General features: G+C 38.6%; 2 protein-coding genes across 3 annotated transcripts; both read right to left on the bottom strand.

The window, feature by feature from the left end:
* Window positions 1-12,167: 12,167 nt before the first annotated feature.
* Window positions 12,168-29,702, bottom strand: LOC133635557 (nucleoporin NUP42-like). The gene is made up of 7 exons (XM_062028764.1): window positions 29,464-29,702; window positions 26,738-26,954; window positions 18,994-19,082; window positions 17,261-17,337; window positions 17,097-17,183; window positions 16,928-17,027; window positions 12,168-13,289 (listed from the first exon to the last, which is right to left on the bottom strand). The coding sequence occupies exons 1-7, from the start codon at window positions 29,615-29,617 to the stop codon at window positions 12,805-12,807; spliced, it is 1,209 nt and encodes a 402-aa protein (XP_061884748.1). The 5' UTR covers window positions 29,618-29,702; the 3' UTR covers window positions 12,168-12,804.
* Window positions 29,703-41,701: 11,999 nt separating this feature from the next.
* LOC133635556 (gasdermin-E-like) lies at window positions 41,702-63,574 on the bottom strand. Of its 2 annotated transcripts, none has more exons than XM_062028763.1 (10): window positions 63,411-63,574; window positions 55,780-55,992; window positions 54,230-54,422; window positions 53,950-54,127; window positions 50,986-51,106; window positions 50,768-50,902; window positions 48,480-48,601; window positions 48,256-48,409; window positions 48,115-48,185; window positions 41,702-42,558 (listed from the first exon to the last, which is right to left on the bottom strand). In XM_062028763.1, exons 2-10 carry the CDS (start codon window positions 55,988-55,990, stop codon window positions 42,325-42,327), a joined length of 1,419 nt encoding a protein of 472 aa, XP_061884747.1. In that variant the 5' UTR covers window positions 55,991-55,992; window positions 63,411-63,574; the 3' UTR covers window positions 41,702-42,324. The 2 variants fall into 2 exon arrangements, with proteins under 2 accessions (XP_061884747.1, XP_061884746.1); XM_062028762.1 differs by having other exon boundaries at window positions 63,419-63,574.
* Window positions 63,575-69,806: the final 6,232 nt, after the last annotated feature.

Here is a 69,806-nt window from a genome sequence, read left to right as displayed (position 1 = left end):
GAACAACTATTAGTGCCGAAAAGTTACGTCACCCGGGTGTTGTACCTCGCTCACTCCCACCAATTAGGGGCTCATCTGGGAGCCCAGAAGACTTACGACCGAGTGGTCGCACGTTTTTATTGGCCTGGGGTGAAACGAGCCGTCGAGGACTTTTGTCGCACATGTCCGGAATGTCAAAAAGCGGCACCGCGGCCCTTTCTCCGGAATCCCCTCATACCCCTTCCTATTATTGAGACGCCATTTTCACGGATAGCTATGGACATTGTGGGGCCGTTGCCAAAATCGTCTCGTGGACACCGCTATATACTGGTCATTGTCGATTATGCAACCCGATACCCCGAGGCCATTCCCTTGCGTGTTGCTACCGCCAAGAATGTTGCCCATGAACTACTCATGCTTTTTAGCCGGGTTGGAATAGCAGACGAGGTTTTGACAGACCAGGGTACCTGTTTTATGGCCCGTGTAATGACCGCGTTGTATAAATGGCTTAAGATAAAACAGATCAGAACCTCCGTCTATCACCCACAAACTAACGGACTAGTGGAACGCTTTAATTCAACCTTGAAGACAATGTTAAGGAAACTGGTTGAAGTTGACGGGAAAGACTGGGACCAATTAATTCCTTATGTACTGTTTGCTATTCGTGAAGTGCCACAAGCCTCTACAGGTTTTTCCCCTTTTGAGCTGCTCTACGGGCGGAATCCACGGGGTCTGCTGGACCTCGCCAAGCAAGCCTGGGAAAGTCAGCCCTCCCCCCACCGGAACGTTATAGACCACGTGGAACACCTACAGGAGAGAGCCAGAAGGGTATGGCCACTGGTCCGGAACCATATGGAGAAGGCTCAAGCTGCCCAGGCACGAACATACAACAAGGGCGCTCATCTCCGTGAGTTTAAGGTGGGTGACCTTGTCTTAGTATTGGTCCCGACGGCAGAGTGCAAATTCTTGGCTAAATGGCACGGCCCGTACGAGATCGCTGAGCGAGTGGGGGCCGTCAACTACCGTGTGCAGCAACCCGGCCGGAGGAAAGGTTTGCAGCTGTACCATGTAAATGTATTGAAAAGATGGCACACTGCTGCACCTTTGCCTAGCCCTGCCTTTCTAACGGACCTCTCTTCCCAGAAACCCGCCATCAATGTAGGCGTAGACCTTGGCCCCACACAAGTCCAAGATGTCCAAGAGCTATTGGGCCGCTACCGGGACATTTTTGCAGAGATGCCCGGGCGCACCCATGTCATAGAACATGACATAGGGACCCCGCCTGGGAAGGTGGTCAGGCAACGACCATACAGGGTCCCAGAAGCGCGGAGGGAAGCGATAAAAGAAGAGGTAAAAAAGATGCTTGACCAAGGCGTCATTGAAGAGTCCTACAGCCCTTGGTCCAGTCCAATTGTCATCGTCCCTAAACCAGATGGCTCCTTGAGGTTTTGCAACGACTTCCGAAAACTAAACGAAATATCCATCTTCGATGCATATCCCATGCCTAGAGCCGATGAGCTGATTGACCGCCTTGGACCTGCCCGCTTTGTCAGCACCATGGACTTGACCCAAGGTTATTGGCAGGTACCCCTGACCCAGAGAGCCAAACCCAAGACGGCATTCTCAACTCCAGATGGCTTGTTCCAGTACACTGTCCTCCCCTTCGGCATCCACGGGGCCCCTGCGACCTTCCAGCGCATGATGGACCGAATCCTCCGTCCTCACCAAGCCTATGCCGCCGCCTACCTTGATGACATCGTGGTCCACAGCGCCACCTGGGCCCACCATCTGGAACACCTGGAGGCTGTCCTCAGGGCCCTTCGTCAGGCTGGTCTAACAGCGAACGCCAAGAAGTAGGATGGACCGAAACTGACTACCTCGGGTATACGATAGGCCGTGGGTGTGTGCGACCCCAAGCCCAGAAGGTGGAGAAGATACGGAATTGGCCCCGCCCCATCACTAAAAGACAGGTGCAGTCCTTCTTAGGTCTGATCGGCTACTACCAGAAGTTTATCAAAGACTTTGCCACAATAGCGGCCCCCCTCAACGACCTCACTCGCCAACGGTCAACCCACCGAGTATCTTGGACCACCGAAACGGAAGGGGCCTTCGAGAAGTTAAAGCAAGCTCTGTGTGAGGAACCCATCCTTGTTGCACCTGACTTCACGAAGCCATTCGTCCTCCACACAGATGCCTCTGGCACTGGGATCGGGGCAGTCCTAGCCCAATTGGTTGGCGCCGATGAACACCCCGTAACCTTCGTTAGCCGAAAACTGCTAAAGCACGAGAAAAATTACTCTACCGTGGAGAAGGAGTGTCTTGCTGTGAAGTGGGCCATCCACCATCTCAGGTATTACCTATGGGGAAGACGCTTCACTCTGGTGACCGACCACGCCCCCCTCAAATGGATGGCCACCAATAAGGACAGCAACGCTCGGGTGACACGCTGGTTCCTGGAACTGCAAAATTATAAATTCACTGTCGAGCACCGCCCTGGAAAGGATATCCGCCACGCCGACGCGATGTCCCGCCGCTACGAAGATGAGGAACAGGAAGCTCCTCGTACCAACAAGGAGCTTAGGGGGGGGATATGTGGAGCATCACAATACCCCCGAACAGGTGAGACTGGGCAGAGGGCCAGCCATCACAGTGAAAGCATGCACCAGGAGGTCAAACTACGCCACTCTTTAGGTGTGGTCATTGAAGGCAAGTACATCCCTAATTGTATCCTCAATCAGGCTGAGGTGTGGCCACCTGCCCCAAGGCAGCTGTGGCAGGTTGGCAATCACTGTGTTGGAGTTAAATAGCACCTCGGTGTTTGACTCATTGTGTGGCTGGCTCCCTGCTGGGAAAGGTCTGCTTCCATCGGGCGGTAAGTGTGTTGCTCCACTGAAATATAGTTTGTAAATTAGTCTGCTAAATGTGTAAGATGTTTGATTCATTGAATGCTGGGATTTATTTAACTTTGCACTGATCAGTTTATTTGCTATATGTTCCAGGCAATTTAGGAGACATGATCCAGACTTGGAAAAAGTGACAATTTGTTTGTTTCAAGGGAAGCCCCAATCGGGAAGAACTTTAAGTTATCCTTTATTCAGAAAAACTGACTGAATAAAACAACGCTGCGGCGTTTGAACTTTAAACAGAACTGTCTCTGGGAGGTTGGTTTGTGACCGCAAATCACAATATATACATATATATATACATATATACATATATATATACATATATATATACATATATATATACATATATACATATATATATACATATATACATATATATATACATATATATATATACATACATATATACATATATACATATACATATATACATATATACATATATACATATACATATATACATATATATATATACATATATACATACATATATATACATATATACATATATATACATATATATATTCATACATATATACACATATATATTCATACATATATACATATACACATATATATATTCATACATATATATATATATATATATATATATATATATATATATATATATACATATACACATATATATATTCATACATATATATATATATATATATATATATATATATATATATATATAAAATACTTGACTTTCAGTGAATTCTAGCTATATTTATATATATATTTATTTATTTATTTTATTATACATATAAATAAAATAAATACTTGAATTTCAGTGTTCCGGAGGCTATCCAGTAGATGGCAGTATTGTCCTGTTTAATAGTGTCACAACATAGCTGTTTACGGCAGTTTAACTGCTTTACGGTAGACGAAAACGTGACTGCTGTTGTTGTGTGTTGTTACCGCGCTGGGAGGACGTTAATGAAACTGCCTAACAATAAACCCACATAAGAAACCAAGAACTCGCCCTCGATCATTCTACAGTTATAACGTGATTGGGCAGGCACGCTGTTTATATCGTGGGAAAGCGGACGTGGAAACAGACTGTCGCCGCTGTCCCCACTCAGGTCCGCATGGAGCTGGAGGGGGCGTGGCCTACAGCTACGGCTAAATTCCCGGAGAAAATTTCTTGCGGGAGGTTTTCGGGAGAGGCGCTGATTTCCGGGAGTCTCCCGGAAAATCCGGGAGGGTTGGCAAATATGTTATATAGCCCTAAATCCTAATAAATTGATTACAGTCATTTGTTGTCAACTTTGATGACATAATGTCACTGTGGGGAACCAAAGTGTCCAATGGGTGGAATCCTGCTGACGGCAAGTGTGGGAGAAGGTTCTGAAGTATGAAGTAAAGAGCGGACGTGACGACAGGCTGTCCTCACTCAGGTCCGCACGGACCTGGAGAGGGCGTGCCTTAAGTCCGGCTGGAAATCGGGAGAAATTGGGGAGACTGGTTGTCCCGGGAGATATTCGGGAGAGGCACTGAAATTTGGGAGTCTCCTGGAAAATTCGGGAGGGTTGGCAAGTATGTGCACGAGCCACAACGACATCCTCGGTTCAGAGCCCACATAAAGGCAGGGAAAAACTCACAACCCAGTGGGACGTCCATGTGAATGACTATGAGAAACCTTGGAGAGGACCGCAGATGTGGGTGACCCCCCCCCCCATCCCTCCGGATGCAATGGACGTCGAGTGGGTCTGACATAATATTGTGAAAGTCCAGTCCATAGTGGATCTGGCAAAATAGTGAGAGTCCAGTCCATAGTGGATCTAGCATAATAGTGAGAGTCCAGTCCATAGTGGATCTAACATAATAGTGTGAGAGTCCAGTCCATAGTGGATCTAGCATAATAGTGAGAGTCCAGTCCATAGTGGATCTAACATAATAGTGAGAGTCCAGTCCATAGTGGATCTAGCATAATAGTGTGAGAGTCCAGTCCATAGTGGATCTAACATAATAGTGTGAGAGTCCAGTCCATAGTGGATCTAACATAATAGTGAGAGTCCAGTCCATAGTGGATCTAACATAATAGTGTGAGAGTCCAGTCCATAGTGGATCTAACATAATAGTGTGAGAGTCCAGTCCATAGTGGATCTAACATAATAGTGTGAGAGTCCAGTCCATAGTGGATCTAACATAATAGTGAGAGTCCAGTCCATAGTGGATCTAACATAATAGTTAGAGTCCAGTCCATAGTGGATCTAACATAATAGTGAGAGTCCAGTCCATAGTGGATCTAACATAATAGTGAGAGTCCAGTCCATAGTGGATCTAACATAATAGTTAGAGTCCAGTCCATAGTGGATCTAACATAATAGTGAGAGTCCAGTCCATAGTGGATCTAACATAATAGTGAGAGAGTCCAGTCCATAGTGGATCTAACATAATAGTGAGAGTCCAGTCCATAGTCGATCTAACATAATAGTGAGAGTCCAGTCCATAGTAGATCTAACATAATAGTGAGAGTCCAGTCCATAGTGGATCTAACGTAATAGTGAGAGTCCAGTCCATAGTGGATCTAATGTCATATTGTAAGAGTCTAGTCCATAGTGGATCTAGCATAATAGTGAGAGTCCAGTCCATAGTGGATCTAACATAATAGTGAGAGTCCAGTCCATAGTGGATCTAATGTCATATTGTAAGAGTCTAGTCCATAGTGGATCTAGCATAATAGTGAGAGTCCAGTCCATAGTGGATCTAGCATAATATTGTGAGAGTCCAGTCCATAGTGGATCTAACATAATAGTGAGAGTCCAGTCCATTGTGGATCTAACATCATACTGTAAGAGTCTAGTCCATAGTGGATCTAACATAATAGTGAGAGTCCGGTCCATAGTGGATCTAACATAATAGTGAGAGTCCAGTCCATAGTGGATCTAACATCATACTGTAAGAGTCTAGTCCATAGTGGATCTAACATAATAGTGAGAGTCCGGTCCATAGTGGATCTAACGTAATAGTGAGAGTCCAGTCCATAGTGGATCTAACATAATAGTGTGAGAGTCCAGTCCATAGTGGATCTAACATAATAGTGAGAGTCCAGTCCATAGTGGATCTAACATAATAGTGAGAGTCCAGTCCATAATAGTGTGAGAGTCCAGTCCATAGTGGATCTAACATCATATTGTAAGAGTCTAGTCCATAGTGGATCTAACATAATAGTAAGAGTCCAGTCCATAGTGGATCTAACGTAATAGTGAGAGTCCAGTCCATAGTGGATCTAACATAATAGTGAGAGTCCAGTCCATTGTGGATCTAACATAATAGTGAGAGTCCAGTCCATAGTGGATCTAACATAATAGTGAGAGTCCAGTCCATAGTGGATCTAATATCATATTGTAAGAGTCTAGTCCATAGTGGATCTAACATAATAGTGAGAGTCCGGTCCATAGTGGATCTAACATAATAGTGAGAGTCCAGTCCATAGTGGATCTAACATAATAGTGAGAGTCCAGTCCATAGTGGATCTAACATAATAGTGAGAGTCCAGTCCATAGTGGATCTAACGTAATAGTGAGAGTCCAGTCCATAGTGGATCTAACATAATAGTGAGAGTCCGGTCCATAGTGGATCTAACATAATAGTGAGAGTCCGGTCCATAGTGGATCTAACATAATAGTGAGAGTCCAGTCCATAGTGGATCTAACATAATAGTGAGAGTCCAGTCCATAGTGGATCTAACATAATATTGTGAGAGTCCAGTCCATAGTGGATCTAACATAATAGTGAGAGTCCAGTCCATAGTGGATCTAACATAATAGTGTGAGAGTCCAGTCCATAGTGGATCCAACATAATAGTGAGAGTCCAGTCCATAATAGTGTGAGAGTCCAGTCCATAGTGGATTTAACATCATATTGTAAGAGTCTAGTCCATAGTGGATCTAACATAATAGTGAGAGTCCAGTCCATAGTGGATCTAACGTAATAGTGAGAGTCCAGTCCATAGTGGATCTAACATAATAGTGAGAGTCCAGTCCATAGTGGATCTAACATAATAGTGAGAGTCCAGTCAATAGTGGATCCAACATAATAGTGAGAGTCCAGTCCATTGTGGATATAACATAATAGTGAGAGTCCAGTCCATAGTGGATCTAACATAATAGTGAGAGTCCAGTCCATAGTGGATCTAACGTAATAGTGAGAGTCCAGTCCATAGTGGATCTAATATCATATTGTAAGAGTCTAGTCCATAGTGGATCTAACATAATAGTGAGAATCCAATCCATAGGGGATCTAACATAATAGTGTGAGAGTCCAGTCCATAGTGGATCTAACATAATAGTGAGAGTCCAGTCCATAGTGGATCTAATATCATATTGTAAGAGTCTAGTCCATAGTGGATCTAACATAATAATGAGAATCCAATCCATAGTGGATCTAACATAATAGTGTGAGAGTCCAGTCCATAGTGGATCCAACATAATAGTGAGAGTCCAGTCCATAGTGGATCTAACATAATAGTGAGAGTCCAGTCCATAGTGGATCTAACATAATATTGAGAGTCCAGTCCATAGTGGATCTAACGTAATAGTGTGAGTCCAGTCCATAGTGGATCTAACATAATAGTGAGAGTCCAGTCCATAGTGGATCTAACATAATATTGAGAGTCCAGTCCATAGTGGATCTAACGTAATAGTGTGAGTCCAGTCCATAGTGGATCTAACGTAATAGTGAGAGTCCAGTCCATAGTGGATCTAACATAATAGTGAGAGTCCAGTCCATAGTGGATCTAACATAATAGTGAGAGTCCAGTCCATAGTGGATCTAACATAATATTGAGAGTCCAGTCCATAGTGGATCTAACGTAATAGTGTGAGTCCAGTCCATAGTGGATCTAACGTAATAGTGAGAGTCCAGTCCATAGTGGGGCCAGCAGGACACCATTCCGAGCGGAGACAGGTCCCTGCGATGAGGTGGCGACTTGTCCAGGGTGTACCCCGCCTTCCGCCCGATTGTAGCTGAGATAGGCTCCAGCACCCCCTGCGTCCCCGAAGGGAATAAGCGGTAGAAAAAGGATGGATGGATGGATAATAATAAACAGAAAAAGGGAAGGAATCAAAAAAATATAAATATCCATCCATCCATTTTCTACCGTTTGTCCCTTTTGGAGTCACGGGGGGTGCTGGAGCCTATCTCAGCTGCATTAGGGCGGAAGGCAGGGTACACCCTGGACAAGTCGCCACCTCATCACAGGGCCAACACAGATACAGACAACATTCACACTCAACCCATATAAAATAACAAACGTGCAATAATTCAAAGAAGAATTTGGTGCTTAAATTAACACAAAACTTAGATTAAAATAGGTGTGAATAAATAAATCTGACATATTTCATTACATACATTGTTTTATTATCCAGATGCACTTTTTTCTTTTTTTTACATAGTAGAATCATAACTTAATTATAAAATATTCTAAAATAATTGAACAGATACTACTTTTCAATTTTAACCATTTAGTGTACTTAAATATATGAAATAAAAATAAAACGCAAAAATAATACTAAAATTTTTTTTTTTTTAAAAAGCAAGGAAAGAAAGAAGGAAGGAAGGAAGCAAGAAGGGAAGGCAGGAGGGAAGAAAAATATAAATAAATAAATTTAATAAAACTTAAAATGAAAAATACACATAAAAAAAGGAAGTAAGGAAGGCAGGAAGGAACGGGGAAGAAAAATAAATACATTAAATACGAATTAAATTTTTTTTTAAATTATGAACTTAAAAAAAGGAAGGGAAGGAAGGAGAGAAGAAAATTAATAAAATAAAATAAAAATGGAAAGGAGTTAGTGCGTGTGCCTCACAATACGAAGGTCCTGAGTTCAATCCCGGGCTCGGGATCTTTCTGTGTGGAGTTTGCATGTTCTCCCCGTGACTGCGTGGGTTCCCTCCGGGTACTCCGGCTTCCTCCCACCGCCAAAGACATGCACCTGGGGATAGGTTGATTGGCAACACTAAATTGGCCCTAGTGTGTGAATGTGAGTGGGAATGTTGTCTGTCTATCTGTGTTGGCCCTGTGATGAGGTGGCGACTTGTCCAGGGTGCACCCCGCCTTCCACACGAATGCAGCTGAGATTGAACCAGGAACCCTCAGGTTGCTGGCACGGCCACTACTGCCAACTGCACCACGCCGTCCCCCAAATAATTTTTTTTTAATAATTATAACAAAAAAGGAAGGAAGGAAGCAAGGAAAGGGAGGGGGGTGAATACAATTAAAAATAAATATAAAATGAGAATAATAATAAACACAAAAGGAAGGAACAAATGAAGGAAGGAATGGGGGAAGAAATAAAAAAATACAATAAAACTTTTTTGAAAAATAATAAAAAGTAAATAAGCAAGGAATGAAATACATAAATACATTTTTAAATAAAATAAGTAAATAAGCAAGGAATGAAGGAAGGAAGAAGGGAAGGAAATACATAAAATAATTTTTTAAATAAAACAATAATAATAAACAAGGAATGAAGGCAATATAAAATTAAAAAGGAAAGAAAGGAGGAAGAAAAGTGAATGAATGGTATTCAACTAAAAACAATTAAAAAGGAAGCAAGAAAAACGGGAAGAAAAAAAATAGAAAATGAAATAAATTATAATGAGGAAGGAAGGAAGAAAGGTGGAAATAAAAAACAAGAGTTAAATTCAAATTAAAAAATAAACAAAAAAAGGAAGGAAGGAGAGAGGAAAGAAAAAATTACTGTAAATAAAAATTTAAATAATGAACATAAAAAGGAAGGAAGGTAGGAATGGAGGGAGGAAGGGGGAAAGAAAAAATACAATTTAAATACAATTTTAAAAAAAGAAAAAGGAAAGTAGTAGTGAATGAGGAAAGAAAAAAGAAAAGAAAAAAGAAAACAAGAAAGATGTCACAGTGTGTTAGTGACAAACCCCAAGATGCAGAGAAGGCAGGATTTGTGCGGGAAAACAATTTAATGTCCAAAATAAATGTAAAACACAAACCAGGAACTAGGAATAGCCTAACTGAAAACAGGAACCAGCAAACAGAAAAACTGGAAACAGCTAACGGCTAACAGGATAACACAAAACTAAATAGCATCTGGCTGATTGACACCAGGTGTGGCCAGGTGCCAATCAGCCGCAGCTGAGGGAACACAGCGCTCAGGGAGACAAGCAGGAAACAACCAAAATAAAAGCGCTGACAGGAAATAAAGACAAACAGAGGAAAAACTAAAACATAACCAAACTGTCAGGGACAAGCCTGACAAAAGAAAGAAAACAAGAATGAAAAAAGGAAAAAAAGAAAGAATGAAAGAAAGAAAGAAAGAGGGGATGAAAAAATAAATACATAAATACAATTAAAATTAAAAATATAATCATCAACATAAAAAGGAAGGAAGGAACAAATAAAGGAAGGGAAAAATAAATAAACAAATACAATTTAAATTTAAATTACAAATAATAATAAAAACATAAAAAATGAAGGAAAAGAAAAAAATAAATATCAAACATAACAAGGAAGGAAAGAAGGAAGAAAATAAGGAAAGGGGAAGAAAACAATGAAATAAAAATTTAAAAAATAAACACAAAAAAAGGAAGGAAGGACTGAAGGAGGGGGGAAAATAATACAATTAAAATAATAATAATAAACATAATAAGAATAACAATAATTAATTAATAATACAATTAAAATCAAAAGAAATAAACATAAAAAAGGAAGGAAGGAAAGGGGAGGAAGAAATAAATAAAAATTTAAATATCCATCCATCCATTCATTTACTACCACTTGTTTCTTTCGGGTCGCGGGGGGTGCTGGAGCCTATATCAGCTGCATTTGGGCGGTAGACGGGGTACACCCTGGACAAGTCGCCACCTCATCGCAGATGAGAAAAATAATATTAAACATACAAAAGAAAAGGAAGGAAGAAACATAAATAATTAAATCAATTAATAAAATTAAACCTAAATTTAAAAAAATTATAGTAAACATAAACAAGATGGAAAAAGGAAGGAAGCAGGGAAAAATAAATTAATTGGTTAATAAAATTCTAATTATTTTAAAAAAAATAAAGGAAGGAAGGAAGGAAAGATGGAAGGTAGGAAGAAAGAAAGAAAAGGAAAAATAAAACTACAAATTTAAAATAAAATTGCATCCATCCATCCATTTTCTACCGCTTGTTCCTGAGATAAAATAGCAATAAAAAAAATAAGATAAAAAAGAAAGCAAGTAAGGAAGAAAGGAAGAATAAAAGGGAATTCAAATAAATACAATTAAATTAAATAAAAATAAAGAAATTAATGAAGGAATGAAGAAAAACATTAAATACAAATAAAAATTTAAAAAAAAAAAATTAAAACAGGAAGGAAGGAAGACAATTGAACTATTTCTAAAAATGTTTATAAATTTAAAAACAAAACAATAATAATAAAGAATACAAAAGAGGAAGAAATGAAGAAAAATATTAAATGCAAATAAAACAATAAAAATCTAAGTAAGGAAGGAAAGTAGGAAGAAAAGTTAAATAAATAAAAAATACAATTAAAAAACTATTAAAAGGGAAGGAATGAAGCAATAAAAACAAAAACATTTAAAAATAAAATAAAAAAAGGAAACTTTTTTTTTAAATAATTAAAAATATAATTATAAAAAAAAAAAAACGAAACATTTTTTTTTTTTAAAGGAAGGAAGTAAGCGGTTGGTCTGCAGCCGGGTGGACAGTTTGTGCATGTCCGCTTTGAATGTGCCACAATAAAAGGACACAGCTGCACCGCCTGAATCCACTATAGTTGAAAGGTAAATAATTATGAGTTACCTACTTTTGACCACATGAGGGCAGCAGAGAAGCGCCGTGATACATTGACCGACCTAAACATTAGGTACACATGCACAATCTGACGCTGGGACGAAAAGTGCTCCTTTCTAAAATGCTTTCACAAGGCTGCTTAACTTAATTACATTTGGGGGGTGTTTGTAATTTCCTGTTACGCGGTAGTTACCGTATTCTACCACTAGAGGTCGCCAGAGACCACGTGTAAAGTGCAATCGAAATCAAGTGTTTATTCCCCATTTATTTGTAATGGACTGTCTTAATAGCCCATGTATATTTTTTTAATAACTTAATGTTGAGTATATTATATCTCATACACTACTATACATATGTTGTACTGTATTGCCTATTTTTATTATAATAAAATACACTATCACAAGGCTGGTTGACTTAATTAAATTGGAGGGTAAATGTAAATACTCTACTACTCATGCTGCACAAACAATGATACATTTATAACAAATGACATGAGAATATAAAATAGTGGCACACTGCTTTACTTGAGTTTTCTAAAAAAAAATATATGTACACTGCACAATGTGAGCATATGATCGGTGTTAGCAAAATATACATTACATGTTTCCTTAAAAAAATACAGACAATATAGCAAACAGTGAGCCAAACTTAAAATTATTGTATGACACCTCCTTGTGGTCGTGCTAGGTGTTAAATTGTCACATTTCAACACAGGCCAACTACTGTATCTACTGTTATTATTTTATAGATGTTTAGGTGCAAAACCATCCTAGAAGCTTCCAAAATCTTTTAGAATAGTGCAAAAAAGGCTCAAATGAGGCCTAAACATTCAAGATAGGAATCATTTTTAAATGGGGGGAAAATGTGGCCTATTTTGCAGTAATTAACTTATTTACTATTAAAAGATGTTAACTGCTGAGACTTGAAAAGTTGGGATTTAAAAAAAATACTTTTTCTTCTTGTTTTTGGACGTGAAAGGCTTAAATTTGGACATAATATGAATTATTTTGGGATTTAAAAAGAACACTAAAAAATATGCAAAAAGATGTGCATAAATTTAGAGTCTGTTTGTGTGTCTTGCTATTTTTCATCATTAAAGTGGACTTTTTTTTAAATAGCTGCATGAATAATTCATGATGGCATCAAACCTGAAGCATTGTAGCGGGAGGCGGCTTCAGAGGGACCTGGCCCAGAGTGAACCTCTGAGCCTTGAACTGGCCCAGTTCCTCCTGGGTCAGCTCGCTCTCGGGGGAGAACAGTCCGTCCGAGGCTCCGGCTGCTGCTGGGGCGGCCCGCGTCTGTCCGAACAAGTTTCCCGCGGGCGCGCCGGACCCGAAACCGCCTCCAAACGCCGCCTTGTTGTCAGTGGTGGCGGCGGAGGAGGAGAAGCTGAAACCGCCGGCCGAGGCGAATTCTGAAGACGAAGCTGCGGGTTTGTTGCCGGACGGGCAAGCGAAGGAGAAGGACGACGCCGCCGGGGCAGCAGAAACTGCGGTGAAGGAGGAGCCGAACCCAGAGGGAGGTTGCGTCGGAGCCGGGATGGCAATGCCGAAACCAGGAGAGGGTGCTGCGGCCGTTGGAGATGTGAAACTGAAGGTACTGGCCTGGGCTGCTGGTGCCCCGAACCCTGAAAGAACAGAAATGACACATTTATACATGAAAACTCCTCAATCAGAAAAAACATACAACTTCCATCCAAAAATGTATGCAAGACATTATTAACATTATTCATGATTTTGTGATCTTTTTTCGTGATTGTTGAATTGGCGGCAGCTTTTTCAGAAAGTTAAGATACTTATTTTTTAATAACCACGACTCGTCTGTATTATGTTACTTTTTAATACATCAAAAAAATACACATTTTAGTTAAAAAAAACATGTCAATATTATACGTATAAATACCTAAACAATTGTTTTTTTCCCTGAATGATTTCATTCTACAGCTTTATTTACACAAAATAAAATAATTTCTATTCTCGCGAAATTTAAACTTTTTTTCTTCGATAACTTAAAGTTGTACGTTTGTCAAATTAATGGCACATACCCTGATTTTATGCCTGAAATTCATTGTATACAATTTTAAAGGCCTACTGAAATGCGATGTTCTTATTTAAACGGGGATAGCAGGTCCATTCTATGTGTCATACTTGATCATTTCACGATATTGCCATATTTTTGCTGAAAGGATTTAGTAGAGAACATCGACGATAAAGTTCGCAACTTTTGGTCGCCGATAAAAAAAGCCTTGCCTGTACCGGAAGTAGCGTGACGTCACAGGTTGTGGAGCTCCTCACATCTGCACATTGTTTACAATCATGGCCACCAGCAGCGAGAGCGATTCGGATCGAGAAAGCGACGATTTCCCCATTAATTTGAGCGAGGATGAAAGATTTGTGGATGAGGGAAGTGAGAGTGAAGGACTAAAGGGCAGTGGAAGCGATTCAGATAGGGAAGATGCTGTGAGAGGCGGGTGGGACCTGATATTCAGCTGGGAATGATTAAAACAGTAAATAAACACAAGACATATATATACTCTATTAGCCACAACACAACCAGGCTTATATTTAATATGCCACAAATTAATCCCACATAACAAACACCTCCCCCCTCCCGTCCATATAACCCGCCAATACAAATCAAACACCCGCACAACACACTCAATCCCACAGCCCAAAGTACCGTTCACCTCCCCAAAGTTCATACAGCACATATATTTCCCCAAAGTTACGTACGTGACATGCACATAGCGGCACGCACGTACGGGCAAGCGATCAAATGTTTGGAAGCCGCAGCTGCGTACTCTTCGTACCGCGTCTGCGTATCCAACTCAAAGTCCTCCTGGTAAGAGTCTCTGTTGTCCCAGTTCTCCACAGGCCAATGGTAAAGCTTGACTGTCATCTTTCGGGAATGTAAACAATGAAACATCGGCTGTGTTTGTGTTGCTGCAGCCGGCCGAAATACACCGCTTCCCACCTACAGCTTTCTTCTTTGCCGTCTCCATTGTTCATTGAACAAATTGCAAAAGATTCACCAACACAGATGTCCAGATACTGTGGAATTTTGCGATGAAAACAGGCGACTTAATAGCTGGCCACAATGCTGTCCCAAAATGTCCTCTACAATCCGTGACGTCACGCGCAGGCGTCATCATACCAAGACGTTTTCAGCAGGATATTTCGCGCAAAATTTAAAACTGCACTTTAGTAATCTAACCCGGCCGTATTGGCATGTGTTGCAATGTTAAGATTTCATAATTGATATATAAACTATCAGACTGCGTGGTCGGTAGTAGTGGATTTCAGTAGGCCTTATTCTCATAAGATTACATTACCAAAGTATTTTTAAATTACCTTATTCTTGTAAAAACACACAATTTTCTTAAATTACATAAATCTAAAAAAAAATTGAATTGTTTCACACTTATTTTATGCATTTTTCTGTCTTTTACAGGTGTTTTTTTCTTTGTGATTTTTGCGACTTTTTTTAGGAAATGCAAATGTACAAACTTGTCTATTCTTGAAGAGTTCCTTATAACCTCAAAAAGCACAGGATTTCAACAAAAAATGAAAACAAATACTATATTGATGCTTAACTTGTTTTATTTTGCATACCAATGAATATCCCCATTATGGGATGAATAAAGTCTCTCCTATCCTATATTAACATTGCCTGTACTGCGTTTCACTACACTTGATGTCACTTCCTGTGGGAATCATTTATTCATAAGCTTTCCGGAACCCAGCCTTAAAAGGGTCCCTGACAATACTGGCACTTTTTTCCTCGTTGTGGACCTCTCCGCTCCAAATAGGACGGACCAAGCGAGAAAAGTGTAGTTTGCATTCAAGGAAGAATGGATTGAAAAAATGGAAGAGGCTTAAGCCATGTGTGATCCTGAAAATCAGGCGCACCCTTGATGGGAAAAAGACTGAGTCAGAACGTGCGGAAAAATTGAGAAAAGAGCAGAACAGACGCTCAAAAATGAGAGAAAAAGAAGGTAAGCCACTAGTATTCTATTTTGTGTCCTCTTCTGCTGAGGTTTTCCTTAAGATGCTTGAGGTAATGCTGCAAGAGCACAGGAAACACAGGCTATGAAGTGTGTGGAAGAGCAGGGAAGTGATTGTTTGAAATACATTTTTTGCTCGTAATTTTGACCCTATCAACATGCAAAGAAGTGATGAAAACAATACTTCTATGTGGTTTTTTACACACCGTCTATGGATGAGGTCACGCCATGGAGTCTGGCGATGAAAAGGGGGTGTTCCAAGTACAGTTAGTCATCTTCACATTACTCAAACACTACCGCAAATTCTGGACTATATGCCGCTACTTTTTTCATACTCTGAACCCTGCCGCTTATAAAACGGTGCAGCTAATTTATGGATTTTTCCTTCGCTGACGGCCATAGTGTTTTGTGTTCAATCGTTTTCATTAAACCCAAGCAGAGACACTGAAATGGTGCGTAATTGTTTTTGCTACGGTGCCATCTTTTGGACATGTTTACAACCTGCGGGTGCTGCGGGTTGAAAATGTACTTCCTGTTTTGATGCCTCGAACCGGAAGTAAAACCGTCCACAGTGTTTTTGCTCGAAATTATTCTTTATTCATCACTCCAAGTTGTACAATGTAACTAAAACAATTCTTACTGACTAAAGCGTCCCATGTGTGATGTCTGTAGGAGTGTTTTCGTGCATGTGTGTACGTGCTATCAAATGTAATCAAGCTAGTATCGTTAGCAATAGCTAAAATGCTCACAGGTTTACAAGTGTCTGTGTTAGTATTATTAACTTACAACGGCATTCTTTTTGTATTGTTTCAGTTTCACAAATTCCTCAGTAAATTTAACAAAACGTCATTTTGGAGTTATTGAATCTGTTTAGCTGATTGGAGAGCTAGCTTGCGCAGCTAGTGGGTCCATGACGAAGACTTCTGTTTTGTTTGATCAGCTTTTTTACTGCCCTGTTACAGACACCGTTTGGAAACAATTAAGGTGTGTAAATTAACATTTACAAAATATTTCTGTGTAAATAAGTAATTTCACAACGTATATATCTGCGGCTTATAGTCCGATGCAGCCAATACATGGAAAAATATTTTTCTTCTAAAATTTAGTGGGTGCGGCGAATAAAATCAGATAAATACGGTAACTGATATTATGGGAATGACTGCCAGATTAATTTTCAGGAGCAAAAATTACACAAAGACAACTTGTTAGAGAAGTCATCTGGACGCTATGGGTACTTTAAAAAGCAGACCATGAATCGTTACCTTTACTACCAAAATTTAAGGCAGAGGACCCGAATCCAGTTGGTGCTGAGCCGAATCCATTTGCCGACGCTTGAGGCGCTGGATTTTTTAGTTCTGCAAGCTGCAAAAATATCACTGAGTTATTGCATCAAACAAATAAATGTACGCACAGGCAATATGAGTGACTCACCAAAGCTGCGCGAGTCGATGGATTCATTATCTTCAGCTCCTGGACTCGGTTTCTCCACTGGCTGAGCAACTGATTGATTCCATTGAGCTAAAGACGCGGACCAGGGACAAACATGAAGCACCTTTCACACCGATTCAAGACTCCAACAGCCCTGGAAGACTTACATAACTCTTCAGGTCTCCTGATCCTTTGGAGGAGTAATACTCAAGCCTCAGCTCCTCTGGAGAAAGGTCTGCAAAGCCTAAAGTGGACAGAAACAAAAGAAAATCACATGGCGTAGTGCTAACTAGGGTTGCAAAATTCCGGGAATACTCAAAGTTGGAAACTTTCCATGGGAATTAACGGGAATTAATGGGAATAAACATTGAATGCAACATGCTAGATCTTGCAGCATGATTATTAGCTAAACAACTTGATTTAATGCAAAGTCAGTTGAATTTCAACCCTGCACTGTGCATTCCTCCATCACATGCACAAATAATTCCCAGCATGCTACACACTACAGCAGGGCTATTCAGGCCGCACTAGTATTTGAGCCCAAAGAATTTCATCCAGTCAGGTAAGTTTTGATGATATTACTGGGGTAAATATTAGAGATGTCCGATAATATCGGCCTGCTGATATTATCGGCCGATAAATGCTTTAAAATGTAAAATTGGAAATTATCGGTATCGGGTTTTTTTTTTAATCGGTATCGGGGGTTTTTTTAAGTGTTTTTTTTTTAATAAATCAACATAAAAAACACAAGATACACTTACAATTAGTGCACCAACCCAAAAAACCTCCCTCCCCCATTTACACTCATTCACTCTCATTCACACAAAAGGGTTGTTTCTTTCTGTTATTAATATTCTGGTTCCTACATTATATATCAATATATATCAATACAGTCTGCAGGGATACACATGATTGTGCGTGCTGCTGGTCCACTAATAGTACTAACCTTTAACAGTTAATTTTACTCATTTTCATTAATTACTAGTTTCTATGTAACTGTTTTTATATTGTTTTACTTTCTTTTTTATTCAAGAAAATGTTTTTAATTTATTTATCTTATTTTATTTTATTAATTTTTTTAAAAAGGACCTTATCTTCACCATACCTGGTTGTCCAAATTAGGCATAATAATGTGTTAATTCCACGACTGTATATATTGGTATCGGTAATTAAGAGTTGGACAATATCGGAATATCGGATATCGGCAAAAAAGCCATTATCGGACATCCCTAGTAAATATATTTGATCTATGGTATTTAAGTTTCATAGAGGTGTAATTGCTTGTTACTGTATGACTGTAGACTACTCCAGCAGACTTCCACTCAAGCTATCTAGCTGTTCCTGTACTTGTTAAATGATTTTGGGGCCAATATCTCTAGCTAGCTAGGTTTATGTACCACCAGTCTCATAGTGAACCGAAAATATTTCTCCGTTAGCCGTGATGCTAATTTTCTCTATGTTAAATCCCATTAATTTATGCTAATAATGTTAGTGATTCGAATTTACCTTTTTTGTGATCTGTAAAGTTCAACTAGCAAATACTAAATCAAAAGCCAACCTGTTGTCGTACAAGAATGTAAGTTTTAGTTGTTGTTCATTTATTCATCTAGCCTATTTCTTTTCGTTTGTCCATCAGTGAAATATTTTTAAAGACTACTCCAATTGTTTAGCTGACTATTTATATTTGTGTGTGGCATTGCATTACTGTTTTACAAGCTTCTCATCTTATTCTACAGAATAAGATGTACGGTGTCCAACTTTGAATAATCAAAAAATGGTCAACATTTCCAAACTTCCCGAGCTTAACTTCCCGTGGTAAATTTCCGGAAAGTTACTGGAAACTTTCCACCCCTTTGCAACCCTCGTGCTCACACACATGTTGTGGAAGTTTGATACCGACCAGATAGTGACGCCTTGGAGGCGCTGTAACACGAGAAGCCCCACTGGCCTGAGCTCTCCCAAACCGCCATGTCGCTCTGTATGATCTCCCTGAAATGACAAAGGCGATGAAAAGGTTCAAGGTTAGGGTGTGTGTATGTATGTGTGTATATACACACACACACTTTAACATGAAGTCATGGATGGCAGGGAATTTCCTACAGCTCAACTAGGACATTAGAGTTTGGTTATAGGTCCTAAAGGCCAGAAAGAGAAACTTTTACCAAAATCACAAGATTTTAAACCAACACCCATCCATAAAAATGTTACAAATAGTTTTTTGTTTTTTTTTAATCATCTAAAGAACTTTGTTGGGCAGCGAGCGACCTCTAGAGGGCCGCCAAAAAGTATGTGTCTCAGCTGTGGTCCATACAAGCTGAGACAATACTCAGCTGTAATACACTTTTCCACCACTTGTGGCAGTAATGACAATATCAATAAACAGAGGAAGTTGGGCGCTAAAGTCATAGGTAAGCTTCTTCAGCACAGAAATTAGGACACACGTGGTGAAACTGTATTTTCATTTGCACTTGAATTTTATGGACAGTTTCGTTAAGAAACATTAAATTAAGTTTACCGTATTTTCCGCACTATAAGGCGCACCTTCAATGAATGGCCCAATTTAAAACTGTGTTCATATATAAGGCGCACCGCATTATAAGGCGCATAGAATAGACCAGTGTTTTTCAACCTTTTTTGAGCCAAGGCACATTTTTTGCGTTGAAAAAATCCGGGGGCACACCACCAGCAGAAATCATTAAAAAACGAAACTCAGTTGACAGTAGAAAGTCGTTGTCGCAATTGTTGGATATGACTTTAAAGCATAACCAAGCATGCATCACTATAGCTCTTGTCTCAAAGTAGGTGTACTGTCACCACCTGTCACATCACAACATGACTTATTTTGAGTTTTTTGCTATTTTCCTGTGTAGTGTTTTAGTTCTTGTCTTGCGCTCCTATTTTGGTGGCTTTTTCTCTTTTTTTGGTATTTCTCTGTAGCAGTTTCACGTCTTCCTTTTGAGCGATATTTCCCGCATCTACTTTGTTTTAGCAATCAAGTAGATTTCAGTTGTTTTTATCCTTCTTTGTGGTTGACATTGTTGATTGTCACGTCATGTTCGGTTGTACACTGTGGACGCCGTCTTTGCTCCACAGTAAGTCTTTGCTGTCGTCCAGCATTCTGTTTTTGTTTACTTTGTAGCCAGTTCAGTTTTAGTTTCGTTCTGCATAGCCTTCCCTAAGCTTCCATGCCTTCTCTTAGGGGCACTCCCCTTTTGTTTATTTTTTGGTTTAAGCATTAGACACAATTTTACCTGCACTATGCCTCCCGCTGTTTCCGACACCTACAAAGCAATTAGCACCGGCTGCCACCTACTTACTCTGCCGAGCTCTGGACAGCGCCGACACTCAACAACAACACATAATTTGCAGACTATAATTACTGGTTTGCAAACAATATTTTTAACCCAAATAGGTGAAATTAAGACAATCTCCCACGGCACACCAGACTGTATCTCACGGCACACTAGTGTGCCGCGGCACAGTGGTTGAAAAACACTGGAATAGACGCTACAGTAGAGGCTGGGGTTACGTTATGCATCCATTAGATGGAGCTGCGCTAAAGGGAATGTCAACAAAACAGTCAGATAGGTCAGTCAAACTTTATTAATAGATTACAAACCAGCGTTCTGACAACTCCGTTCACTCCCAAAATGAATAAACAGCTGTTTTATTATTTTCCCCGAGGTAAAGTCAGTGACGTGGTATTTCGTTTATCTTTTAACAACAGCAAGGTATAATATGTAGTGCAACATTTATATCACATAGTGGAGGGAAACTTTTCCTCGATTCAATAAACACGTAAAAAAAGTCTGATACTTTTACGGTAAATCAAACGTTAGTGCAATCACAATATAGTAACACTCAAAATAGTGCGAAGCAATAACCATATATCAAAAACTCAACGTTGCTCAAACGTTAATGTCACACAACACACAAAATAAATATGTAAAGCTCACTTTATTAAGAATCCCTGGAATTCTTCTTCTTCAGTGTCCGAATTAAACAGTTGGGCGAATAATCGAGTCAGTGTCGCTGCTGTTGTCTAGCAGTTCAGTGACAATTCCTGCCTTCCTCATATATCCCAGCATGCAGCGCGCGCTACTTCTTCTACGGGGGGAAATGAAGTCGACGGCTGCTTACCGTAGTTGCGAGACCTGTTGTGGCTCAATATTGGTCCATATATAAGGCGCACTGTCAGCTTTTGAGAAAATTGAAGGTTTTTAGGTGCGCCTTATAGTGCGGAAAATACGGTATTTTAACAACATAATTGTACGCAAATCTATTTTCACTTCTTATACAATATATTTGGTAAGCACTAACTTTTCTAATCAGCCTGACCTAATCCTAAAGTTTGTGTGTTAAATAAATTATAATCTTTGTGATTAACATGCTCTCATGTTTTAGGTTAGATTTAATTATTGAATATGATTAAAAACAAGAGTAAGGTTACTAATGCATAGGAATAAAACAATATTATAAATACTGCAGTATTTTGGCTTCAAAGTCTTCTCAATGGTACCGTGAAGTGTCATGGTATCAAACAAAAACTTGGTGAGTGTGGTTTTATTCTGGCATTTTAGCATTGGCGGGATCTGTAAGTAAACTCCAACTCCCAGAATCCTCTGCGCAGCGCAGGATCGGCAAGGTGGAGGCGTAGAACACTGTAAGCAGGAAGTGAAGTGTGTTCGTACTCGTCGTGGATAACATGGATAGTTATTTTGGGCATTCAATCTGTCCATAACTGGATGAGTTGTGCTGCTAGCAAACCAGACAAACAAGCCCAGGACAAAACATAACCTCTCTGGCTGGGGTAAGAAAGTCTGCCTTCTGCAAAGCGAAGCGTGCCACTTTCGTTTTGAGCGTTTCCAGGGCAACGCAGTCTCATCGCATTGCACGCCGGGAAAACACCCCCCAAAAAATGTTCACCGCGGGAAATACGAGTAAACTAAAAAGCTACTTGATACATCCTCAATTTATCCATCTATTTTTCAACCGCTTGTCTCTCCATCGATGTTGCGGGGGCAGGAGCCTATTCCAGCTGCACTCGGGCGGAAGGCAGTGCTGGACGAGTCGCCACCTAATACTGAAATTATATTTTAAACCAGCGTATCCAAATATCAGTTTGTGAGGTATTTACAATATTAAAAGGGATATTGTTGGTTTACTTTTCTGAGAAATAACATTTTCCAGACTGATGTTTATATTGTTACATCAAAGACATCAACTGTAAGTTATTTCAAATATTATTTGCTTGAAACACTTGATGTTCCGACACAATTATTGGCTCTTAGAAATACTCGTTTGTGGTAAAAAATATGATGAGGACATTTTAGCATGACGTTTGTGTTCAAAGTGTGTTTATCCTAAACATCCCTGACACTTCATTTTACTCTTAAAGCTCTCCTAGTTCTGTATCGGACTCTATTAGAACCACATAAAAACTACTGCAAAGTCGTATGGTGTAAGACGTATCCTAGTTATCTTCAAAAATAGGAAATTCTTCAGAAGAAAGTCATATGTGTTATATCATGGGCAAACTTTAATGCTCCCTCAGATCCTCTTTTACATGGGTACAATCTTCTGAAGCTTACTGAGTGCGACAGATTCCACAGTGCTTGTATTATGTATAACGAAGTATAGGGATTACATTCTAGACTCTGCCAGCTCATTTCTGTGACCACTCCTTCTCATAGACATAACACCGGAAGTAAACTTTTATCAAGAGGAAAAATGGTCATCTAAAGTCTACAAGTTTTAGTATAGCCTGTAGATGATCTGGAATGAGATTGATAGCTTTATAAAAAAAAATCACATTCTTTGAACATTTTTTAAAAGTGTTTTCAGCTAAATGTATTGCTACGTTATGTTTAGTATATTTAACACACCTCTCGTGGCTGAGGATTTCACATTAGTCGCATCATTTTGGTATTGACCTCCGTATGTATGATGAGATTATCGCAGATCTTCAAGATGCAACTTTTTAATCAAATTTGAGACTGATTTGGTGGATTTAAAGATTCCTTCTTTACAAATGTCAACCTGTTAGTAGGTTGGTATGAAATTGTAAATGGTTTATTTGGTGGGTAGGTTTTGAAATGAATTGTATTGTACTTTATTTTGTGTATTGTATGATGTATAATTTAACTGTGGGTCCCTGTCCATAAACTGTGCGCTTCTAGGGATTACCCTTTTTGCAGAACTGACTCTGATATTAACAAAACAAACAATAATTGATGTCAAAATTATGTCTGTAAATGAATAAATTATTGTATTTATTGCTATTATTACTACTATTAGTCTCACTATTTTATGTTTTTATTCATTTTTTATTCATATTTTTACAAACATTTAAAAATATATTCACTCGTCAGTGCTATGTGTTGTTACTGTGAGTAGTGTTGGTGTGCAGTTGCAACTTGCCTACGCAGGAAAAGCGCTTTAAAAACAAAGTTTGATTGTTGTGTGAAAGGTCGTTGAGGTAGGGCTGGGCGATACATCGAATATACTCCATGTATCGCAGGTTTGTCTCTGTGTGATGTAGAAAATGACTATTTTGTGAGTATTTGAGTATACATTCTCACGCAGTTGCTTTTAGCTGCGGGCATTACACTACAGGCTTTTTCTCACTTTTTCTTGTCTCTCCTTCTCACAGAGACATAAACAAGCGCACCTTGTTACATACATCACATACTGTCGCGCGTGCAACCTAGGGCTGGGCAATATATCGACTTTGTAAGATATATCGATATATTTTGAAACAAGATATGAATTAAGAAAATATCGTAATATCGATATCATTCATTTCACGTTAAAATGACCAAACACCGCTTATTTGTTGTGTTCCTTGTACTCCTCCGCTCCCCTCCACCGGCTACTAAACCCTTCCCCTTCCTCCTTCCAAGATGTGCTTGCACGTATAAGAACATCCATGATTGGTTGGTTGTTTACTATGATGAGTCACGATTGGTTGAGATTAGGCCAATCAGCGGCAACATAGGGCAGGTCATGGAACCAGGAAGGGAAAATCACAACAGACATCCCAATTGACGACGATTTTTCTTTTAGCGACGTAGGCGACGTCCAGGAAACCCACAATGCGTCTACTTGGCCACATTTGCACAAATGCATGCGCCTTGATAAAACAATGGCCAACATTTGAGTTGTTTACCATGTAAGCCCAAATCAAAACTGCTTTCAACATGGAAGACGTGGAATTCACATTTAAGAACACACATGATTGTGGCAGACATGTGATGACTTTTGCTACAGCATTGCCTGTCTGAATGCTACATTTCATTTTCATTGGTGTTTTACAACAACACAGTAGTTGACATTTTGTTCATTATTTCTACTCTTTATGTTTTGACATTGAATAGTTTAATCATTTTGAAACAAACAAGATCATAGTCGCAAAACTAAGTCGCATCACTTACTTGGCGCTGACCTAGGGCTGGGCGATATATCGAATATACTCGATATATCGCGGGTTTGTCTCTGTGCGATATAGAAAATGACTATATCGTGATATTCGAGTATACGTTCTCACGCAGTTGCTTTTAGCTGCGGGCATTACATTACAGGCTTTTCTCACTCTTTCTTGTCTCTGCTTCTCACAGAGACATAAAACAAGTGCACCTTCTTACATACGTCACATACGTCACATACGTGCAACGTCACACGCTCCCGCGGAGCAGAGAGGTAGCGACATGGTAACGTTAGCTGTGATGCTAGCGGAGTGGTGCGAATCTGGTAACAAATGGAGGAAGAATTAATTACCAAGAAAAACAGCACAGGATCCATCGTCTGGCGGTGCAGTGTTTCCCATAAACTACCAAGATACCTGTGGCGGCGTGGCTATGGGCGTGGTCACCATGACATCATCGAGTAATTTGCATAATTTACTACAATGATATGATTTTCTCTAAAAAGGCTTAAAAAATGTATACTTATTAATTAATAATAACAGTTTTGTTTTAAACGTCCACCCATCCATCCATTTTACAATATAATTACAACACTTTATGTACATATTTATATACAGATTTGAACAATAAGTTATTCACTGAAATATATTTATTAATTGTGGTTCTTACAAAAAATATATGTTATAAAATATAAAAGCTAAAATGTCTCTTAAAGCTCTGCCCCTTTAATTAGTGCATACTAAATAATTTAACTTTAGCCTACTACTACAACCATATTATTTACCAGCAACATAAAGTGAAACAGAGGCAGAGGTGTCCTGCCACAGTCAGTAACAAATAAACAGAAAACTGTAGTGGTCAAATACAAATAAGGCAACAAGAGAAGTATCCTACACTTCTCTTTTGTAAAGTAAATCTGAACAGCCTATATGGGCATCTACATCAACTATATGATTTGCCTGAGAAGCTGGACAGGACAAAAAATAAAAAATAAAAAAAAAAATATTATTTTTATTTTTTATTTGTGGCGGACGTAATTCTTTTGTGGCGGGCCGCCACAAATAAATGAATGTGTGGGAAACACTGCGGTGGTTTGGCTTCAAGCGGGAAGATGTTGAACAATTATGCGGCAAAAGCGTTGCTACAAAAAGTAGCAGCACTGCTAATGTAGCATCATTTGAAAAGTCACCCGCTACAGAATAAGAAGTGCTTGAAACTCCACATGTCAACATCTCCGTTCGGTGCCACACCAACAAAATGCCGAAGCAACTATTTCCAGATCAACACCGTATGAAAAAAACTCGTCAACAACAGAAGGAGATAACGTCCGCAGGAACCTACCACATAGCGAAGGACATACACTATTTGATTTCCTATTATGCAGCTCATTTTTATTTGACACTTATTGAAATATCTTGTGTGACATCATGCACAAAAGTGCACTTTATTTGTTTTTAACTATTGTAGTGGCGTTCTGTACAAAATGTGCACTTTAATTTAGTGTTGTTTTGATATGTCATCTTAGTGACATCATTCACAAAAGTGCAATAATAGCTTGTTTTAAAATGTCTCTGACAATCTTGCACTTTCTGTTTTGAAATTACATGAATGTTTGTGCCACTGCTTAATAACTGTTTAATAAATACAGTTTTAGTCAATTGACTTAGTTGTGATTTCCCTCTCTGCATGAAAGTTTAAAATGAGCATATATTAATACAGTATGAAGAAGAATGTTTTAATGTAGACACATAGAATCATCATACTGCTGTGATTATATGCATCAAGTGTTCATTCAAGGCTAAGGCAAAATATCGAGATATATATCTTGTATCGTGACATGGCCTAAAAATATCGAGATATTAATAAAAGGCCATATCGCCCAGCCCTAAAAGAATATGTTTCTATTTTATTTATACATTCTTTGTTTTTCTATTTTATTTCTGTTATGTAATTCTGTGCTACTTAAACGGTTTCTTTTCTGTGCTGTTAATACCCATCTTTACTAACTGGGTTAATAAAAGTGCCACTGACTGTTTACAGTACACTTGTCATTCACTTCAATTTCACTGAATATCCCTCAAAAATGAATATCTTTATATAAATAATTTCACCGGAAAATATATTGAGATATATATCGAATATCCAGTTGAAGTAAAAATATAATGATATACTTTTTCATCCATATCGCCCAGCCCTACGATGAGGCAATTGATAACTCACACTTTTTGCTCATCATCTTCTTCACTTGGTCCTCCTTTTCCTCTTCCTCCCCGCTCATAGTCATTGTGGTCAGCGAGTGTGGAGAACCTGTTGTGCGAAGAGAAGTTCTTCTCGTCGTGTCCTCTCCCGCCCCACTGATCAGTCCCACGGGAGGACGCCTGCTGGCTGAAGCCTCCTTTTTGTTGAGCCGGATTCACCCAAACCTTGTTCCCAAAGCCTGAAACACACAGAAGTGACATTGGAGCATCTTATCAAACTGGCCCGGGCAGCCTGGGTTCTGTTCCAGGGAGTTTTTCCTTGCAAATGCTTCAGTTGGTTCTTTTCAATGTATGAGGAGCGTGGTTCTGGACCTACCATCGGATAACTTCTGTCCTGACGTAATAGATATCAATAAAAAAATGTGTTTCTATATCGTCTGAAGAAAGCGGAAGTATGGAAGGCACTCGCTCTCTGGTAACCGAGCGACGCAGGAAGTGATCACTGATCACACTAACAGCCAATCAGGTAACAGTTTCAACTGTCAAGTTTGGTTGTGTGGCGATTGATTCTTTGCATGGAGTGAGAAGAGAAAATGAAAATAAAGAAATTGTGGACAAAAGAGGAAAAGTCACCAGGACAGAATGGCACTGTGGATGGGGGCGTGGCCTGCGGGCCTGCCGCGGAACGGGGTGTGCAAGGACCGGCCTCGAAGACAGCGACGGGTGAGTAGATGGCCCAGGTGGGCCTTGTTATCTAATCACCTGTCGCCTTTATTAGCAGCAGCCGGAACGAGACACGGAGTCGGAGCTGGAGAGAAAGCGAGCGACACACGCCTAAAACAGACTGCTGAAAAGCAATCCAGACTGTTGTGTCAAAACAAAAGAGACTGTATTCAAACTGAGATCTCTCGGACTCAGGAGAACCCTCACGGCAAAGAGACGTTTACAGGAATTTTTTTGGATTCTTTCAAAGGCACCGTAGTCAGACCAATGTGGTCTGTAAATGATGCAAGGCGCTCGTCCCTACCAAAACCGCAAATACCACACCACTTTAGCCGTGCCCACCCTTTAGAGCACAGCTGTAACTTTCTGGCCCTGCAGAAAATAGTTCCTCTCAGATTTCTATGTTTACATTTTCACACTTTGCACTATTTTCTGACCATTTATCAAGCATTTCTTACATATTCCTTCATTTTAGGAGATTGTTAGGTGCTCAATGTGGTTTCACTATTTGTTTACATTGTTGGAGTGTTTACCATCCTTGTGTTGACATTTCTTTTCCGTCCTGATAGCTGAGGGCATTATAATCATTTTAATTACAGATGTTTACATTTCATAAGTTCTATTTGTGGTCCTTTTTTTCGATAGGTCATAAAATATCAATAATTACAGATATCAACCGATACAAAAAACGCTTATATCGTGACACAGTTTTCAGCCATTTCGCTCAGCCCTATGGGGGGACATGATTATGGCGACTGGTCACTTCAGTTGCTTGTTCCACTTTAATATAGTGAACTGTCTCACGGATACAATAAAACTATTAGGGATTATACCATGGATACAATATGTACTACTATATAATTCAATTTTTTCCAGAGGCCATACTATTTAAGTTTATATTGTAGCTGAAGCTTAACCCTAAAGATAAACATTTGGTTTTTTTTAGTGTTTTATTTACTTTTTCAATTGATGCAGACGCGTCATAGCAGTCCTAAATAGTCAGTAAACACTTTGTTCTCTTTGGACCTATCAACCTATTTGTTTTACATTTTCATACAAACTTAGGACATTATCTTGAATATTAACAAATATTGGACTGAACTGAATAGTGATTGTCAAACCAGTCAATGTTGTCTGTCTGTTGTTCATACGTGATTACAGTATTAATAGTAAATACCAAAATGTATGCAACTTGTAGATTTTAATAATACATTATTTCCTATTCCTAATATAGAAACATGAACAAACTTGAATGGTATTTTTGTTATTTGTGTCTTGTATGCACGCACTCATAACCAAATCTACTTTGGTCGCCAAAAGTAATACAATTAGCCCTTGTTTGCTGCTTTTAATTACTTTCGGGCCTCAATGTGGTAAATGAATTTCGGCCAAGTGCAAAGTATTGATTAGAAATTGAATATTTAACAACATCTTGTTTAGGGCTACAAAATAAAGTACAATTGACATGACCAGCATAAAAAAGGTCAGTGTATTTTTTGTGGTCATTAGGTTTTCGTTTCATTAATATAATGATCCATCCATCCATTTTCTACCGCTTGTCCGTTTCGGGACCGCGGGGGTGCTGGAGCCTATCTCAGCTGCATTTGGGCGGAAGGCGGGGTACACCCTGGACAAGTTGCCACCTCATCGCAGGGCCAACACAGATAGACAGACAACATTCAATTCTGATTAAATATCAACTTCCGGTTCCGATATTTTTTTTTAAAAACGACATATCAGGTTTTTTGTTTCTTTGGACTGATAATTTTCATTATTCTCCTATGAACCATTAAGTGAAAACCCAACTTGTTTTTATATTGCTTTTTGAAACGAAAACGAAGAATAATGCTTTGTTTTTCAGTGGTGTTTTTTGTATTTCAAACCTAAATTCAGATAAACCAATCGTTTCCAGTTTTTCAATTCCCATCCATGAAACAAACATATCAACGACCAAAATATAGACTGACCATAAAAACGCCGAGCTATTGGTGGTTTTTACGTTAAAAAAAACATGGAATATCTCACCTCCACCCCCTCTGGACTGCGGCGGGGACGAGGGGCCGTTGTATCCTCTTCCTCCTCCACCACCACCACCACCACCACCACCTCCCGGGTGTTCGTTCCAGCATGAATTGCCATACCGACAACGTCCCTGGAGAAAGAAGTGACACACGGTCATTTTGTTACCGCAGCGGACAAACAGCTCGTCTTCCACTCCCTCTCGTTCAGTTCACGTTTGAACAGCATTAGAGTCGTAGGATAATGACGTCAGCCCGGAAGTGAGCAAATAAAAGCAGCGACAAGATTGTGTTTTTTTTTAAATCACCTTGTGTTTTATTTATTAGCCTGTTTAGCAGGCTTAATGATAGCTGGAAGAAACGTCTTGAATCAAAAATGTAAAAATAAACACTTAAGAAATTTTAGATAAAAGTGGTCCACCAAAGGCTGTTGCATTTCAGGAAACTAAACTAAAGAAGTACACGTCAAAATAATTCATAATTTTTACCCATGTAACTCTTATTTTGCCAAATTCTTACAAGATATTCCTCCAGAATGCACGTTTTGTCCCACTACAAAATAATAATAATAATAGATTTTATTTGTAAAAAGCACTTTACATTGAGCAAACAACCTCAAACTGCTACAGTGTATTGATAATAATAATAATAATAATAATAAAAAGATAACAAAAAATAAAAACTAGAACAGCCTAATAGCTAGAACTAGTATGCATGTATCTATAAAAAGGTTTTTTTTTAAAGAAGGGTTTTTAAGCCTTTTTTAAAAGCATCCACAGTCTGTGGTTCCCTCAGGTGGTCAGGGAGCGGCGGAGCAGAAAGCCCAGTCTCCCATAGTTCGTAGCTTTGTCCTCGGAGGTTAGCCTGTCCGGAGCGGAGGTGTCATGTGGAGGATTTGGGGGTGAGTAGTTCTTTGAGGTAGAGGGGGGCATTTCCATGGAGGCACTGGTGGGTTAGTAGGGAGACTTTGTATTCAATCCTGAGTGGAACAGGAAGCCAGTGAAGGTATTTGAAAATTGGTGTGATGTGGTTATATTTCCGCACTTTCATCAGGATCCTAGCAGCACTATTTTGTATGTATTGCAGCTTCTGGATGTTCTTGCTGGGGATCCCGACAAGAAGTGCGTTGCTGTAGTCTAGCCTAATTTTCTTCAACTAAACAGCTCCAAAACCGAAGCCATTCTGGTCGGCACCCCACATCATTTTTTATTTTTTTATTTTTTTTTAATAATGTCCTTCGCAGCTTCTCAGGCAAATCATACAGTAGATGTAGATGCCCATATCGGCTGTTCAGATTTACTTGACAAAAGAGAAGTGCAGGATACTTCTCTTGTTGCCTTATTTGTATTTTGACTTTATTAAATGTATTTATATTATCATTTGGTGCAGCCGGGTCGGCACCCCACATCAGACTCAGTCATACACCATCACCAGCATCACCTTCTCCGGCCACGACATTCACCTCTCATCCTCAGTCACTAATCTGGGTGTTAGAATGGACCCTCGCCTGACCTTATAATAAATTACCCATTTTTTGTAAAAAAAAAAACATTTTTACTGTCCCTTCTCCCAGTTGTTTTGGACTGAAGTTTCATTTATTCTGTTTAGTATTTACCATACAATTTTTGAGAGGAAAAAATAAATGGTTATATTTTACATTGTAATGTTAATCAAGAGTTGTAGAATTTTAAAGGTAAATTTGTTGTTTGTGTTATTCTGAACTAAAAAAATTTACAACTCCCACCTTCTAAAACAAATTGTAAAAACGACCACTATCAAATAAAATATAAATGTATAGCCTGATAGTTTCATCTAATTTTATTGTATTGTTATTCCTTGTACATGTCATGATTCTTATTTTATTTTTGTATTTTTTATTTTATTATATTTTGTGTGTATGTTATTTGTTACTCCTTAATGTTTATGTGTTACCTTTTGTTATTATATGGAAACACTATTATTATTGGAATTCTTAAATATCTGTAATCCACTGTTATTAAAATAAAGTTTTTTGGAGGAAAAAGATTGCGTTTATAAAAGGGGCGTTTCTTTCTCAAATCGTCATAATGATCGGGCCTAACACTTCCAGGTTGAATATGATTGGCAAAATGTATTTTAGGGTTTGTCTGCTTTGATTTGTCATAGTTTGTTGGCACTCGGCCTTCATGAGAGTCCAAATAACACCATTGGTCAACTGAAAATAAACAATATGGTTTGCAGTGATGCAAAACAGGCTGCAAATCATTGTTCTCAATTTTACAAACAAACATACAATAGTCAATACCGTGAAAGTGATGCTGTTTCGTTGATGGATGCCTTAACTGAAACTAAATCAATCAGCACAGCTGACCAAGAATTCTGTGACCGTCCAATCTGTCTCAAGGATGTAGTGGAATCAATTAATAGCTTAAAATATAACAAATCTCCTGGAGTGGATGGTATTACATCTGAATTCTATCAAATATTTTCAGAGGAGCTAGCTCCCTTTTTACGAGAAGTATTCTGTGAAAGTATTGATAAAGGTGTCCTTCCTCCAACTTTAACACAAGGCCTCATTACCCTCACACCAAACCAAACAAAGATTTGCTTTTCATTGATAATTGGCGTCCAATTCGCCTTCTAAATAATGACTATAAGATTGTAGCTATTACTTTTGCTAAACGTTTAAAACTGGTTCTGGGTGACATAATTGACGAGACACAGTCAGGATTTATGAGAGGGAGGCACATATGGAATTATATCAGGCTTGTACTTGACATACTGGATTACCCAGAGGTCATTAATGATGAAGGCTTCCCTCTTTTCTTGGACTTCTACAAAGCCTTTGATTCGATCGAACATGGATTTATCTTCAAGACACTTGACAAATTTGGCTTCGGCACTTTTTTCCGCAAAACAATCAAGACTTTGTACTGCAATGGTAATAGCTCAATAAAGTTAAAAACTGGTACATGTGGGATACGGCAAAGTTGTCCTAGTTCTCCATATCTATTTACATCATATCTATCTATTACCGTACATTTGTAAGACTATTGACAAAATACTTGTTGACTTTATTTGGAAAAACATAATTCATTGTATTACGAAATCCGTTCTAATGAACAATTATAGTAAGGGTGGTCTAAACTTTCTCAATTTTACTACACTAAACACCTTCAAGATTAAATGGATAAGACGCTGTTTCAAAGATCCTACCTCAATTTGGAACTTCATTTCTCATCTTGTATTTTCTAACCTTGGAGGCCTAAAATTTTTGTTATTGTGTAACTACGATATTGATAGGATTCCTGTTTCTCTTTCAAACTTCCACAAACAGGCCCTCTGGCATGGTCTCTTCTCTATAAGCACACTTTATCACCAACAAAATACTTATTTTGGAACAACGGAGATATATGTTAGAAAAGGAAATCCCTTTTCCTCAACAATTGGTTATTTTTGGTGAGTCGGCTCTTCAATAAGGAAGGTCAACTTTTTAATTACCACCTAATTGTTATCTGTTCATATAAAAACTAGTCATTTAAAAAGGGACCTCCATATTAGAGAGAGAAATAACTATCAGCCAACTGACACAACACTCTTTTTGAAGGACTCTTCTCAAATTCCTCTTGCCTTGGACGTGATTTGTGTTTTCTCTTTGGCTTCTGGTCTCCATTTGAATGTGAATAAGTGAGAACTAATGGCTGTGAACAGATGTGAAATGCTGTTTATAGGTAAAATTCCAATTAAGGAGAGTATTAATTACCTAGGGAAAATTGTTTCTGTAAATCAGAGTTCTCGATCGGTTTTGAACTTTTACTCCAATTGTAGAAAAAAACAAGAAAAGGTTTAACCAATGGCTGCAGAGAGATTTATCCTTAAAAGGCAGAACATTACTCTCCAAAGCAGAAGGTATCTCTTGGCTTACATATGCGACTATTTCTTTAGAAGTAACCCAAATAATTTGTAAGACTATTGACAAAATACTTGTTGACTTTATTTGGAAAAACATAATTCATTGTATTACGAAATCTGTTCTAATGAACAATTACAGTAAGGGTGGTCTAGATTTTCTCAATTTTACTACACTAAACAACACCTTCAAGATTAATTGGATAAGACACTATTTGAAAGACCCTACCTCAGGGGTCGGCAACCCAAAATGTTGAAAGAGCCATATTGGACCAAAAATACAAAAACAAATCTGTCTGGAGCCGCAAAAAATTAAAAGCCATATCACATACAGATAGTGTACGTGTCATGAGATATACATTGAATTAAGAGGACTTAAAGGAAACTAAATGACCTCAAATATACCTACTAATGAGGCATAATGATGCAATATGTACATATAGCTAGCCTAAATAGCATGTTAGCATCGGTTAGCTTGCAGTCATGCAGTGACCAAATATGTCTGATTAGCACTCCACACAAGTCAATAACATCAACAAAACTCACCTTTCATGCACAACCTTAAAAGTTTGGTGGACAAAATGAGACAGAAAAAGAAGTGGCATAAAACACGTCCTAGAAAGTCGGAGATAGTTATACATGTATACAAACTAGGGTGAGTTCAAGGACCGCCACAATTAGTAGGACAAAACGGCTCTCACCAAATACTCGAATCAGTGAAGCATGTTTAATATAAACAGTGTGATTTATAACAATTAGGGAGGTTTGTGTCATGTTTTTCCTCCTACAGAAAACCATTTTAAAACCAAAAATATATTTTTTTCCCCTCATCTTTTTCCATTTTTCATACATTTTTTAAAAAGCTCCCGAGAGCCACTAGGGCGGCGCTAAAGAGCCGCATGCGGCTCTAGAGCCGCGGGTTGCCGACCCCTGCCCTACCTCAATTTGGAACTTCATTTCTCATCATGTATTTTCTAATCTTGCATGGAGGCCTAAAATTGCTGTTATTGTGTAACTGCAACATTGATAGAATTCCGGTTTCTCTTTCAAACTTCCACAAACAGGCCCTTCTGGCATGGTCTCTTCTCTATAAGCACACTTTATCACCAACAAAATACTTCTTTTGGAACAACAGAGATATGTGTTAGAAAAGGAAATCACTTTTCCTCAACAATTGGTTATTTTTGGTGAGTCGGCTCTTCAATAAGGAAGGTAAACTTTTTATTTAATCATTTCTCAACCATTTTAAGGTCCCTGTGACTCCCAAACAATTCCCCATTGTATTTGATGCCATTCCAACAGGTGTTATGTTGTACAGGGGTTATTCATTTCCTCTTTCTGCTGTAACAAATGTGAAAGATCCACTTGACACTCTTGTGGGGAAACTCTGTTTTAATCAGAAAATTAACAGAAAAATCAGCAGTTTATTCCAAAACGATTATGTGTCTGTCTCCTATGTAATTGTGTTCTGGATTAACCCTTGTGTAATGTTCATATTGTTGTTACTCGGCCAGCGTTTGTGGGTCTGATGGACCCGTTGTATTTTGTGGCTTTTAATGCCTCACAATCAAACACTTTTATGTTAAAATACTGAACAGATTTTTAACATCTGTTCAGTAGTTCAGTATCATGTTCCTACCTTCTTCCGATATCCGGTCAAGTCAGTTTGCATCATGGGAAAACATACTTGCCAACCCTCCCGTTTTTAGCGGGAGAATCCCGGTATTCAGCGCCTCTCCCGACAACCTCCCGGCAGAGATTTTCTCCCGACAAACTCCCGGTATTCAGCCGGAGCCGGAGGCCACGCCCCCTCCAGCTCAATGCGGACCTGAGACTGAGTGGGGACAGCCTGTTCTCACGTCCGCTTTCCCACAATATAAACAGCTTGCCTAACGAATTCAAACGAATGGAAAGAAGAATTTCAGTTCATCCAGGACAGTTCGAAGGGGAAAGTGTATGTTGCCTGTAAATATGTAGAACAGACTTCTCCATTGAACACGGTGGCCGAAATGATATACTCATCATGAACGGAGAAGTTAAACAGGACAATACTGCCATCTAATTTCATACATATATATATATATATATATATATATATATATATATATATATATATATATATATATATATATATATATATATATATATATATATATATATATATATATATATATATATATATATATGAAATACCCGAGATGCTGAATTCTAGCTGTAAATAACCACGCCCCCCGCCCCCCGACCCCCGACCCCCACCCCCCGACCAAGCCCCCCCTACTCCCCACCTCCCGATATTGGAGGTCTCAAGGTTGGCAAGTATGTGGGAAAACACTCCTCGCAGTAAGCTGCATCATAGTCCACGCCATGACAGAATGTCGCCAGCAAAAAGTTTTCCCGCAAACGACATGGAGGAAGGAAGGTGGGAGGCGTTAAGTGCCATGGAGGATCGGGATCTTATGTGGGGTCCTAGCGGCAAAATGATCCTGATCAGCTCCGTGTGGCCCGAGGAAGTTGTCGCGTCACCCCAGTGCCGGAACAGTCGGCGAAGACGAAAGCCCTCAGGAAAGGCTTCTCCGAGCGGACAGGATGCGTCGTTCCCGCAAGCTCCTCCTCCTCCGGGTGGAAACAGGCTGCTGCCAGCCCGGCTGCTCCAGGATGACGTCACGCCGCCGCCTGCGGATGACGTCACGGACCAGGATTTTTTTTTTTCTTCTGAACCTTTTTTTTGTCATCCGCCCCCAACAAAAGACTCTATCTCCAAGATAAGACAGTATCAGAACATGTTTTTGAAGATCAGATCCTGGCAATCCAAGCCACCCAAGTTTCATGCTCCGCCACCCAAGACTCAAGCCCCGCCCACATCACAGAATTGTTCTTTTTTTCCTCCCACTCAACTTCAGGGTCCACGACGCCAAGTGGAAACACTTTTATGTTAAAATACTGAACAGATGTTTACCTTATCCCAATAAACATCTGTTCAGTATTTTAACATAAAAGTGTTTGATTGTGAGGCATTAAAAGCCACAAAATGCAACAGGTCCATCAGACCCACAAACCCTGGCTGAGTAACAACAATATGAACGTTGCACGGAAAATTTCTCTGCCAGTTTCTGCATCCCACAGGGATTCTTCTTTTGTGTTTCTGCACCTGCGGTTCCCACACAAGGTTGCAACATTGTTTGTCAACACTGTCTGCTCTCATTTTCTCGCACATTTGACCCTCTGATGTTCTGTGTACCTACACTCTGTACTCCTCCTGTCTAGGCCTGCTGTGTGTGTGTGTGTGTGTGTGTGTGTGTGTGTGTGTGTGTGTGTGTGTGTGTGTGTGTGTGTGTGTGTGTGTGTGTGTGTGTGTGTGTGTGTGTGTGTGTGTGTGTGTGTGGTACACAGAACATCAATTTCCACACTTCTATTAGCCCCGGGTCCAGTGGACACAGACATCTAGAAATGTGTCGGGGGGGTGTATGGTGTGTGGTCATTAAATATGTACCGTATTTTTTGGACTATAAGTCGCAGTTTTTTTCATAGTTTGGCCGGGGGTGCGACTTATACTCAGGAGCGACTTATGTGTGAAATTATTAACACATTACCGTAAAATATCAAATAATATTATTTAGCTCATTCACGTAAGAGACTAGACGTGTAAGATTTCATGGGATTTAGCGATTAGGAGTGACAGATTGTTTGGTAAACATATAGCATGTTCTATATGTTATAGTTATTTGAATGACTCTTACCATAATATGTTACGTTAACATTCCAGGCACGTTCTCAGTTGGTTATTTATGCCTCATATAACGTACACTTATTCAGCCTGTTGTTCACTATTCTTTATTTATTTTAAATTGCCTTTCAAATGTCTATTCTTGGTGTTGGGTTTTATCAAATACATTTCCCCAAAAAATGCGACTTATACTCCAGTGCGACTTATATATGTTTTTTTCCTTCTTTATTATGCATTTTCGGCCGGTGCGACTTATACTTTCGAAAAATACAGTATTCTGATATATGTTCTTCACAGAAAATGAGCCAAAGTCAGTGAGTCTCAGTTTGAAAAAGTAATTAATTGTATCGTTTTTCTTTTAATAAAAAATGAAAACGGGTCCCACAGACCCGAACACCACACAAGGGTGAAGGACGTCTGCTGGGTGAAAACATGGTCTCTTCCTACTTACGAACAAAGTCAAAGAGATTTCTTTCAAAATCATTCATGGTTATTACCCTGTAAAGACTGTGATGGTTAGATACAAGAAGGACATTGATGTGAGCTGCACCTTATGCACCATGCATCCAGAGACTGTTTACCACCTCTTTTGGACTTGTGAAAGCGCTCGATCACTACGGCAAGGCATCTGTCTTTTCATCTTGGACAATATTCATGACAAATTTGTGCTCAGTGGCTATTTGGATTTACACAGTATGAGAAAAAAATGTAAAAATGATTTTACCTCTGCAGCCTCAGTATACTATTGGATAAGTTTTATATTCATAAATGTAAGTTTCTCAATACCCAACCTGTTTTTTGTGCCTTTAAAAAACAGCTTGAACTTTACTTTAAAACACTATCAACCTCTAGCAACCAAAAAGCTGTGAAAACTATGATGCTATGCTCCAAATTTAAACTATTTACAGAACTTGTGTGAGCCTATAACTACATATACAGTACAGACCCAAAGTTAGGACACACCTTCTCCTCGTTCAATGCATTTTCTTTATTTTCACGACTATTTACATCAGGGGTGTCCAAAGTGTGGCCCGGGGGCCATTCGCGGCCCGCAGCTAATTGTTTACCAGCCCGCCACACATTCTGCAAAAAATTGCAAAATTGATTGTAGTGCAAAAATTAAAAAAAAAAAATTAAAAAAGTGGAATGAGGTGAAATCTAACGAGAAAAAGTTGCAATATTGACACAAAGCTGCCATGCAGGCTGTTTTTTTTTCTTTTGTCTTTCTTTATTTATCTTTTTTTTGCCATTGCTCAAAAAACAAGACAAAAAATCTATGTTATAATGAATTATTGACCTATTAAAGACTCCAATTACTTCAAAAATGTCACTTTAAAATGTTTTATGTGGAAAAAATATTGCATATATTGTGTGGTTGCCATATAAAAACATCAAAGTTTTCTTTGACAAAAGAGTATAAAAACAAACAAAATAATAGTTCAAACGTAAAATCGACAGATATATCTGAAGTTGATCTCGTAACGTAAGTGTTGAAAGTTAAAAAAAAAAATAATAAAAATGTATCACTTTATGAGTGGGGGACCTTTTGGATCCCAAATATATTTAGTGGGATTTTTATTAACATTTTCACTGTGATTACTCAAAAATATTAAATAATTAAAATCAACGGTGTCCTGCATTATTGATCTTTTAGAGCTCTAATGACTAAATACTGCATATTTCCAGTTTTACTATAAAAAACATAGTTGTCTTTGACAGAAAAGGCATAAAATAAATAAAACCTTTTTTTTTTTTTTTTTTTACTTTTTATCAACCTGAAGTTGATATAAAGATTTACTATAAGCGTTAAATAAAAAATGATATTAATAATTTTACTTATTTTTTACGTTTTAATGACTGAGACCCTTTATGGTCCCCGGGAGCCCTAAAGGTTAAAAAAAAAAAAATCCATATATTTTGTTATGGTTTGAAAATGAAAAATATCAAAATGGCCCCCGCGTGCTTAAATTTTTCCGTGTGCGGCCCTCAGTGTAAAAAGTTTGGACACCCCTGATTCTGATTTACATTGTAGATTGTCACTGAAGGCATCAGAACTATGAATGAACACATGTGGAGTTATGTACTTAACAAAAAAAAAGGTGAAATAACTGAAAACATGTTTTGTATTCTAGTTTCTTCAAAATAGCCACCCTTTGCTCTGATTACTGCTTTGCACACTCTTGGCATTCTCTTGATGAACATGTTTTCAGTTATTTCACCTTTTTTTGTTAAGTACACAACTCCACATGTGTTCATTCATAGTTAATTATTGTTACAGTGTAATACTTATTGTTACCTGTGGTAATGCCACTATGATACAACATCTGTATTATAATCTTTGAACAAAGTAAGAGTGAAACTCACATGAATAATCACTGAATGGAGAACTGGGGGTGGGATTAAATAAATTATCTTCTTCCCACTCCCTTTCAGGCAAAACTGGACAATCATGCATTACATACTATACATTACCTTTTGCACTATATTAATTTATATTATTATGTGTTGTGAAATTTGTACTTTTTTTCATGTCATTGCCTGAAATAAATAAATAAATGAAATGAAAAAAAATGAATGAATAGTTTTGATGCCTTCAGTGACAATCTACAATGTAAATATTCATTTAAAAAAAACAAAAAGAAAACGCATTGACTGAGAAGGTGTGTCCTAACTTTTGGCCTGTACTCTATATATTTTACATTCTGCTATAATTACTTTATTGATTAAACAACCCTCTGGCGCTGTATTGTACTGTTTTTGTTTTAATGTTTATGTTTGTGAATGTGGAACTTTATAAATAAATGTACAAACCCCGTTTCCATATGAGTTGGGAAATTGTGTTAGATGTAAATATAAACGGAATACAATTATTTGCAAATCCTTTTCAACCCATATTCAATTGAATGCACTACAAAGACAACATATTTGATGTTCAAACTCATAAACTTATTTTTTTTTTTGCAAATAATAATTAACTTAGAATTTCATGGCTGCAACACGTGCCAAAGTAGTTGGGAAATGGCATGTTCACCACTGTGTTACATGGCCTTTCCTTTTAACAACACTCAGTAAACATTTGGGAACTGAGGAGACACATTTTTGAAGCTTCTCAGGTGGAATTCTTTCCCATTCTTGCTTGATGTACAGCTTAAGTTGTTCAACAGTCCGGGGGTCTCCCTTGTGCTATTTTAGGCTTCATAATGCGCCACACATTTTCAATGGGAGACAGGTCTGGACTACAAGCAGGCCAGTCTAGTACCCGCACTCTTTTACTATGAAGCCACGTTGATGTAACACGTGGCTTGGCATTGTCTTGCTGAAATAAGCAGGGGCGTCCATGGTAACGTTGCTTGGATGGCAACATATGTTGCTCCAAAACCTGTATGTACCTTTCAGCATCAATGGCGCCTTCACAGATGTGTAAGTTACCCATGTCTTGGGCACTAATACACCCCCATACCATCACACATGCTGGCTTTTCAACTTTGCGCCTATAACAATCTGGATGGTTCTTTTCCTCTTTGGTCCGGAGGACACGACGTCCACAGTTTCCAAAAACAATTTGAAATGTGGACTCGTCAGACCACAGAACACTTTTCCACTTTGTATCAGTCCATCTTAGATGAGCTCAGGCCCAGCGAAGCCGACAGCGTTTCTGGGTGTTGTTGATAAACGGTTTTCGCCTTGCATCGGAGAGTTTTAACTTGCACTTACAGATGTAGCGACCAACTGTAGTTACTGACCTTGGGTTTCTGAGCCCATGTGGTGATATCCTTTATACACTGATGTCGCTTGTTGATGCAGTACAGCCTGAGGGATGGAAGGTCACGGGCTTAGCTGCTTACGTGCAGTGATTTCTCCAGATTCTCTGAACCCTTTGATGATATTACGGAGCGTAGATGGTGAAATCCCTAAATTCCTTGCAATAGCTGGTTGAGAAAGGTTTTTCTTAAACTGATCAACAATTTGCTCACGCATTTGTTGACAAAGTGGTGACCCTCGCCCCATCCTTGTTTGTGAATGACTGAGCATTTCATGGAATATACTTTTATACCCAATCATGGCACCCACCTGTTCCCAATTTGCCTGTTCACCTGTGGGATGTTCCAAATAAGTGTTTGATGAGCATTCCTCAACTTTATCAGTATTTATTGCCACCTTTCCCAACTTCTTTGTCACGTGTTGCTGGCATCAAATTCTAAAGTTAATGATTATTTGCAAAAAAAAAAAATGTTTATCAGTTTGAACATCAAATATGTTGTCTTTGTAGCATATTCAACTGAATATGGGTTGAAAAGGATTTGCAAATCATTGTATTCCGTTTATATTTACATCTAACACAATTTCCCAACTCATATGGAAACAGGGTTTGTATATGGGAAACAAAAAAGATGTCTTTATGAGTTGAACCTGCAGTCAGTCAAATGTCATGAGCAAACACAAAAGTTGTTAACCAGAGTAAAGTGCACGACGTTCCCAGGACGTTCAATGAGCCACATATTAAGTTGAAGCGACATTATACAGTTCTGGAATTTAAAACGAATGAAACTCCCTGAGAACATTGTAGCGACTGTTGTTGTAGAGAAAATCTAGAAATACAAAGAAAAACTCTCACAATTCATAAAAACTTTTATTTTGAGATATGCTATAAAGTAAAACATTCAAAGCGAGAACGTGTTGAAGGCAGCTTCACGCACTGTGACATGATAGTTTATGTAACACATGCATATCAGAACCCAAATATAACATACCTGTAAAGTACTTTTAGGAATGACGATATATTCATTATAGCTGATAAATATGTGTAGTTATTTAAAAAACTCTCTAAAAAATAATAAAAACAGACGCTTCTGTCATAGTAAAATACCGTATTGGTAATAAACTGGTAGAAGTTTTAGCATACTTTTGGTATGAATGTAATACAGTAGTGTAATTCCAGCAGGCATGAAACGTCAAGACGTAACATGGTAGCATCACTCAAAGAACAAGCCTTCATTTTCCACACAGCATTCCAAGTACCAGACCATCCTCAGAAATAAATAAACTTTTCTCCCTCTCTTTCACGTTGAACCAGAAAATATATATGATATACTTTCATAGAAATATATATTTCTAAGTGCTTTCTTCAAATGTTTTACCTCCAGGGAACCTATATAATATGATTCGAGTAACAATACAACATGTTGTAGGAATATAAATAGTACAAATCTCAATAAGCAATACAATAAAGGAAGAAAAAGAGTGAGCTGGAAAAGCCTATTTTTGCTCGCTGCACAGCAGAGCCAGTCCATGGGCGCTCAGGCTGAGGACCAAAAGGTCCACTTCAGTTTTGTCTCCCGCCTCCACACACAGGAACTCACCGTCCTTCCTCAGCGTCACACCGGTGGAGCTGAGCAGCTTCTCTGCGTGCTGGAAAGTTTGCTTTTTCTGCAGCAGACTGGGAAGAGACTGGATGGGGAGCGGCAGGCTGCTCTGCCTCAGCATGGACACCTGCATGGATGGAAAGAGACAAACTGGAGTTAAAACACAAAGTGTCTTTTTTCAAAATTTTATCTCTTATCATCTAAATAATATGGATAATAACGATAAACATATTTCCCTTAAACAATTTCATTGAAAAAATGTTACTACAGTTGCCCCTCATGTATTGCTCTTAATTGGTTCCAGACCGCCCGCAATATGTGTATTTCAGCTCTAAATAAATATCTTTATAATTGAAGCAAAAAGAGCTGTATACAACCATCAGAATCAATTTTTTTTTTTTTACATAAAAATGCCACCTGTATGGCATTACACTTGTTTTTACTTATTATAGAAGACATGATAAAAAAACAAGTCATATAGTGTACTGTAATACAAAACCCAAAACCAATTAAGTCGGCACGTTGTGTAAATGGTAAATAAAAACAGAATACAATGATTTGCAAATTATTTTCAACCTACATTCAATTGAATAGACTGCAAAGACAAGATACTTAACGTTCGAACTGGAAAACTTTGTTATTCTTTTGCAAATATTAGCTCATTTGGAATTTGATGCCTGCAACGTGCTTCAAAAAAGCTGGCACAAGTGGCAAAAAAGACTGAGAAATTCGAGGAATGCTCATCAAACACTTATTTGGAACATCCCAAAGGTGAACAGGCTAATTGGGAACAGGTGGGTGCCATGATTGGGTATGAAAGCAGCTTCCATGAAATGCTCAGTCATTCACAAACAAGGATGGGGCGAGGGTCACCACTTTGTCAACAAATGCGTGAGCAAATTGTCGAACAGTTTAAGAACAACATTTCTCAACGAGCTATTGCAAGGAATTTAGGGATTTCACCATCTACGCTCCGTAATATCATCAAAAGGTTCAGAGAATCTGGAGAAATCACTGCACGTAAGCAGCAAGGCTGAAAACCAATATTGAAGGCCCGTGACCTTCGATCCCTCAGGCGGTACTGCATCAAAAAGCGTCATCACTGTGTAAAGGATATCACCACATGGGCTCAGGAACACTTCAGAAAACCACTGTCAGTAACTACAGTTTGTCGCTACATCTGTAAGTGCAAGTTAAAACTCTACTAAGCAAAGCCAAAGCCATTTATCAACAACACCCAGAAACGCCGCCAGCTTCGCTGGGCCCGAGCTCATCTAAGATGGACTGATGCAAAGTGGAAAAGGGTTCTGTGGTCCACATTTCAAATTGTTTTTGGAAACTGTGGATGTCGTTTCATCCGGAACAAAGAGGAAAAGAACCATCCGGATTGTTATAGGCGCAAAGTTGAAAAGCCAGCATCTGTGATGGTATGGGGGTGTATTAGTGCCCAAGACATGGGTAACTTACACATCTGTCAAGGCACCATTAATGCTGAAAGGTACATACAGGTTTTGGAGCAACACATGTTGCCATCCAAGCAACATTATCATGGACGCCCCTGCTTATTTCAGCAAGACAATGCCAAGCCACGTGTTACAAAAGCGTGGCTTCATAGTAAAAGAGTGCAGGTACTAGACTGGCCTGCCTGTAGTCCAGACCTGTCTCCCATTGAAAATGTGGGGCGCATTATGAAGCCTAAAATACCACAATGGAGACCCCCGGACTGTTGAACTTAAGCTGTACATCAAGCAAGAATGGGAAAGAATTCCACCTGAAAACCTTCCAAAATTGGTCTCCTCAATTGCCAAACGTTTACTGAGTGTTGTTAAAAGGAAAGGCCATGTAACACAGTGGTAAAAAAGCCCCTGTGCCAACTTTTTTGCAATGTGTTGCTGCCATTAAATTCTAAGTTGATGATTATTTGCAAAAAAAACAAAAAACGTTTCTCAGTTGGAACATTAAATATCTTGTCTTTGCAGTCTATTCAATTGAATATAAGTTGAAAAGGATTTGCAAATCATTGTATTCTGTTTATATTTACGATTTACACAACATGCCGACTTCACTGGTTTTGGGTTTTGTACATTTTCCAGCATAACAATGTCTAAATGAACTACAAGTATTGGCCCCCGGAGTAAATCAAACCAATCAGAGCAAGTTGTTCAGTATCGTGGCCACTGATCGGCTCAGCTTCAGCCATTGTTGGATAAAATGAAAGTAAAAGTGACTAAAGGGGCTCGCATAATGTTAAAACTTGTATTAAGTAGGGGTGAGGATCTTAATAATTCAATCCAATTCCGATTCCCCGTCGCCATGGAGGTGAGGACTAGTGATTTAGAAGTAGCTAAAACACTGTCGACTGCGGATGGATGTTAGCTGATTAACGTGGACCCCGACTTAAACAAGTTGAAAAACTTATTCGGGTGTTATGTACTGTACTGTGCAATCTACTAATAAAAGTTTCAATCCATCAATCAAAAAATCTAGCCATGTTTAACCATCTTCCTGAGGGTGTTTCAGTGTTATAACTTCACCTTTATCGTTAGTTTTTAGACCAAACTGCGTCCATTCTCCCTTTTCTGTCTACACACCTTGTCTGCTGGTAAGTACTCTGTGATCGTGTGCTGCCAAACATGCTCCTCTGCTCGTAAAACCAGCAATGACATGACGTAAAAAAAAAAAAAAAAAAAGGTAAATATTGGGAACCGGTACTTTTCAAACAGAGTATAGTAGCATTTTTGATTCATTAGTACTGCGATACTATACTAGTACTGGTATACCGTACAACCCTACTTCCTACTCCGCGGAAATTAATTTCCCGCGGTCAGACACGGAACTAATTAACAGCGCTAAATGAGGGATTGCTGTAAAGCAGAGCTATTTAACTCGCAGCCCGGGGGCCACATCAAGTGAATGTCACCAGACTGGTTCAGTTCCAAACTTGGGAGACAAAATTTTTTGCAGCAAATTCCTAAAAACACCAGAGGAACTTGGACCTCTGTAAAAAACATTGTCAGATCCTTGCATTGACATTTGAACTTTGCTAGCAAAGAGAACACTGGGGTCCAAACTTGTCATTGACATGACTAAGGCGTTCCTCAAGGCACCCTTTTAAGTCCATCCATCCGTCCATCTTCTTCCGCTTATCCGAGGTCGGGTCGCGGGGGCAGCAGCTTAAGCAGGGAAGCCCAGACATCCCTCTCCCCAGCCACTTTGTCCAGCTCCTCCCGGGGGATCCCGAGGCGTTCCCTGGCCAGCCGGGAGACATAGTCTTCCCAACGTGTCCTGGGTCTTCCCCGTGGCCTCCTACCGGTCGGACGTGCCCTAAACACCTCCCTCGGGAGGCGTTCGGGTGGCATCCTGACCAGATGCCCGAACCACCTCATCTGGCTCCTCTCCATGTGGAGGAGCAGCGGCTTTACTTTGAGCTCCCCCCGGATGGCAGAGCTTCTCACCCTATCTCTAAGGGAGAGCCCCGCCACCCGGCGGAGGAAACTCATTTCGGCCGCTTGTACCCGTGATCTTGTCCTTTCGGTCATAACCCAAAGCTCATGACCATAGGTGAGGATGGGAACGTAGATCGACCGGTAAATTGAGAGCTTTGCCTTCCGGCTCAGCTCCTTCTTTACCACAACGGATCGATACAGCGTCCGCATTACTGAAGACGCCGCACCGATCCGCCTGTCGATCTCACGATCCACTCTTCCCTCACTCGTGAACAAGACTCCGAGGTACTTGAACTCCTCCACTTGGGGCAGGGTCTCCTCCGCAACCCGGAGATGGCACTCCACCCTTTTCCGGGCGAGAACCATGGATTCGGACGTGGAGGTGCTGATTCTCATCCCGGTCGCTTCACACTCAGCTGCGAACCGAAACTGAAGATCCTGGCAAGATGAAGCCATCAGGACCACATCATCTGCAAAAAGCAGAGACCTAATCCTGCAGCCACCAAACCCTTTTAAGTCCTCTCTTACAAATGATTACTGTAATGTGATTTATGTGACTGGGGTGTTGCTGTAGCTTGTTTACTTCACATGCAGTCATGCGTTCAACTACTCTAGTTATTAGGGCTGTGAATCTTTGGGTGTCCCACGATTCGATTCAAAATCGATTTTTTTATTTATTTAATTTTTTTTAATGAAAACAATACACAACAATACCATAATAACGCAATACAATTTCAAAACCAAACCCAACCCAGCAACATTCAGAATAGCAATAAACAGAGCAATTGAGGACACACAAACATGACACGGAACAATCTAAAAGTAGTGAGACAAAAATGAATATTATCAACAACAGTATCAATATTAGTAACAATTTCAACATAGCAGTGATTAAAAATCCCTCATTGATATTATCATTACAAACATTAATAAAAAATAAATAAATGAACAATAGTGTCACAGTGGCTTACACTTGCATCACATCTCATAAACTTGACAACACACTGTGTCCAATATTTTCCACAATGATATAATAAGTCATATTTTAGGTTAATTTAATAGTGTCTGAAGATTGTCGACCTTCCATGAAGCCAGTTTGGTCAGTATGAATTAATTTTCCTATTACATTTGATAATCGTGTGGCTAAGATTTTTGCCAAGATTCAAAAGGATTCTCTATTCATTCAATACATAGATTTCAGCAGGATCTACCCCAGTCTGCTGACATGCAAGCAGAGTAGTAGATTTTTGCAAAAAGCTTTTATAATTGTAAAGGACGATGTTTTATCAACTAATTGCTATAATGTAAATTTGTTTTAACTATTAAATGAACCAAAAATATGACTTATTTTATCTTTGTGAAAATATTGGACACAGTGTGTTGTCAAGCTTATGAGATGCGATGCAAGTGTAAGCCACTCTGACACTATTGTTCTTTTTTTTCTTTTTTATAAATGTCTAATGATAATGTCAATGAGGGATTTCTAATCACTGCTATGTTGAAATTGTAACTAATATTGATACAGTTGTTGATAATATTCATTTTTGTTTCACTAATTTTGGTTTGTTCTGTGTCGTGTTTGTGTCTCCTCTCAATTGCTCTGTTTATTGCAGTTCTGAGTGTTGCTGGGTCGGGTTTGGTTTTGGAATTGGATTGCATTGTTATGGTATTGCTGTGTATTGTTTTGTTGGATTGATTAATAAAATAAATAAATAAATACATTTAAAAAAATCTATTTTTTAAAAATGAGAATCGATTCTGAATCGCACAACGTGAGAATCGCGATTCGAATTCAAATCGATTTTTTCCCACACCCCTACTAGTTATACTAGTGGCGTTCCTCAAGGTTCCATCTTAGGTCCTCTATTTTTCATCATTCGGGCTATTTAGCAAGTGGCTCGCGAGTTCAGTTAAAAAAAACAGCAGATTCTTAAAAACACGAGAGCACTCCTTTTACTCTGACAAAATCAATAGACCAAAATTTAAATGTGTAATGTAGAGGACGCTAGCTGTACGGAAAATACACAATCAAAATAGCCGTGAAGGGAGATATCCGGTCCTCAGCTTTCTGGAAATGTAGTTGCTGCTGTCTATGAGTGACAAAAATGGTGTATGGATCGATGTAGACTTCTCACGAGTAGCTATAAACACGAGTAAATGACCAAGTAGAACGTGGTCAAGAAGACGCTTGGGTTACAGCTGTCAAGTGAAGACGAGCAGCGATGAAAACGACTGACCAAGCTACTGAAGGCCTCGAAGAATCCATACTGACTGTCGACCATGAGGCTTCGACTTTCATCGGGCAACTCTGGAAATACAAAGGAGAGAGCACAAAATAAGCCTGTGAAATAAGACGGCGCTTGAGGATCTCCTCTCACCTTCCAGGGCACTGACCAACAGATGAGCTGCGTTCAGAGGAGCAGCGGAGTGGCCTACAAGATCCAGGATGTCCGACAGCAAGTTGGTTTGGCCGTGGCAGAGCTCCTCCAGCTGCATCGCGTCGGCTTGATCACCAAAGCACACTTCCTCCAGCTGAACCCAAAGACAACGCGTCATCTGGTGGTCACGTCCCATCTAGAAGGTTCACGTCACATTGACTCACCACAAGCTGCAGAGGGGACAGAGCTGCGCCGTCCCTCAAAATGTCCTGCAGTTTGGAGAACAAGGCACGCCGTGCGGATTGAGGGAGCTCGGCCAGTGCGGAAAGATCCTCCACGTCAGAACCTGTGAGCGAAGTCTGAGGTCATAACCAAGACCAGACGCTCTGTTCGATGACCGAAATGTTGCAAGAAGCACTGCATGAACACATCTGAAATGGTAGTCCTATATTCAAGGTCTCCAGATGTACACATGCAGAAACTGTATATACATACATACTTATATATACATATAGATACATACATACATACATACTTATATATATACATAAATACATACTTATATATATACATATATATACATACATACATACATACATACATACATATATACATATATAAATACATACATATATATATACATACATACATGCTGTATATATATATATACACACATATATATACATACATACACACATACTGTACATATATATACTGAATATATATATACACACATATATACAGTATGTATATACACATATATTATATTTATATACTCATATATACATATTATAAATATATACATGTATATATATATATATATATATATATATATATATACTTATATACTCATATATACTTGTTATACACTACCGTTCAAAAGTTTGGGGTCACCCAAACAATTTTGTGGAATAGCCTTCATTTCTAAGAACAAGAATAGACTGTCGAGTTTCAGATGAAAGTTCTCTTTTTCTGGCCATTTTGAGCGTTTAATTGACCCCACAAATGTGATGCTCCAGAAACTCAATCTGCTCAAAGGAAGGTCAGTTTTGTAGCTTCTGTAACGAGCTAAACTGTTTTCAGATGTGTGAACATGATTGCACAAGGGTTTTCTAATCATCAATTAGCCTTCTGAGCCAATGAGCAAACACATTGTACCATTAGAACACTGGAGTGATAGTTGCTGGAAATGGGCCTCTATACACCTATGTAGATATTGCACCAAAAACCAGACATTTGCAGCTAGGATAGTCATTTACCACATTAGCAATGTATAGAGTGTATTTCTTTAAAGTCATTGAAAAGTACAGTGCTTTTCCTTCAAAAATAAGGACATTTCAATGTGACCCCAAACTTTTGAACGGTAGTGTATATATGTATATATATATATATATATAAAAAAAAATATATATATATATATAAATATGTATATATATATATATATATATATATATATATATATATATATATATATATATATATATATATATATATATATATATATATATATATATATATATATATATATATATATATATATGTATATAAACAACAGCGCCTCTGCTGGTAGCAGTCAAGTAGTGCACTCTGTTTTGACTCCATTGCCTCTGGACACGATGGATACAAAATAAGAATGTCCCGATCAATAATTTTGATTTACGATCCAATTTCGAGTCCCGATCCAATGTTTTGACAATAGATTAGAGAAGTGAAAATGTTTTACAGCAAGTAACTAAAGTAAGCACCATAACACTTTTTATAAAGCTTATTTTATTACATTTAGATGATGTTAGTATTGTTGTATGTATTAAATTAGTGGTATTTAATGCTTTATTCACTTATTTTTAACAAAATAAAAGTAGCTTGTGCACAAAAGTAACAAAATAAAGAAGCAAAAACTACTCTTGGCTCCCATTTAAATTGTTTTTGTTCTCAAAGTCTTCATTCTCCCTGACTTTTTAAAATGTAACTAAACCCCCAAATAAATTATTTTGTATTAAAAAGAACAATAAAAATAAAAATATCAATCTAACCGCTTTAGTACCTTTTATATACTGATACAGTACTTGGTATGGATTGACATCTGGATGGATCATCCCTACTTTTTCCTCTAGTCCTCCAGTGATAATAATACGTGGAAGAAACTTAGTCTATTTCCCGCCATGGTGGTGAGGATCAGCATCTTAGAAGCGGATAGACGACACGTCCCTTGCAGCTTGCTGTCAAATATGAGCCGGTGTTCTGGCAAGACATGCACCCTCCTCACGCAACTCAGAATGTGGAAATGTAATTGTGTTTTTCAAGAAATCTTTCACGCGAGTACAATCTTCAGCGGTGACACAGCTCTGGTAAAAATCAGCTGATCAGCTAAAAATATTGGGAATTTTTTTAGGGAAAAATGATTCCCAGGCTTCAACTGTTGTAATTTGATTTAAAAGTCCTTCAGAAGTCGTCAAAGGGCAAACTTTCAAAGTTTCACCTCACTCGCACCTGGCAAAACGTGTGAACCAACCGTTTTGCTGGACTGCTTCTTCCGGCATGTCCTGGCCCGCGCACCTCCCGTCCACTTCCAGGGAGTCAGTGGAGGACCACGGCTTGACCATATCGGCCTCAAAGCCCCCGATCTTCCCGGGCTGGAGGCATATCTCTGAAAACCAAACAAAAAACATCCCCGATGTCCTTGAATCTCTGGCGCACTCCTTGTATCAAGCAAAATCGCAGTATTCTCACCAAAGGTCCCGTCCTTTTTAATGTCCAGTTCCAGGACGCTGTAGGCGATGACTGTAGCGGAGGGGATCTCCAGGACGACATCACTGTCCACTTCGATCTCATTGATGTCCTTGACACACAACTGAAATCAAACATGTTACACGTCACCAATATTGTCCGCAACCAGGATCTCCGGCTGGCCGACAAGGGAAAAAAAATCTAAATTTTTTATATCAGCCGATATCACGATACGAAAGAAATCACTCATTTTGTCATGTTCCAAAGTTACATTGCTGGCAGGTGTAAAGACATCATGTGTGTTATTATTATTCAAGCTATTCTTATTGTGTAAGTTCCATACATGAACGCAATTACAACAATTTGCATATTACAAAGTACAAAAGTATTTAATGATTTAAAACGTTTTTTTTTTTTTTTTGTCCTGTCCAGTCACTCAGACAAATAATATTGTTGATCTACATCTGCTCTACAAATTTACGTTAGAAAAGAGAAGTGTTGGATACTTCTCTGGTTGCCTTGTTTGTATTGTGACTTTATTAAATGCATTTATTTCATGTTTGGACCGCAGCAGGAAGGGATAGAAGGAAGTAAAAAAGGAAGACAGAGGGGAATAGGACCAAGAGACAACACCCAGCAGGCACAAGACATTGAAACATTTTTGTTAACTTGTTGAATTAGGTCCTGACGTTGAGCAACTCAAGCATAATGTTGAAACAACATGCTTTTTGACGATGTTTAATCAATGTCAGGTTGTGACGTTGATTTGACCGTTGAAATGTGGTAATTTTCCAACCAATATTCTACGACTCAAACATAACGTTGAAACAGCATGCTTTTTGACGACGTTTAATCAATGTTGGGTTCTGACATTGATTTGACCATTGAAATGTTGTCATTTCCCAACCAATATTCTACAACACAAATACAACGTTAAAACAACATGCTTTTTGACGACGTTTACTCAATGTTGGGTTCTGACGTTAATTTTAACCAATAAATTTTGGTCATTTCCCAACCAAAATTCGACAACACAAATACAATGTTGATACAACATGCTTTTTTGATGACGTTTAATCAATGATGGGTTCTGACGTTGATTTGACCAGTGCAGATTGGTCATTTGCCAACCAATATTCTACAACACAAATACAACGTTGAAACAACATGCTTGTTGACGTTTAATCAATGTCAAGTTGTGACGTTGTTTTGACCACTGAAATGTGTTCATTTCTCAACCAATATTCTACAACACAAATACAACGTTGAAACAACATGCTTTTTGACGACGTTTAATCAATGTCAGTTTCTGACATTTATTTGACCATTGAAATGTTGTCATTTCCCAACCAACATTCGACAACACAAATACAACGTTAAAACAACATACTTTTTGATGACATTTACTCAATGTTGGGTTCTGATGTTAATTTTAACCAATGAATTTTGGTCATTTCCCAACCAACATTCAACAACACAAATACAATGTTGATACAACATGCTTTTTTGATGACGTTTAATCAATGTTGGGTTCTGACGTTGATTTGACCAGTGCAATTTGGTCATTTCCCAACCAATATTCTATAACACAAATACAACGTTGAAACAACATGCTTGTTTACGTTTAATCAATGTCAAGTTGTGACGTTGATTTGACCACTGAAATGTGGTCATTTCCCAACCAATATTCTACAACACAAATACAACGTTGAAACAACATGCTTTTTGACGACGTTTAATCAATGTCGGGTTGTGACGTTGATTTGACCATTGAAATGTGGTCATTTTCTAACCAATATTTTACCACACAAATACAACGTTGAAACAACATGCTTTTTGACAATATTTAATCAATGTCAGCTTGTGACGTTAATTTGACCATTGAAATTTGGTAATTTCCCAACCAATATTCTACAACACAAATAAAACGTTAAAACAACATGCTTTTTGATGACGTTTACTCAATGTTGGGTTCTGACGTTGATTTGACCAATGAATTTTGGTAATTTCCCAACCAACATTCGAAAACACAAATACAACGTTGAAACAACATGCTTTTTGATGACATTTAATCAATGTCAGGTTGTGACGTTGATTTGACCATTGAAATGTGGTCATTTTCTAACCAATATTTTACAACACAAATACAACGTTGTAACAACATGCTTTTTGACTACGTTTAATCAATGTCAGGTTGTGACGTTGATTTGACCATTGAAATGTGATCATTTCTCAACCAATATTCTGCAACTCAAATACAACGTTGAAACAACATGCTTTTTGATGATGTTTAATCAATGTCAGGTTCTGACGTTGATCAAGTCATAAAAATGGGGTCCCACAGTAAATTTTTGGGGTCCCACTTTTTAGTAACCGTTTTGAAAACAAATGATAAATGTATGCATTATCCTGTTATATCTCACTTTCTATATTGTGTTTTGGAGTTGTCATGGTTGTCATAAACGTTACTTGGATTATTAAAAAAATATATACAAAAGAAAACACATTTTTATGCATATGTAAATGTATTCAGTTATAAACATTCATTCACTTTCTCCTTTCCTTCATGGATCTAAACTTTACCGCTGCCGGTATTTTTTGCTATATGTTTATTGTAATATTTTCAGAATGTATTTGTTCTATTTTTGGCCAAGGGAAGACGAAGAAAACAATCTGAAGTTGTCTTTATTTTTTTAGTTTTCATGCCATGATTTTAGTAGTCCGGCCCGCGTGTGCACAGATTTTCCTCCAAGCGACCCCTGAGCTAAAATGAGTTTGACACCCCTGGCCTATGTATTGTACTTGGATTTTAAATTGCTTATCATTATGTCATTTCAATTGGGTATTTTTAATGCTGTGTCATTTTAATTATGGATGTTAAATGCGCCATAAAAAAAACTACAGATGGAAATGAGCACGGTGCATCTTCTTAATGTCCTTCAGATAAACAAATACAAACAAACAAACCTTGACGGAGCCCCCTAGCGCCCCCATCAGTCCCACCATGCCGCGCATGGCACAACTCTCCTTTTTGATCTGCTTGACAGCGCAGGCGTTGGTGGTGAAGATTGTCTGCTTGACCACGGCCAGAACTTCAGCTCGCTTCTCCAGCTGCTGCACCAGCGTGTGCTGCATGTCCACCAGCCTGGTGCAGTAACAAGACACCACTATTACTACTACTACCACTACTAGTAGTACTACTATACTGTCATTCCAGAGTCCACCACCTGATGAATTATTCAGCTACCTGTTACTGGAGTCCTTTAACAACTTCTTCACATCCAGTTCCTCTTTCCTCAGCTTGCCGAAATGTGCTTGGAGTTCGGAGGTGCCTTGACCCTGGAGGCCGAAGCCCACAGAGCCCACCTCGGCTTCTAGTGTGCCCTTGAGCTTGTCCCCAAAGATGCCCTCGTAGGTCAGGAACTCACAATGGTGCACACCTGGAACACACGTTCATCGTTGGCAATGGGAAGGAATTGACATTCCGACAAACCACAATAGTCCAAAATGTAAAGAAATGTTCGAATTATTCCAAGTCCGAGGTCGAGCATCATCCTGGTACGGACTGTTTGGTTTCTAAGGATCTGCCGCATTGCCACCCGAGGCAAATATAAGACAACCTCCCTTTGATTTGACAAGTACTGTATCAAATGCAGCTGGGATAGGCTCCGCCACCCCCCAAAAGGGACAAGCGGTAGAAAATGGATGAATGGATAGATGTATCAAATCATTATAGCGACTTACACATACAAGCGGATGTATCCAGTAACAAATGTGTCTGCATCATTCAACTTACTGCATCATCTGCCTAGTCAAGTCATTCACAAAAGGTGGTTAGAGTGTCCGCCCTGAGATCGGTAGGTTGGAGTTCAAATCCCAGCCGAGTCATACCAAAGACTATAAAAATGGGACCCATAACCTCCCTGCTTGGCACTCAGCAACAAAGGGTTGGAGTTGGGGGTTAAATCACCAAAATGATTCCCGGGCGCGGCGCCGCTGCTGCCCACTGCTCCCCAAGGGGATGGGACAAATGCAGAGGACAAATTTCACCACATCTAGTGTGTGTGTGACAATCATTGGTACTTTAATCTTTAATCTTAATCTTAAACATGGTAGGCTATAGGCTACTAGGAGCTAGCAGCTACACAACAGCTGAGCACACAATTGCATACAAGCTAGACGTGCCTGAAATGTCCTTAACTGAACAATATTGCGGTTTAAAAAATCAAATAAGTATAGTTACATTATATTACGTCAGCGTGTTAGAAAGTACCCAGTAACAAACGTGTCCGCATCTTTCATTGTACTGTGTCGTGAGTTGACCTAAATAAATTATTGTCGCCAAAAACAAATTACCACTGCGCTTCAATTAAAAGACAAGTGAGTGTTTTTTTTTTATACATTCCATTGTTCCGATTAACTTGTTCAAGCCTTTTCCAACATTCCACACAACAAAATAATACAAGTATGTGATACGATTTGTGCCGATATCAGATCAATATCTGTATCGGCCAATACGAAAGGCTCCAAAATCATTATCGTATCGGAAGTAAAAAAAAAAAACTGTGCTACCAGAGTGACTGGAAGAAAAGCTCCGACTGGGCCGGGTCGATCTCGTTGCACGTGTGAATCTATAAGACAAGCTGTAGTTCTTTTTGGGGAAAATACTTTTTTGAAGAAAAAATTAGCGTCGGTGGGTCTGTGTGACCGGGTCATTTGTGTGAGTGACGGGGAGAAAAGCTATGGGTGTATGTCTTATGTATGGAGGCAACATATCAAACGTAGCGCTGTGCATACGGGCGGTCAGATCCTCGTCCCCCTGCAGCACGTCCTTCAGGAGGAAATCCGTGGGTTGGTATTTGGTCCTCTGCCAGAACCAGAAGCGGTTGCGTTTGATCATCAGAGCCATCGGAACCAGCTTGGGAGCGTCATTGATGCGGGACACGTGTTTGAGGCTCCCCTCCGGGTCAACCTGGCGGACGAAGTTGGCAGTGGCTTTGGAAAACATGACTGGGACGGGGAGAAAGGAGCGCAAACACACACACACACACACACACACACACACACACACACACACACACACACACACACACACACACACACACACACACACACACACACACACACACACATTATGAACAAACCACAAAACATGTGAAGGCAATTTTTGGTTCCCAGAAAAGTAGAACCTGTGTCAGTGCACACAACACGCTCATGGACTTCTGGATCCTCAAGTAACCTGAGAACAGGGCTTCCTATCTGAGTTGTAGTATATACGAGACCGATACTGGAGCCTTCAGTATTGACATTGATCTGACATCATATCAGCACGAATCAGACACACTTTTATCAGTTTGTCAGAAAAGGTTTAATCAAGTGAAACTAAGGGATAAAAACCACTAACCTATTGATTATTCATGTGTGGAATGGACTTATGACGTCTTTACGCTGAATAGAATGAAATGGTAATTTAATCAGTTCAATGATGCGGACACTTTTGTTACTGGACACTTTCTAAGCACCAAGTGGCCTAGTGGTTAGAGTCCGCCCTGAGATTGATAGGTCGTGAGTTCAAACCCCGGCCGAGTCATACCGAAGACTATAAAAATGGGACCCATTACCTCCCTGCTCGGCACTCAGCATCAAGGGTTGGAATTGGGGATTAAATCACTAAAATTATTCCCGAGCGCGGCCACCGCTGCTGCTCACTGCTCCCCTCACCTCCCAGGGGGTGAACAAGGGGATGGGTCAAATGCAGAGGTTCCTTTCACCACACCTAGTGTGTGTGTGACAATCATTGGTACTTTAACTTTAAGTAGTATGCAACTGTACGTATTTCGACAAATGTGGTGCGATATTGTTCAATTAAGAACATTTTAGGAATGTCTAAAAACAGAATACAATGATTTGCAAATCCTTTTCAACTTATATTCAATTGAATAGACTGCAAAGACAAGATATTTCATGTTCGAACTGAGAAACTTAAATTATTTTTTCAAATAATCATTAACTTAGAAATTAATGGCAGCGACACATTGGCACAGGGGCATTTTTACCACTGTGTTACATGGCCTTTCCTTTTAACAACACTCAGTAAACGTTTGGGAACTGAGGAGACACATTTTGGAAGGTTTTCAGTTGGAATTCTTGCCCATTCTTGCTTGATGTGCAGCTTAAGTTGTTCAACAGTCCGGGGGTCTCCGTTGTGGTATTTTAGGCTTCATAATGCGCTACACATTTTCAATGGGAGACAGGTCTGGACTACAGGCAGGCCAGTCTAGTACCCGCACTCTTTTACTATGAAGCCACGCTGTTGTAACACGTGGCTTGGCATTGTCTTGCTGAAATAAGCAGGGGCGTCCATGATAACGTTGCTTGGATGGCAACATATGTTGCTCCAAAACCTGTATGTACCTTTCAGCATTACTGGTGCCTTCACAGATGTGTAAGTTACCCGTGTCTTGGGCACTAATACACCCTCATACCATCACACATGCTAGCTTTGCGCCTATAACAATCCGGATGGTTCTTTTCCTCTTTGTTCCGGAGGACACGACATCCACAGTTTCCAAAAACAATTCGAAATGTGGACTCGTCAGACCACAGAACACTTTTACACTTTGCATCAGTCCAGCTTAGATGAGCTCGGGCCCAGCAAAGCCGGCGGCGTTTCTGGGTGTTGTTGATAAATGGCTTTCGCTTTGCATAGTAGAGTTTTAACATGCACTTACAGATGTAGCAACCAACTGTAGTTACTGACAGTGGTTTTCTGAAGTGTTACTGAGTCCATGTGGTGATATCCTTCACACACTGATGTCGCTTTTTGATGCAGTACCGCCTGAGGGATCGAAGGTCCTTAATATCATCGCTAACGTGCAGTTTTTTCTCCAGATTCTCTGAACCTTTTGATGATATTACGGACCGTAAATGGGGAAATCCCGAAATTCCTTGCAATAGCTGGTTGAGAAATGTTGTTCTTATACTGTTGGACAATTTGCTCACGCATTTGTTGACAAAGTAGTGACCCTCGCCCCATCCTTGTTTGTGAATGACTGAGCATTTCATGGAAGCTGCTTTTATACCCAATCATGGCACCCACCTGTTCCCAATTAGCCTGTTCACCAGTGGAATGTTACAAATAAGTGTTTGATGAGCATTCCTCAACTTTATCAGTCTTTTTTGCCACTTGTGCCAGCTTTTTTGAAACATGTTGCAGGCATCAAATTCCAAATGAGCTAATATTTGCAAAAAATAACAAAAGTTTTCCAGTTCGAACGTTAAATATCTTTTCTTTGCAGTCTATTCTTTGCAGATTAAATTAAGAAAAAAACATTTTATTTTTCACTAAAGAAGGTTGGCAACTTGTCCAGGGTGTACCCTGCCTTCCGCCTGATTGAAGCTGAGATAGGCTCCAGCGCCCCCCGCCACCCCGAAGGGAATAAGCGGTAGAAAATGGAAGGATGGATGGACTAAAGAAGGGTTCGGTGAATGAAACTGGTGGGGTTCGGTACCTCCAACAAGGTTAAGAACCACTGCTCTAAAGTCAGTCTTTGTTACTTAGAATATGTTCCCCTAGTGTCCAAAAAACTCTAAATTATGTCTTTGTTATTTAGAAGATGTTCCCCTAGTTTCCAAAAAACTCTAAATTAAGTATTTGTTACTTAGAATATGTTCCCCTAGTGTCCAAAAAACTCTAAATTATGTCTTTGTTACTTAGAATATGTTCCCCTAGAGTCCAAAAAACTCTAAATTACGTCTTTGTTACTTAGAATATGTTCCCCATACTAAAGTGTTACCAAAAACATATACTTTGTCTTGAATTTGAAACAAAAACATTTCATTTTTCACTAAAGAAGGGTTCGGTGAATGCGCATATGAAACTGGTGGGTTTCGGTACCTCCAACAAAGATAAGAAACACTGCTCTAAAGTAAGTCTTTGTTACTTAGAATATGTTCAATAGTGTCCAAAAAACTCTAAATTAAGTCTTTGTTACTTAGAATATGTTCCCCTAGTGTCCAAAAAACTCTAAATTATGTCTTTGTTACTTAGAATATGTTCCATAGTGTCCAAAAAACTCAAAATGAAGTCTTTGTTACTTAGAATATGTTCCCCTAGTGTCCAAAAAACTCTAAATTAAGTCTTTGTTACTTAGAATATGTTCCCCTAGTGTCCAAAAAACTCTAAATTAAGTCTTTGTTACTTAGAATATGTTCCCCTAGTGTCCAAAAAACTCTAAATTAAGTCTTTGTTACTTAGAATATGTTCCCCTAGTGTCCAAAAAACTCTAAATTAAGTCTTTGTTACTTAGAATATGTTCCCCTAGTGTCCAAAAAACTCTAAATTATGTCTTTGTTACTTAGAATATGTTCCCCTAGAGTCCAAAAAACTCTAAATTACGTCTTTGTTACTTAGAATATGTTCCCCATACTAAAGTGTTACCAAAAACATATACTTTGTCTTGAATTTGAAACAAAAACATTTCATTTTTCACTAAAGAAGGGTTCGGTGAATGCGCATATGAAACTGGTGGGTTTCGGTACCTCCAACAAAGATAAGAAACACTGCTCTAAAGTAAGTCTTTGTTACTTAGAATATGTTCAATAGTGTCCAAAAAACTCTTAATTATGTCTTTGTTACTTAGAATATGTTCAATAGTGTCCAAAAAACTCTTAATTATGTCTTTGTTACTAAGAATATGTTCCCCTAGTTTCCAAAAAACTCTAAATTAAGTATTTGTTACTTAGAATATGTTCCCCTAGTGTCCAAAAAACTCTAAATTATGTCTTTGTTACTTAGAATATGTTCCATAGTGTCCACAAAACTCAAAATTAAGTCTTTGTTACTTAGAATATGTTCCCCTAGTGTCCAAAAAACTCTAAATTATGTCTTTGTTACTTAGAATATGTTCCATAGTGTCCAAAAAACTCAAAATTAAGTCTTTGTTACTTAGAATATGTTCCCCTAGTGTCCAAAAAACTCTAAATTAAGTCTTTGTTACTTAGAATATGTTCCCCTAGTGTCCAAAAAACTCTAAATTATGTCTTTGTTACTTAGAATATGTTCCATAGTGTCCAAAAAACTCAAAATTAAGTCTTTGTTACTTAGAATATGTTCCCTTAGTGTCCAAAAAACTCTAAATTAAGTATTTGTTACTTAGAATATGTTCCCCTAGTGTCCAAAAAACTCTAAATTATGTCTTTGTTACTTAGAATATGTTCCATAGTGTCCACAAAACTCAAAATTAAGTCTTTGTTACTTAGAATATGTTCCCCTAGTGTCCAAAAAACTCTAAATTATGTCTTTGTTACTTAGAATATGTTCCCCTAGTGTCCAAAAAACTCTAAATTATGTCTTTGTTACTTAGAATATGTTCCATAGTGTCCAAAAACCTCAAAATTAAGTCTTTGTTACTTAGAATATGTTCCCCTAGTGTCCAAAAAACTGTAAATTATGTCTTTGTTACTTAGAATCCATGATGATCCAGGCTAAAGACCAGAGGGGACAGAGCCTTTTCCGTTGCCGCCCCTAAGCTCTGGAACAGCCTTCCCCTCCACATTAGGTCAGCCTGGAGCCTGGGGGGTCTTCAAAACCCTCCTTAAGACCTACCTCTTCTCGCTGGCCTTTGACCCGAGCTGAGTCCGCCCACTACGCCACCATTTCTAGTCCCCCCCTCCCTCCCACCCCTTCGCTTTAGTTGTATTTTTCAATTTGTCGCACTTTTATTATTATTATTTTTTTATTCTGCAAATTTTTAAAACTTTTTATTCGACCCCTTTTACCGTATTGCATTTGCACTATCTTGTTTAGCACACTCATTGTTTATGTTCTTTGTTTGTTTGTTTTTTTTTGTTTTTTTTTGTTTTTTTTTTGTTTTTTGTTTGCTCCATGCTTTTTTAACCTGTAAAGCACTTTGGTTCAATCTAAAAAGTTGTTGAAAATGTGCTATATAAATAAAGTTGACTTGACTTGACTTGACTAGAATATGTTCCCCTAGTTTCCAAAAAACTCTAAATTAAGTCTTTGTTACTTAGAATATGTTCCCCTAGTGTCCAAAAAACTCTAAATTAAGTATTTGTTACTTAGAATATGTTCCCCTAGTGTCCAAAAAACTCTAAATTAAGTCTTTGTTACTTAGAATATGTTCCCCTAGAGTCCAAAAAACTCTAAATTAAGTCTTTGTTACTTAGAATATGTTCGTCATACTAAAGTGTTACCAAAAACATATAACTTTGTCTTTAATTTGAAAAAAAACCATTACATTTTTCACTAAAGAAGGGTTCGGTGAATGCGCATATGAAACTGGTGGGGTTCGGTACCTCCAACAAAGTTAAGAAACACAGCTCTAAAGTAAGTTTGTGTTACTTAGAATATGTTCAATAGAATCCAAAAAACTCTAAATTAAGTCTTTGTTACTTAGAATATGTTCCCCTAGTGTCCAAAAAACTCTAAATTAAGTCTTTGTTACTTAGAATATGTTCCCCTAGTGTCCAAAAAACTCTAAATTAAGTCTTTGTTACTTAGAATATGTTCCCCTAGAGTCCAAAAAACTCTAAATTAAGTCTTTGTTACTTAGAATATGTTCCCCTAGTGTCCAAAAAACTCTAAATTAAGTCTTTGTTACTTAGAATATGTTCCCCTAGTGTCCAAAAAACTCTAAATTAAGTCTTTGTTACTTAGAATATGTTCCCCTAGTTTCCAAAAAACTCTAAATTAAGTCTTTGTTACTTAGAATATGTTCCCCTAGTGTCCAAAAAACTCTAAATTAAGTCTTTGTTACTTAGAATATGTTCCCCTAGAGTCCAAAAAAATCTAAATTAAGTCTTTGTTACTTAGAATATGTTCCCCTAGTGTCCAAAAAACTCTAAATTAAGTCTTTGTTACTTAGAATATGTTCCCCTAGTGTCCAAAAAACTCTAAATTAAGTCTTTGTTACTTAGAATATGTTCCCCTAGTTTCCAAAAAACTCTAAATTAAGTCTTTGTTACTTAGAATATGTTCCCCTAGTGTCCAAAAAACTCTAAATTAAGTCTTTGTTACTTAGAATATGTTCCCCTAGTGTCCAAAAAACTCTAAATTATGTCTTTGTTACTTAGAATATGTTCCTCATACTAAAGTGTTACCAAAAACATATACTTTGTCTTGAATTTGAAACAAAAACATTTTATTTTTCACTAAAGAAGTGAAAATGCGCATATGAAACTGGTGGGGTTCGGTACCTCCAACAAAGATAAGAACCATTGGTCTCTACACAGAAAAAAAATAATCCTATTTTTATGGTTAATTTACTCTAAATTTCTACTGTAATTTTTCTATTATTTTTAAATAGTTTATAAAACTGTAGAATTGAAGACATTATCTGTAAATAAACAATCCGCCTGTTATTTTAAGTAATATGCCAGTAATGACAAACTATGTATATTTCTATTTTTTTACAGAAAAATACCAAATTCATTTTCTGTTTTCTTAAATTACTTTCAAATTCATGTAAAATTACAGTAATTATCTTTCATTAAATATGTAGCTTGTTATATAAAAGTCTATGTCCATACTAACAATCTAACTAAAGGTATTTTTCTGCAGAACTGTTTGCATCCTCACTTTATTAAAGGTGGTTGATCTTAACAATTCAGAACAAATCTGTAAAATAATGGTATTTTTCTGTGGACCTGCCAGCATTGTCACTTCATTAAAGGTGTTTGATCGTAATAATTTGGAAAAACTCTGTAGAATAAAGGTATTTTTCTGCAGAACTGTTTGCATCGTCACTTTATTAAAGGTGGTTGATCTTAATAATTTAGTAAAAATCTGTAAAATTACGATATTTTTCCGCAAAACGTTTCATGAAAATTTCTGTAAATATGTTTTTGATCATTATTTGGTTTACAATGTTTTACCTTAATTGTATGGTTTTCGTTTGGCAGCCGTAGCTGCCAGTACAATGTAGGTATTTTATTTATAATGCGTAATAATCGTGAACCCGTGATGATTAATCAGACTTGAATTGAACAGTCAAAATCTATATTGGTTGGCATGACCTGGCGATTATGCTGACATGTAAATATTTGTAAAATATTTGATCTGCCATTTTCATTTGGCAAAAGCAGCTCTTGCCAGAAAAAAGGTTGAAGACTGATATTGTAGCACGCAAAACCTGTTTTGGTGAACATTGCAAGTTTAGCTGACAAGAAATACCGGTAGAAATGTTTTTTTTTAGAGAAAATATTCGGTTTGTAAAAAAGGAATTTCCAGTCGGAACCAATTAGCAGCAAAACACACGCACACGCACGTGCCAATGCGCGCGTCCGTATGCGCGTGCCCACAAGACTCATGACTCGGATATTTAAAAATGGCATTAAAAGTCCGCCATAAACCCAAGGCTGCGTCTTCAAAGCACATTTGGGTGTCCCAGACAAGCGAGTATACAGACCTACTTACGAGGAGTTTGACGGGCGCCGCTGGTGAAATGTTCTTCTCGGGCGTCTTGAAGGATGAAGTTGTTCGAATTGGAGGAATTTACAAATGTCAGCTGCGCGATGGCGAGGAAACACGCGACTGGGACACTTTGAACTTGGCCAGCCAACTACACTCGACTCTGTCTCCGCCCCCACTGACACTAAGGACTACATTACCCAGCAGCCACCCCGTCAATCTGTAGTCCGGCACGAGCTGACTCTATTCAAAAAGACCGCGAAGAAATGAGGGAGAAATGCTAGCTCCCATTAGCTGCATTGCTAGCCACCGAGAACGAGCCCATCCATCCATCTTCTTCCGCTTATCCGAGGTCGGGTCGCGGGGGCAGCGGCCTAAGCAGGGACGGCCTCTTGTCAAAGGAATCCCAAAGGAAGTCCTTTTGCAATGGGACGAAAGGACCTATTGAATTTGTAAGGTTTTATTATTATTATTATTATTATTATTATTATTCCGCAGCTTTGCGCACTACTGTGCCCCCCTTAACATGCTTCAAAACTCACAAAATTTTACACACACATCAAAAACCGTGTACACAACACTTTAGTCAAAAAAACAAACCCCAAAAATCAAAATTGCGCTCTAGCGCCCCCTAGGGAAAAAACAAAAACAAACTGCATGTAACTCCCCCTAGGACAGGGGTCGGCAACCCGCGGCTCTAGAGCCGCATGCGGCTCTTTAGCGCCGCCCTAGTGGCTCTTTGGAGCTTTTTCAAAAATGTATGAAAAATGGAAAAAGATGAGTGGAAAAAAATACATTTTTTGTTTTAATATGGTTTCTGTAGGAGGACAAACATGACACAAACCTCCCTAATTGTTATAAATCACACTGTTTATATTAAACATGCTTCACTGATTCGAGTATTTGACGAGCGCCGTTTTGTCCTACTAATTTTGGCGGTCCTTGAACTCACCTTAGTTTGTTTACATGTGTAACTTTCTCCGACTTTCTAGGACGTGTTTTATGCCACTTCTTTTTCTGTCTCATTTTGTCCACCAAACCTTTAACATTGTACATGAATGCAGAAAGGCGAGTTTTGTTGATGTTATTGACTTGTGTGGAGTGCTAATCAGACATATTTGGTCACTGAATGATTGCAAGCTAATCGATGCTAACATGCTATTTAGGCTAGCTATATGTACATATTGCATCATCATGCCTCATTTGTAGCTATATTTGAGCTCATTTAGTTTCCTTTAAGTCCTCTTAATTCAATTTATATCTCATGACACACTATCTGTATGTATTATGGCTTTTAATTTTTTGCGGCTCCAGACAGATTTGTTTTTGTATTTTTGGTCCAATATGGCTCTTTCAACATTTTGGGTTGCCGACCCTTGCCCTAGGAAGGTCGTAGAGACATGAAACAAAAACCTCTATGTAGGTCTCACTTAGAGCTAGATTTCATAATTTGACATCCTTCAGCAAAAATCAACAGGAAGTTGGCAATCACCCCTTCAAAACAAAAGTTTCATAAAAACACTCATTTTTGCCTCTTTGAGCTGTAATTTGACCTCCTTAAAATACTTCAAAACTCACCAAACTTTTTACACACATCAGGACTGGCGGAAATTGCGATCTAATAAAAAACCGAACCCCAAAACTCAAAATTGCACTCAAGCGCCCCCTACGAATAAAACACAGACAAAACTGCTCCTCTGAGGAAAACAGACAAAACTGCTTGTAACTTCCGGTAGGAACGTCTTAGAGACATGAAACAAAAACCTCTATGTAGGTCTCACTTAGACCTACATTTCATAGATTGACATCCTTCAGCAACTAGCCGATTCTTATATATTAGAAAGCAAAAAAACAAAAAAAAAACAACCTTTTTTTTGTCTTCTTGTCTCTCATGATTGTGAACAATAAGCAAAATTCCCCCCAAAAGGGCTGTTCCATTTGAATTTTTATGACGTTTATTCAGGCCAGGGGTCAGCAACCCGCGGCTCTTTAGTGCCACTCTAGTGGCTCCCTGGAACATTTTTAAAAAAAGGATTGAAAATGGAAAAAAAAATGGGGGGAAATATATATTTTTTGTTTTAGTATGTTTTTTGTTTGAGGACAAACATGACACAAACCTTCCCAATTGTTAGAAAGCCCGCTGTTTAATATGTTTGTGTGTATGCTTCACTGATGACACTATTTGGTGAACATCGTTTTGTCCCATTAATTTCGGCGGTTCTTGAACTCGCCATAGTGTGGACTGTGACGCAACAGTTTGTTTACATGTGAAATCTTCCACTTCTTCTTTGTCTCATTTTGTCCACCAAACGTTTTATGCTGTGCGTGAATGCACAAAGGTGCGCTTTGTTGATGTTATTGACTTGTTGGAGTGCTAATCAGGCATATTTGGTCAGTGCATGACTGCAAGCTAATTAATGCTAACATGCTATATAGACTAGCTGTATGTACATATTGCATCATTATGCCTCATTAGTAGGTAAATTTGAGCTCATTTGATATCCTTTACAATTATTCTATTTGTGTATGATTTATATTTGCATGTCTCATGACACATTATCCGTACGTAATATTGGCTGCATTTCAGATAGTTTTTTGTGTGCCATGTTGTTCCAGACCACAGCAAACATTACCTAGCTTAGACAAACTTTCCAAAGATTGTAATAAATCTATTAAAAGAAGACACTCTGCCGTTTCCTTTAACTTGGACACACACATCTATACCTTTGGCCATTAAAAGTCAGTAATTTCCAGGAGTTATCTCACCTTCTGAGTAGCCTCTGATTTACTAGTGGTTTCTATTGTTGTACAAATGTGTAGTATAAATATTACATTTCAACATTTCTGTCAACGAAGATTTGCTTCAGCCTGCGACACGTAGTCATTTTGATAGTAGGCTATTATAGCTAATATAGACGCTTACGTCATGTGTTGCCTTCATTATAACACTTAGATAAGACTTTTCATTTTTTTATTTCTGGTCCAATGTGGCTATTTCAACGTTTTGGGATGCCGATATTCTGAAATCCCAAAAACAGGACACATATATGCGTGCCAAGGCGGGCAGAACGCCAAGGCATGCAAGGTGAAAATTTGCCAATGATAGTCAAACTTGCTTTATAAATAATATATTTATTTAATTAAAGCATTTTTTCTCCTCTGTTGACAGCAGTGTTGGCGCTAGGAATTTTCAAAATGGGGTCCCAGGGACCCCATCAAGTCATAAAAATGGGGTCCCACAGTAAATTTTTGGGGTCCCATTTTTTTTGTAAGCGTTTTGAAAAAAATAAATAAAACATTGGCGTTGTTAGGCCTATTTTAGGGGGGCTCTATCCCCCCTAAAATATTCTTAAGCCCCCCTAAATAATTTGGTGTTAAATTTTGTTTTAATTTTTTTTCTTTTGTTTTTTTTACAAATACATGCCGACATATTCATTATAAAGTGGCCCGAATATGAGTTTAAATCAATAATCATGTAACCTATCATTATTCACTCAGTTTCCCCTCACTTCATAGTGTAAGGTAGAGAGCCCCTTTAGTGAGTCGGTATCCAATCCATTCCACTTGTTCATATAGAAAATGCCCACATCACTCAAAGTCCAGTCCACATTTTCTCTGCGACCTTGCTTGCGGTCCTGGCTTTGAAGCACACAGCACTGCAGAACAAGAACGTGAACGGATGCAAAATGGACATAATAAACTTTTTCAAGAAAGTAAGTATTCATTGTAGTAAAATGTATTAGCTCCACTTTACACCAAGTCTGTGTTTGACAAATAAAAACCTGTCTAGCACACTATAGACAGCCTCTGTGCACGTCGTACATTTGTTGTTTTGCGGGAAAAAGTTACATTCCCGCTCTAAAACAATGCTGCTACTTAGTTAGCTAGTTAGCCTGAAATGCATCATGAAGGTCCTGGTTATTCATAAAGTTAAATGTGCACTCTTTTTTTACCATTTGCTATATTTGGGGTTACTTCCTTCTGGAGCATCAGCTGTGTTTCTCACTTTACACATGGAGGAGAACAGGAGCTGAGCTCATTCACGTATGACTATCATCAGTAGATAATAATAGCTGGGGGCTAAGCCCCCCCCCCTGTCCTTAAAAGCTAGTGACGCCCCTGGATAAACGTATGCATTTGCCTGTTATATCTCACATTCTTATATTGTGTTTTGGAAAAAGGTTGTCATAAATGTTACTTAATTCATTTAAAAAAATAATAAAAAAGAAAACAAATGTGTATACATATGTAAATCTATTCAATTATAAACATTCATTCACTTTCTTCTTTCCTTCATGGATCTGAACTTTACCGCTGCGGGTAGTTTTTTTCTATGTTTTTATTTAATAAGTTGTAGGTGTATTTATTTCAGTATAAAAGTGTAAAAAGTGTTTTGCTTGGGTCATGAAATGATGATAATGGTGTGCCAGGGCATACATACATTTTATATTTAACACTTCTGGAGTCTACACATCAACTTCAGATCCATCCCTCATTTCAAAATGTTTTAGTTTTTTTATGTTGTTTTTTTGTTTGTTTGTTTTCCGCCATTTTTGTCAAACAAAACTATGTTTTTAATGGCAAACACACAAAAGATGCAAAATCTTCCACCAAAAATATTTTTCAAAGTGGAATAATTGATGTGAAGTAATGGGAACCTTGGATAGGTCAATAATTCATAATAACATTGATTTTGATTCAATATTATGTTTTGAGCAATGACAGTTTGAAATAAAAATAAAAACAGCTTTGTTTAATTAGTCAACATTGCAACTTTTTATAAATTACATTTCACCTTTAAGCGTTTTTATTTCACTTTTGTTATGTTTTTGTTTATTTTAATAGTATTTTTAGAATGGGCCTTTAAACATTAGCTGTGGGCCGCAAATGGCCTCCGGTGCACACTTTTGACACCCCTCTATAGATAATAAAAAATGTAATCTGATAAATCTATGGATAAAAAGCACAGCCTGGCGACGCATGCGCGTTTATCATAACTCTCTCGCTTTCTGTCTCTGCCCTCCTTCACCAATGCTGCTGCGTGCGCACACCTTCACAATTTGTTTCGTTTTTAACCCCTTCTTAACCCTGAACGTACATTGAAAATACACGCAACCCTAACTCAAAATGCCGGATATTTGAGGCATTTAAGAAACTCCGCCCTGACAGCTCCGCAAAAGAGGACATGTCCGGTGAAAAGAGGACGTATGGTCAGTCTAATATACTAGAAAGCAAAAAAAAACACATTTGTCTTCTTGTCTCTCATGATTGTAAACAATAGGCAAAATTCCCCCAAAAAGGGCAGTACCATTTTAATTTTTATGACGTTTATTTGATAACTTCAATATTCAAATGACACAAAGAGCAACCCCCACCAGTTTACCATGAATTGATTAACGTGGACCCCGAAGTTGAGAAACTTATTCGGGTGTTACCATTTAGTGGTCAATTGTACGGAATATGTACTGTACTGTGCAATCTACTAATAAAACTTTCAATCAATCAATCAAGCAAGCAAGACTGCAAGGTGCAGATTTTTTTTGGTCAAATCCATACTTTTTGTGCACAAAAAAAAAGTGATTTCCAATGTGAATGCAATGTGACCCGAATGCGGACATGACGCCATGACGTCACACGCACTGCAGTGATTACGGAAGCCACGGATGAAGTGCTGGCTGTCCAGAGTCGGGACCTGGGGTGGACCGCTCGTCTGTGCATCGGTTGGGGACATCTCTGCGCTGCTGAACCGTCTCCGCTCGGGATGATCTCCTGCTGGCCCCACTATGGACTGAACTCTCAATATTATGTTAGATCCACTATGGACTGGACTCTCACTATTATGTTAGATCCACTATGGACTGAACTCTCACTATTATGTTAGATCCACTATGGACTGGACTCTCACTATTATGTTAGATCCACTATGGACTGGACTCTCACTATTATGTTAGATCCACTATGGACTGGACTCTCACTATTATGTTAGATCCACTATGGACTGGACTCTCACAATATTATGTTAGATCCACTATGGACTGGACTCTCACACTATTATGTTAGATCCACTATGGACTGGACTCTCACACTATTATGTTAGATCCATTATGGACTGGACTCTCACTATTATGTTAGCTCCACTATGGACTGGACTTTCACAATATTATGTTAGATCCACTCTGGACTTGACTCTCACTATTATGTTCGATCCACTATGGACTGGACTCTCACTATTATGTTAGATCCACTATGGACTGGACTCTCACTATTATGTTCGATCCACTATGGACTGGACTCTCACTATTATGTTAGATCCACTATGGACTGGACTCTCACTATTATGTTAGATCCACTATGGACTGGACTTTCACAATATTATACTAGACCCACTCGACGT

The sequence above is a fragment of the Entelurus aequoreus genome, linkage group LG20 (genome assembly GCF_033978785.1).
Source record: "Entelurus aequoreus isolate RoL-2023_Sb linkage group LG20, RoL_Eaeq_v1.1, whole genome shotgun sequence".
Classification (NCBI taxonomy): domain Eukaryota; kingdom Metazoa; phylum Chordata; class Actinopteri; order Syngnathiformes; family Syngnathidae; genus Entelurus; species Entelurus aequoreus.
The sequence above is the reverse complement of the archived record's forward strand: the minus strand, read 5'-3'. Positions and strand labels throughout refer to the sequence as shown.

Bases quoted from the DNA above. Each gene is read 5' to 3' on its own strand.
- LOC133635557 (XM_062028764.1), bottom strand. From the start codon at position 29,617: ATGACCGTGTGTCACTTCTTTCTCCAGGGACGTTGTCGGTATGGCAAT. The intron at 17,184-17,260 runs GTAAGTCTTCCA...CCGCGTCTTTAG, and splicing joins CAGGAGACCTGAAGAGTTAT to CTCAATGGAATCAATCAGTT. The intron at 17,028-17,096 runs GTGAGTCACTCA...ATATTTTTGCAG, and splicing joins CATCGACTCGCGCAGCTTTG to CTTGCAGAACTAAAAAATCC.
- LOC133635556 (XM_062028763.1), bottom strand. From the start codon at position 55,990: ATGTTTTCCAAAGCCACTGCCAACTTCGTCCGCCAGGTTGACCCGGAG. The intron at 51,107-53,949 runs GTTTGTTTGTTT...GTTTGATTTCAG, and splicing joins CGCTAGGGGGCTCCGTCAAG to TTGTGTGTCAAGGACATCAA. The intron at 48,410-48,479 runs GTGAGTCAATGT...CTTTGGGTTCAG, and splicing joins TGTCCCCTCTGCAGCTTGTG to CTGGAGGAAGTGTGCTTTGG.